Below are 72,089 nucleotides of genomic sequence, written 5' to 3' on the forward strand. Positions count from 1 at the left end.
CATTGATTTCTAAATCAATTTAAGACAACTAGTCTTACTTGTTGAAAGTAACAAAAGATATGAACTATTGTTAGAACGCCTAGACAATAGAGTTCAAAGCTAAAGAAAGATTTTATGACTTTATTATTTCACATGGATTTGAGTGAATATAGGTTTATTTACTCAAATGTCTTATAAGTTGAATCTGTTTGGCTAGTTCAAAGATTCAGAAGTATAAAATCCACTTGGCAAGAAATCTTAAAGATCTAGGTTAGATCATGTTGATGATTACTTGAGACCAAATATGATCATTAATGATTGTGTGTTGTAATTTCACAATCTAGCTCCATAAGATATGGCATATCTACATTGGAATGATCGAAGTCAATTAGTACTTGATTCGATCAATGATGAATCATAAAGACTTTTCCTATAATTTCCAAAACAAAATGCTCAACTACCACCAAACTAAACCAAATTCGTCAAAGCTATTGAAAAGTAATTTCAGAATAACTTTTCATAAAATATATCTAGAAAGTTGCAAAACTCAGTGGGAGCTTAGTGTTTGTCATTCGACAAACTAAGGCCCAAGCATAGATATATGTTTCATTGTGATTTATTCAAATGAGACACAAGGGTATTGTTTCTACCACGAATTTTTAAGAACATAATGTTTGTTTGCTCGAAATAATGTCCTTTTGGAGATTCGTTTCCAAAATGACAAGTGGGAGAAAATAGACCTCGAAAGTCTTCGAGGCGAACAACAAACATAAACGGACAATCCGGAGGCTTTTCGAAGTTCTTTAGAAAATCCAAACACTTATTCTTTAAGGACTTTAGAAGTGGCTTTTAAAGAATAGACATCTCTTAGAAGACTTTACAAGTGCTTCAAGGAGAACAGAATATTCAAAGGACTTTTAAGTGGCTATTGATATTCTATTGTTTGATGTTCTATACCCAAGTAGGCATAGAGTTCGGTCACGGAAGCTATGCGATTCTTCTATTAGATAGCGAAGAAACCTACAACCTGCAGTCAAACTATTATCATGTAGATTAATAAGTTTGTGACCTGTAAGAAAGCTATGACGAAACCCAGATTCCCTAAAATGGTTAGAGGCCATATATAGACTCAAATGTTTTAAATGGCTAGAGGCCATAAAACATACTCAATGTTTTGATGACAAAATTAAAATTTTGTTGATTTGCAAGAATAGTTTCACACCTATTGGTTGCAAGTTTGTTTTAAGGATAAAAACCATCAAACATGAAATTGTATTCACACACAAAGCTAGATTAGTTGCTAAAGGTTACAAGCAAATTCACGATGTGGATTGTGTTGAAACCTCATGCAAAATCGTAATGCTTAAGTCTATAATTCAAGCAATGATTGCATATTGGTACATATGGCAATTGGATGACAAAACATCTTCCTCAGTCAAATGTTGGAAGAAACTATGTACATGGTATGTCATAGGATTTGTGGATCCAAATAAATGCTTGAAAAGAAAAGCTAGTTTATAAAATCTAAGTACAGATTTAAGCAAGCAATTGGGAATTAGAACTATATTTTAGTGAAGCTAATAAGTATTTTAGTTTCATAAAATGTACATGATTCTTATAGATATATAAGAAGTTTAGTGGGAGTACATAAAACTTAATTGGTCCTATGTGTATCACACACATATCTCTCTATTGTGAAATAACATTCAAATGCTAATGACTTAGATTTGAAATTATTCATCAATGATGGACCAAGGCGAAACTTAGTACATACTGGGTATTAAGATCTATTTACAAAGATCTTATATTAATGTTTTAGATTAAGTAATGGCATTTACTAAATCAAACATGAAAGACTCCATTGGAGATATTCGACCCATGTGAATAAATCTAAGTAAAGAATGTTTGAACTATGTATAAGCATTTACTAAGTTAAACATCAAAGGATCTAAGTAAGATTCTTAACCTATATTATATGTCAAAGAATTTAGCTGGATTTAGTATCTCCTGAAACTAGATGAGCTAAACTTACATGAATAGAATTCAATTGGGAATTATTCTGCAAAAGAATTTATCATGTATGATATAATATGAGGATCGCCAAAAACGTATCGTATGACTTTAGGCATGACGAACATATACCAATCTCTATTGATCTAAGTGAAGATCAACTAGATTGAGATCAAGAATACTTATGGTACTTGAAAAGGTACATAGGAATAGTTCTTGATTCAAGGAAATAAATATATGCTAAATATTGATGCTACACGCATAAACACTGGCAAAGGATCAAGCAAGACCCTTTGGAGTTAACCATTGATAAGGACGAGCTATAAAACATCGTGTTTTGAAATGGCAACATGGATTGGAGACCATGAGTTGTTGCGTGGGATATTAAAATATTAATTTCTATGTTCTAAGATACAGCTGGAAAGTATTCCACATATCTTTGAACTGTTTGGATAAGTAATTCCAAACAAAGCATCACTAGCAACCTATAAAGTTGAAGTAAAAGTACTTATTGCCTAAGAAGCAATAAAACAAGGTTGTTTATGTTAAAGAGTTCTTCATTGAACTTGGGTAGATCACATGTCTGTTGACTTAATAGTTCTTCGTTGTAAAATGCGTAGAACCACTATTGTAGCAAGAAAGACTAGATCACAAAATAAACATACTCAAAAGATCTTATCATCTATCTCGAAGAACATTCAATGAAAAGGATATTAAGATTGGCAAAGCATGATAACTAAACCTATGCAACAAGTGAGAAACAACACTCACATTGTGGCACTGGAAATCAAGCATAGCTTTGAATTCCATGAACTGTTTTAAAGATGGGTTTGAGGCCCATGGTTATAAAACAATGGGGTTGAACATTTATCATATATGAAATGTATTTTTCATATTCCATTTAATCTTGATTTAGTATTAAATGATGAGTCCCTTCAATTTGACAATATATTCAAGATAGACTGTCAGGACCAGTCCTGTGACTAAGAAATGTCTATCAAGTGAAGTTGAATGTCAAAGGTTGAAAATGGTCCCTGGTCGGAGTTTTCTATAAAATTGGACGCATAGAAAACGTTAGACGACTAGAATGCAAGATGACTAGTAGTTCTGTTTCTTGAACTATGTGGACATGGAAATGTCATAATCATTTGCATAGATACTTACTTTGGGAAGACTAGTATCGGACAGACCTATGAAACTTTACTGTAAGAGATGAAAATCTGTCATAAGTAAATTTCATTAAAATTATTAGACACTAAATCCTCAATACCTGAGTGATTTGAGATTACTTGTTTGAGAACTGGTTGCTTTGACGTTGACCAACCGTCGCACCGTAAAAGGAGGCTATAAAGGCAACGCTCAGGTAATCACCTATCAAACAAAGTCTAATCTCAAGATCGCAAGATTGGGATTGTCCTCCCATAAATCGGGATGAGATGCTTAAAAGTTGTACAAGGCCACTCGGAGAGCTAGAAACTGTGAAATGCATGGCCGTGCTCGGATGAATCATAGGCCATGATTATCTGTTAATTTGATCAGTTGAACTCTGAAACCGAGAAACACCTCTGGACATAATAAGGATGACAACTCTTACCTTATGTTCAAGAGCAAGCATCGAGCGACAAAGGAATTAGGAAATGCACACTTGTCCCTAAGGACAAGTGGGAGACTGAAGGAAATAATGCCCTTGGTCCAAGTATGCATTCTATGTTAAGTCTAATAAATGCGGTTCAGTATTAATTAACAAGTTAATAATTCAGTGAGATCAAGTGAGCTGAATGCCTAGCTAAAGGCCGCTTCAGTTCAAGTGGAATTAATGATATTAATCCACAGCTTACTCTTGACTGAACCCGTAGGGTCACACAAATAGTACGTAAACGGATCAAGTATTTAATGGCATTAAATACTCTATCTATGGATATTCGGAATCGATGGATCTTGGTTTCAGTGGGAGCTGAGATCGTCACAAGCAAGAAATGAATACTCCGGAAACGATGATATTGCCGGAAACGGAAATATGGATCGTATCGGAAATATAAATATTATCCAAGTCGTAGATGTTGCCGGAAACGGAAACATGGTACGTATCGGAAAATATTATCGGAAACGGAAATATTGCCAGAATCGGAAATATTGCCGGAAACGGAAATATTGTCAGAATCGGAAATATTATCGGAATCGGAAAATAATTCCGGAAACGGAAACATTAAATATTTGTTCGAAACGGAAATTAATTCCGGAATCGGAAATATTAAATATTGTTCGTATCGGAAATGAATTCCGGAATCAGGAATTTAATCGGAAGCGTATCGTACGAATCAGCATCGGACGAGGCCCGCTAGACGAAGGCCCAGCACGAAGCCAGGCCATCGCCCAGCGAGCAGCACGCACCAACGCACGCCTCGACCAGGCCCAGCGCAAGGCCAAGCCCAGCCAAGGGCGCGCGCGCGCGAGAGCACAGCAGCGTGGGCCGAGCGCTGTGCGCCTGTCGTGGGCCGCAAGGCTTGCGTGGGTGCACGGCTCGTGCAACGCTTGTGCGGGAATCCTAATTCTATTAGAGTTCGTGCAAAGATTAAATCCTAATCCTAATAGATTGATTTTGTTATTTAGAGTCCTAATAAGATTCTAACTAGCAAATCCACATCCTAGTAGGATTACAATTCCTTTTCCATACCCCTATAAATAGGTGCCTAGGGTCACAATTTATGGGTACGATTGAAGTATTCAAAGGGTAAGTTTTTGAAATAAAAATCAGCCATACACTTGCAAACACTAGCCGAAATTCCTAAGCACCTTAAGGGCGATTCTAGTTGGTCAAACTTGAGGCGGATCCGGACGTACTGTGGACTATCTACGGAGGGACGACATTTGGAGTCCTAAAGACTTTTTCTTGTTCGGTTCGGGCGCAGCTAGGGAAGGCACGCTACGACATGTATGCATCTATTCTATGCTAAATGATTATGTGTAAATAATATGCTTTCCTGGCTTTATGGTTTTTCCGCATGATTTATGAATTGTCATATGTATCATAACCTAACAGATCTATCCATGATAATCTCCTTTTGGTCCAAGAAATTTTAAATGTTTTCAAAAAATCTAAGTCTAAGACAGGATGGTGCGCTCTTAAGTTAGACATGGAAAAGGCTTATGACAGAATTGAATGGGATTTCCTTTGGGCCACGCTATCTAAAATGGGTTTTCCTGAAAAATGGATCAATTGGGTTAAAGCATGTGTAACTACTGTCTCTTACTCTATCAAAGTTAACCATGCGACAACAGAAATTTTTACCCCATCCAGGGGTTTAAGACAAGGTGACCCTCTATCCCCATACCTCTTTATTATATGCATGAAAGTATTTATCATTATGCTAAGAAAGGTTAGTGCTAAACCCAACATGGGTTTGGGTTTTAAGATAGCCCCCCAAACTACAAGAATTCCCTGCCTTATGTTTGCGGATGACAGTCTGCTCCTTTGTAAAGCCACCAACTCTGCATGTCAAAACCTACTAAAAGTAATATCGGACTTCTGCTTCCTCTCAGGACAACTTGTGAATTTTCATAAATCCGCTATAAATTTTTCTAAGAATATCACTCACAATAAGAGAAACTCTTTAGCTAGTATTTTTAATATGACTAAATCAGCTGCGTTAGGGAGATACTTAGGTGCTCATTTCTCAAGTTTCACACCTACTAAAGCAGATTTTATGCGTACAATGCAAAAGAATGAAAATCGTATCAACTCTTGGCAAGCCAACTTCCTCTCTAAAGCAGGAAGAACGACACTTATTCAGAGAAATCTGGAGGCTCTCCCTTCTTATATCTGCTCGTCCTTTATTTTACCTCGGAAAACTTGCCTTCAATTGGATGGCATTCACCGGCAATTCTTCTGGAATCAATTCCAGCTAGGTAAAGCCCTTCCCCTTATCGCTTGGAAGAAAGTCTGTCAACCTAAGGATCAAGGTGGCTTAGGACTGAGAAGAAGCTACCCTTTGAATAGAGCCTTTATTGCGAAATTAGGCTGGAAAATCCTTACAGATGATAATAATCTCTGGGCTAGAATAATGAGGAAAAAGTATCTCCATAATAACAACACCTTTTTTGCGAGTAAAAAGAAATCTAGAGATTCTCTTGTGTTGAGTCAAATTCTGAGTCAAAGAGAAATTCTTCGTAAAGGCATTAGATGAAAACTAGGAAATGGAAAATCTATTAGCTTTTGGCAAGATAACTAGATTGGTCAATATGCTTTAAAAGATTCTCTAGGTGTTGATCTAAATATAAGTAATCAGGACACTACAGTAGCTCAGTTCATTGATGAAAGGAAAAATTGGAATCTAGAGAAACTATCTGTTGTACTTCCAAGCATACTGGTTCAAAAAATAAAAGGGATTCCCATTCCCCTCACTGATTTACCGGATAGCCCAATTTGGGGGTGTACAAACTCAGGGGAATTCTCCGTGAAATCGGCTACATGGTTAGCTCATGATCTTCCCCTATCTGGCAAAAAATGGAAATTTAAATGGATCTGGAAGCTTAATATAGCCCCAAAGCTTAAAGTTTTTTTATGGCAGGTATGTCACCAAAGAATCCCACTAAAGGAAGTTCTTTTCAAAAGGAAAATTATGCCTTCTAGCTGCTGCGCAAGATGTAACCTGTCCAGTGAGACCATAAACCACATGTTCCTCACTTGTGAGCACTCTAGAAACGTTTGGTCACATAGATTAACCAAAAATTGGTTAAATTGTACTTTTCCTATGAATGACTTTTTCAATACTATGGAATACATTAGCCGACACCAGACTGTGCTTCATAAATTCATTTATTTATGTTGGACAATATGGAAAGAACGAAATGCTCTGGTTTTTCCAACACTAATGTCTCAACTTGTCGCTGCTATTTTAAAGCTTCCAATGCATACAAAGAATGGGAGCTCAGGCTTCTAATAGATTCTCATCAACTTAAAGGTACCCCCTTCACTACCTCATCTCTCTCAGCCAGTCAGCCAACCACCTCCCCGCCCATCTTGGTCAGGTGGTTTCCGCCCCCTAGGGGCGCCTTCTAACTCAATTTTGATGGATCGTGCAAGTCTTCTTCAGCAGCAGCAGCAGGCATCATCATCAAGGATAGTAATGGTAACACTATCGCAGCTAAATCCTTCAATTTAGGTAAAACGCAAGTGTTTATGGCAGAAGCGATGGCTCTTCACAAGGGAATCCAAGAAGCTATCCGGCTTGGAATTCAAAATATTCATATCAAAGGCGATAACCTGCTTGTCATTAACTCTCTTAAAGGAATTTGGAAAGTTCCATGGAAGTTGCAAAACATTATCCAGGATAGCAAGACTCTCCTTCAGCAATTTTGTAATGTTCATACTCAGCATGTGTTTAGAGAGGCAAACAAAGCTGCGGATTGGATTGCTAATGTAGGTCACCTCATTGTTGAGCCCATGTGTATTACCCCTAATTCCAACCCGAGTTTAGAAGATATTGTAAACAGTGATTACTTAGGATTTACCCTCGTGTAGAGGGGCTCCTAAGTTCTTTTTCCTTACCTTTATAAAAAAAATATTTAATATCGGTTTACATTTTAGTATTGGAAGGACAAAAACAAGGTTGTCGTGACTTGTGACATTAAATTCTAAAGAGTTACAAGAATAGATTCTACATATAATGTATCAGCGTGTAATTTATATACTTTGATTATGTATGTTGGAAATAATACATTGAACTCAATGGAGAAGAGCATAATAATTGATCTCAAAAGTTGTGACATGGTTTACAACTGCTCCTTAAAGCGTATTTTGCTATTATCGGTATGAGGTTTACAGGATGATTGCTAACCAAAGGTAACACTTACAACTACCTTTCAATTTTACACCAAAAATTACTTCAAAAACTTCTCAGATCTCCATGAATACTGAGGGAGAAAACTTAGCTTGTATTTGGGGTTTATAGGTTGATCTATGTTTTTGGCTTAGCATAAATAAAATTATATTTGTAAGGAAGTTGGTATAAACAGCAACTCATATCAACACTCCAAAACCAAAATCTACGCCAAACGCCAAAATGAGCCTGCATCATTTTCATATTAAAGAGATGCGTATAACGTATCCCATTACAAACACCAACAATTAGAGGTGTCAAATCGGGTCATCGGTTCGGTTTCGGTTCGGGTTGAAACCAATTCATTTTGCTATCGGTTCGGTTCGGATCGGGTTGAAAAATTAACGGTTCGGTTCGGGTTCGGGGTTATGTGGTACGGGTTCATATTTGGTTGGGTTCATAACGGGTCGGGTTCGTATCGGGTCGGGTTCATATCGGGTTGGTTCATATTTGGTCGGGTCATAAACGGGTTAAGTCGCGTTCATATCGGTTCAGGTTCATATCGGGTCGGGTTCATAACGGGTCGGGTTCATATCGGGTCGGGTTCACATCAGGTCGGGTCGGTTTGTAGTCGGATCGGGTCAATTCGGTTCGGTTTGTTAACGGGTTTAGCCGGATTGTAATCGGGTCGGGTTCATGTTTAGTCAGATCAATTCGGATATAAATTACAAACAATGTCGAGTTATTACTAAAATCACAATTTTCAATACGTTTATACTAATATATCTACATTATTAAAGCAAAGTGACAGGTAAAAGAGGCCATATAATTTGATTACGTGATTTATAACTAATGTTATTTTGTTTTTTGACGATCAACTAATGTAGTAATGTTCACTATCCAATTAATTTCTTAAACTTAATTACGAAAAGTCAGTCAATGTCTTTTATTATGTCATGTAATATTTACCAATCAAATGATTCAAATGGAATCAAAATCATCTATGCCCTCCCCTACCATGCCAGAGTATTACGAAGCATGTATTGATGAACTAAATACTAATAACGTAGTAATTAATAATCGATAATGATGAATTAATACGTAATGAATTTGTAAAGTTTGTAAATACAAGTTTGTCATATATTCATATTGGTTTAAACAACAAAGAGACTAACACGTTCATTAACGAAACGAGACAAACAAGTTCAATTGTTAATGAATTAAGTCGATTCAATTAAAATAACATAGTTTTTCGATTAGTTCTTAGGTTACAAGCTTATAAGCTTATAAGGTATTGAATTAGATTAATTTAGTTTAATGATCGATTAGACGATTAGTCAGTTGAATACGAGTCAATAAAAGAGTGCACATTCAATTCTACAAGACTATAACTATACAGTAATATAGCTATATTGGAAATGCATCTAATAAAGAACAATATGTTAAATGATAACATGTTTAGTTACTTAGTCGGTTGATAAACAACTGTTCGAATACTCGGTTGAACCCAACGCACATTGAATTATATCTTTGGTTATAAAGGTTTAATATGTACAAATATTTACGAATTATATCATTTGATATCTTAGCATTTCGGCTCTGTTTGGTTTGACGGAAAACTTTTGAAGTAGAAACTTATTTTTGAGGCGGGTTATGAACGGTTTGAATTAAACGGGGTGTAAACGGGTTACGGGTTGTAAACGGTTCGGGTTGTAAACGATTCGGGTTGTAAACGGTGCGGGTTGAAACGGTTCGGGTTGTAAACGGCTCGGGTTGAAACAGTTCGGGTTGTGAACGGGTTTTCCCCGGATTGAAACGGTTCGGGTTGAAATAAATCGGGTCATTAACGGTTTTCGGGTCATTCGGTTCGGGTAGAAACGGTTTCGGGTTGACGGATGGCGGTTTGTTATCGGGTATCGGGTATCGGGTCTTAATCGGTTTAATATTTTTGAGACGGTTCGAGTTCGGGTTGAATGTTATCGGTTCGGTTAGTTTTCGGGTTCCAACTAACGGGTTATTAATGATTCAGATTCTTAACGAATCGGATTAACCCAGCGAGTTCAACGATCTGGGTTAAGATTTGACAGCCCTACCAACGATGTATGAACTAGATTAATAGGATAGAAACATGGACGGATTTAAGAATGACATGAATAAACTAGATTAATTGGTTCAAATGTTGTACCATGGCCACATCGAATGGAGGAAGCCAAGATGATGATCTTGTGATTGATCCTGAACTAGGGCCGGGATAAAACACTTATTCATATGTGATTGATGGAAGAAACGTACATATACGAGGTATATACTTCATCTTTTCTCTTTTAGTTACTTCTATAACGTTTTTATTTTAGAACTTTTCATTTTAGTTGTAACTTATTTATTTGTTAGGACAAATTGTTTTTTATCACCTATAAAAATCAAAAATTTATTTTTTACCACCTTAAAAATTTAAACTTATATTTTACCACCTAAAAAATAATTAAAACTTGTTTTTTACCACCTAAAAAACGAAAAAATAGATGAAACATTTATGTATGGTTACCTAATTCAATTTTCCTCCAATTTTATACATTCCTTGTGTGATTTTATTTAACTCTTTCACCCTTCGCTCTTTACTTCCATTAAATTTTGTCAATTTTGTAAATTAATGGTGGTGAAAAATTATGTAAATTAATGGAAAATAAGGAAGCGGGGGAAGAAAATAGAGTTAAATACATGAAATCGTGGAAGAATAGAACATATTAGAAGTATTACCGTTATTGTGACCCCCTACATAATATTTTCATCTATTTTTCCATTTTTCAGGTGGTAAAAAATAATTTTTAAATTGTTTTTAGGTGGTAAAATACAAGTTTTAGTTTTATAGGTGATAAAAAATAATTTTCCGATTTTTTTAGATGGTAAAAAACAATTTATCCTATTTATTTTTAACAATTTTATTCACTTAGCTTTACTAAATTAACCTTATTCATATTTTATTATGACATTTTTTTTTTTTTGTAAGGTTATTATGACAAACTTAACACGTTGAATTCAAAGCAATGACTGTGACTAATTGATGGAAATAATAATTGGATGTACTTTTTATTTGGTATTAAATATCAATAGGCAATAATTAAGTTCTGTTTTGTTTTTAAATTAAATATCCAAACTCTAGAAATTTCGTACTTTTGTTGTTGTAGTGGCAATTATGAATAATAGTCTCGGATAATACCTCCTACACCTCGTGTGGGGTTTGATACAAGTAGCTAAAGTAGCTGGTGGTTGTTAGACTAAGTTTTATGGAAAAATCTTTGCGCATTATATGCTCTGATAATACCACTTTAATAATCCCGTTATGTACTTAATGGAATACCAGTCAAAACAAATCTGGAAAGACGTGGAATAAATTTGGATACAAATGTGATTTTTGCGAGGAATTTTGCGAAGACGCACAACATATTTTCCGCCTTTGCAAATTGGCTCAAAATGTGTGGAAGAGTAGTATGTTAGGCATACTCTCAAACATTAATGAGAGTCTATCTATGCAAGATTGGATTCTCAATTATATCCAGCTTTTTATAAGCTTGGATGGGAAGTTCAGTGACAGGGTTGTCACCTTTATTGCAACGTTATGGGCCATATGGATAACAAGGAACGAAAGGGTTTTCCGTTCAAATGCTGGAGACATTACTGTGTTTCAGATTCAGTTTAAGCTTGCCTTAGAACAACACAATGTGTTTAGGGGAAAAGATGATGGTAAATTGGGTTTTCTATATCCTCCAGAGCATAAGCAAGATTATCCACCAGGATTTTACTTTGCAAATATAGGTATGGAAATTACTTTACCAACGTCAACAACAGTTATTCTTATAGATGGAGCATGGAATAAAGATACGTTCAGAGCAGGAATGGGTTGGGTTCTTAAGCAACGACAATCTGACGAAATGGAAGTCCTTGGGGGTTGCGATTATGGTTTAGGTAATTCAGCACTACATGTTGAAGCTATGGCTTGTCTACGAGCATTACAATGGGCAATGGAGTTATCCTTTAATGACATTGTAGTTTATACTGATTCAACTAATTTGGTTTCTTACTTGCGGAAACAAGTTAAACCAAATATTCAGCTTCTGTGGACAATTGACACCATTTTTGAAGTCGGTAAGAGGTTTAAAAAGTGTATTATTTACAAGATACATCGAGACCAGATTCATTCAGCACATGTTCTGGCCAAGAGGGCATCTACGGATGGAATGCAATTTTCTTCAGGAGTGGGTAATAAGGCGGCTGGTTAATTAGTGTTTAATTTTAATATTCTCCTTGTATCATTATCCAATGTCAAAAAAATAAAAAATAAAAATCCCGTTATGTTTATCTTATTTTTAATTATTTTGCGAAAAATTATTTTAGATAAATTTAAATAAGTTCATATAAAAATATCCAATTACTAGTTAATAAAAAATATCCAATTACTATTACAACTAAATTTTTTCCAAGGCTCTTGTATGACCCGATGTGCAATAAACTTCTTGTAAATGGGTAAATATTAGGGTAACTTTTAACATGTACTCCCTCCATTCCTTTTTGTTGTTCCCATTTCCTTTTCTGGCATTTCTTTTTGTTGTTCCCCTACTGAATCTTTACTATTTTTGGCCATAGTTTTTTTACCAATTTACCCTAAGATTCCCCACTATTTACCAAAAAACCCTAAGATTCTACCCTTTTTCCAACCTAAATTTCACCACTTTCATTATTTTATTCATCCTTTATTCCCACTTTCACCCATCCCTATCTCCTTCTCTCTCTTCTTTTTCAACCGGTCTCCCACTTTTTCTCTCTCTCCTCCTTCCTCTCTCTGTTTCTTTCTCTGTTTCTCTTGAGGAGAACATCCTTCTTCATTTTCTATCTTCCTCCTCTCTCTTTTCTCTCTCTCCTCCTTCTTATCTCACTGTTCTCTCTCTAAATCTCTCAAGAACACTTTTCTCGCTCTATCTCTCTTGCCACCACCACACCTCCGGTCCTCCGCCACCGCCACCACCCTCCGGAATACGTATTATGGCTTTAGATGTTGACATTCGACCATGAAAACTCTAGATCTAGAGTTTTCATGGTCGAATTTGACCTCGAAATCCTCAAAATCGTGATATTGAGATTAATCGGGTATGAATTTATTTTTGTGTTCATGTTTCAAATTTTTTGGGTTGAATTTTTGGTTAATTTTGGTGTATTTTTAGTCGAGTTTTGGTCGAGTTTTTCGGATAGATTTATGTCGAATTTTTTGGTTAATTTTGGTCGAATTTTAGTCGAGTTTTGGTCGAATTTTGGTCGAGTTTTGGTCGAATTTTAGTCGAGTTTTGGTCGAATTTTGGGTTGAATTTTGTTGAAATTTTAGGTTGATTTTGGACGAATTTTTTAGTTTAATTTTCTCGATTTTGGGTTAATTTTGGTTTGATTTTCTCGATTTTCTGGGTTTAATTTTGGGTTCATTTTCTCGAATGTTTGGGTTTAATTTTGGATTTTTGGGTTGAATTTTCTCGAATTTCTGGGTTCATTTGGACGGATCTTGCTTAAGAAATGAAGATCTAGTTGTTTTTCCGTATGAAGTTGCTTAAGAAATGAAGATCTAGTTGTTTTACATGAATTGAGGCGCACTATTTCTTGATTTTTTGTTCGAATTGTTGTTGTTATTTGGGTTTAATTCACCCATATTGTTGATTTTAAATCGGAGTTATTTGGGTTGAATTTTTGTTTGTTGATTTCGAAGATAGGTGATTTTTACCTATCCGTATTGATCCTACGGATCTTAAGATTTTTTTAATCGAAATCGAATTTGTCTTAGGCTGGGTTCTTAAGATCCGAAGATAGGTGATTTTTAATCTGGATGTAAAGTTTTAGAGGGAAATCTGGGAAAAGTTTTAATCGAAATCTGGGTGATTTTTTTGTTGTTGTTGAGTTCAAATCTGTTTGCTTTTTGATTTTTTAATTTCTCCCGTTTATGTTATTTATTTAATATTTTCTCTCTCCTTACTTTATTTTAAATATATAATCTCTTACACCCAATCATTATTCTTACACCCAATCATTACTCATATCCCAATACAACCCAAGATTCCAATTTTCTTAAAAAACACCCAACATTCTTTATGGGTACAACAAAAAGGAATGGAGGGAGTACTACGTATTAAGACAACATTAACATGTTTTTGTTTTGTTTTGTTTTTTACATAAGGAAGTTATTTTTAAGGGTAATTTTTGAAGGGTAAACAATATTTTTAGTAGAGTGATTTATAGAGGGTAGTTTCTTTATAAGGAGAACAACACCGGTCAAATAAATATATAAAAGAAAAAAGAAAAGGTAAGCGACTCTTATTTTTATTAGGGTGACTTTTGATTATTTTCGGGATAATTTTACACCAATCATATAATATTTATTGTACGCCTTTCATATTTAAGTACTAGTTTTGAAGCCCGTGCGATGCATGGGTTTGTTTTATTTTTTCTTTTTAGTAAAGGTTTTGTATTTATGTTATGAGGTTGCGTTACGGTGAATGGATGGTGTCGTTTTGTGGTTTTTTCTTAAGACAATTAATAACTATTAACAACTACAGAGTAATAATTAAGTTAATCGGTTTTTTCATGAAATGCCCCCCAGTTTTCACGAAATTCACCAAATACCCCTCGACGTTTCAAAATTCACCAAATACCCCTAACATTCAATGTAATTCACCAAATACCATAAATGACGTCATCATCCCCTAATTAACCCAATTAGCCTCTAATTAACCCATACTATTTTGTTTTTCTTTCCTCCATTCTTTTCTGTCTCCCCCTTCCTTGTTCCATTTCTGTTCCTTTCTCTTTCCTTCACCGCCACCACCGCCATCGGCCATGGCCCTGCCAGACCAACATCGTCGCCGACACCACTCTGCCTTCCCGCCGCCGACCTGTCTTCCTACCTAATATCTTTCCTTCCCTTCCCTTGATTTCTCTCTCCTCTCCACAAACAAAACCAATTAAAACTTCAGATTTTTCCTTTTTTTTCTTTTACGCACCACTGTGATTTCTTCGGCCGAAACTACCACGACTCCTCTACAACTCCGCCCTGCTTCCCCTCCGTTAATTCCTTCCTCTGGTTCCTCCACATTTTTATTTGGTTTAGTTGAAATTCATGGTTTTTTGTTTTTTTAATGAACAAGCTATCTTGGATGTTAATGGCAGCCGTTGTGAGGTGTTTTCCGACGACTTTTCAGCTACTAAATCCGACCCGTTAGTGTAGGATGGTATAGGTTGAATTTAGGATTGGTTAATTAAAGATACCCCTTTGTTTATGGACTTCTTCCACGCTGACTGTGGAGATCGTCCAAATCGGAGATAGAAATTACTCCGTAGCAGGTTATTAACTTATTTAAATTGTTATAAGAGCAACCAAATTTGTGAAGCGTAGCTTCCTTCTAACATGAATTCATGATTTGTCAACTGAAATTTTGGAGGAATTTACACTTTTATTGCTTTTTTTACTTTGAGATTAGATGCATCGCAAGAAATTGGCTGATGTTTCCTATTGAAGGAGCTATAGCCTGGTAAAATTGAAGAGCAGTACAGCTATGGCGGCGGCGAGTTGAAGAAATTGGGCAAAGTTTCTAGGGTTTTGGTATTTTCTTTGGGACAAATTATTGTTGGACAGTGTTGGAGGTAGAAGAAGGGTGGCTTCCATGGCATCCATGAAAGAAAGTGAAGAAGGAAGGGGGAGAGAGAAAAGGAAAATAAAAAAAAAAGAGTTAAATAGGGGATTAGTGGGTTAATTAGAGGTTAATTGGGTTAATTAGGGGCTGATGACGTTATTTATGGTATTTGGTGAATTATATCGAAGGTTAGGGGTATTTGGTGAATTTTGAAACGTCGAGGGGTATTTGGTGAATTTCGTGAAAACTCAGGGGCATTTCATGAAAAAACCGTAAGTTAATTTGTATAGTTTTGAAGCCCGTGCGATGCACGGCCGGGTTTGTTTTATTTTTTCTTTTTAGTAAAGGTTTTGTATTTATGTTATGAGGCTGCGTTACGGTGAATGGATGGTGTCATTATGTGATTTTTTCTTAAGACAATTAATAACTTTTAACAACTACAGAGTAATAATTAAGTTAATTTGTATAGTTTTGAAGCCCGTGCGATGCACGGGTTTGTTTTATTTTTTCTTTTTAGTAAAGGTTTTGTATTTATGTTATGAGGTTGCGTTACGGTAAATGGATGGTGTAGTTTTGTGGTTTTTTCTTAAGACAATTAATAACTATTAACAACTATAGAGTAATAATTAAGTTAATTTGTAAATATTGCATTAGAGTTCGTGCAAATAGTAACTCTAAAGATCTTCTTGAAACGGAGGTAGTATATAAATATAGCAGTTGATATATATGAGTTTTATTTTAACTTAATAATTTAATAGAATCCGTGAATCGCACGGGGCTAAAAATAGACAACATTTACATATATAAGGCTAACTTTTGAGCGTTTTGGGTTAACTTGTACTCTGGTATATAATATTTATTATACACCACTTGTAAATACTTTTATACGAACGAAGTACTTCGTATTACTGTCTCCGCATTCAAAAGGTACAGATTGACCAGCATGTAATTTTAAGAGGGTGAGTTGAATTTATTAAAATCAGATAAAAGTGACGTGTTGAGTTATTATATATTGTAAGAAAAATGTAAAATTACTCTCTAATTTAATTAGTGAGAATCTATTAAGTTAAAATGAATTGGTTCTAAAAAACTTGTCTTATTCTGACATTAACTTTTTATTTTTCTTGCCATTTCGATTTTTATGTTGTAATTTGAGATTTGGAATTTGTACTTAGGTTTGATTATTAATTAGTAAGTGATAATCTTAAAAAATAGGACAGACAGAGAAGAGAGAGAAATTGAGACTAATCGAAATCTGATAGTTGGAATGTTGGAAATGAAAAGCTGACATTTTTTTTCTTCATTGAAATCTCCTACTTTTTTTTTTCCTGTGTTTATTTTGGGGTTGATCTTCTGATCAATTTCTCAAAATCGATCAAGATTACCATATTGGAACTGAGTTTGATGAAGGAGTAGTGGGGCTTTGAGAATTTTCGGTTTTTGATTTGACCGAGGAGAGAGAATGGAGGAGATTAGAAGGAGATAGAAAGCGATGAACGGTGGCGACGGAGGTGGCGGAGGTGGCGATGGTGATGTTTCCGGCGTTGGACCACCGCCATCTCCGTTGGGCTAGAAATTCTCTCATGTCTTCGGTGAAAGAGCAGCCGGTGAGGAAGTTCAGGAAGGTGAGATGCGATTCTTGAATTTTGAAAATGATAAAGGTCACAACATGCGACCTTTAAGACGTGTCATAATAATGACATGACATGTTTACGTGTCATGATTTAAATTAGAAACTGAAATAATTAACTTATATATAACATATTATATATGTACAAAAAAAGGTGGGAAAATCTTAACATTCTAATTTGTTTCCTTTTTTATATCGACTACTTTATTTACATATTTTCATAGTAAAAATATTGCATTGGTAGTAAAAATATCCGGATGACGCGTAGCCTACGTGGCGCCTATATGTACCAATTAAACTGCGACACATAAGATTGCGACAACTAAATGTTGTCGCAACTTGCGACCTTTATCTTCACCCCTTGAATTTTGTTATTGTTTGTAAAAGTTTAATTTAATTACAGGATTTGGGTTTGAGATTTTTCGTTTTATCCGATTTGATGTTTGGTTATTTCTTATTGGGCTTAGTTTATCTGTTGCAAATATTGTTTTAAAAATGTTGATTTTACAGATTTTTGTTGAGTAGCTTTTTGGGGTCAATCTTGATTATGCTTTTTACTGTAGCTGACCCTTCTTTGTGAGGGTTCAGGGACTCGCAACTCATCATCCTCAAAGATCGGCACTATTAAGGTTTGATTCCTTTCCTGTTTCATGCAATTGACAGTCTTGTTGCTTTTCTGTTTTATGTCTTGATTGATTCTGTTGTACTCAGTATTAGGATATGGTTGAATGTAACATGGTTACTCTGTGAATATAGGATAAACATAGTAACATGGGAGGAAATATATGTTTAGCTCAGCGCCTCAGCTTAGTTAGTGAGCTAGAAACGTTTTGAACGGCCTGCTAATTGAGTAATTTAGTAGAGAAAGTAATGTGAGGTATGTTACGAATTTTCTGTACTAATCTATTAAAAAGACTATATGAGTTATATAAACAATTTTTCATCAACAAAAGTATGCGATTATTACTAAAAAAATGTAAACTTATAACAGAAAATTGTAGTTTTTTCCTTTTACAGGCTAGGCAAGTTTGAAAAAACTTCCTTGTAGACGAGGTTCTTTGTGTGTTTTTTGTATTTCTGGTACGAATCATTGATAAAGAACTTTAGGCCCTCCGGAGAAGTTGTTCTTGATGCTGCCACATAGAGTTGTCCATGGTAGAAAACAGGCTTCGGTAAGTATACTCCCACAAATGAGAGTGATTGTCCTTGGCTTTTGTTTATTGTCATTGCATAGCAAGGCTTCAAAGCGTATTGCCTTCTTTTTAAGATGAAGGGTAGTTTGCTGTCCTTTGATGTCATGACAATTCTGGGTATTAGGACTTTGTTTCCCTGTTTGGAACCCGTTATGATCCTTCCTTCTATTACAAACTTTCCGATGTGGGTTATCATAAGCCGAGTCCCATTGCACAGGCCTTGTGGGGGGTTGATATTTCTAAGAAGCATGACCGACATTCCTTCTTTCAGCTTTAGCTCATGGTGGGGTAAACCTGGTAACTTTAGGCTGTTCAAATATTCTGTTGGGTATGCATTGAACTGTGTGTCACATTCGGCTGAAGATAAGCATATTTCATCGCGGCTTTTGTAGGTCCTTTCTTCTATGGGTAAGAGACCCATTATGTATTCGTTTATGGTGTCCGTGGTTTCATTTAAGGGTGTGAGTATAGCCCTTTCCCTTAAATAGTTGTTGTCACTTTTCCTCAGTTGAAAATCTGGGTAAATTGTCTCCACGATCCCGTCAATTTCCGATATTTCCACTTCTGCTATATATTCACTTGGTATTTCAATCCATGTTCCTTCAGCTTCGTGGTCCTCAGATTGTGCTTCAAGCCTCCCGTCACCCATAGCTAAAATCCATTCATTGAACCTCTTGTTTTTATGGTGGTTCTCTGCGTTTGTGTTCCCTTCTCGTACCCTCATGCTTTGTTTGAGAATGAAAACATTGCATTCATTCCAAATGTAGGATCTGTTGATCGATGCTTGAACAATATCCTGTCTTCCTCCTTTTGGGATGATGGGTAATACCTGCCTAAAGTCTCCTCCAAGTAATACTACCTTCCCACCAAACAACTTAGATGCTGATTCACAGTTCTTATCTCCCATAATATCCCTTAGAGTGCGATCAATTGCTTCAAATGCAAACCTGTGGTCCATAGGGGCTTCGTCCCATATAATCAGCGATGTATGTCAGATGAGTTCAGCTAGTTGTGATTTGCGGCTGATGTTACACGTGGAATTCTCTAGGAGGTCAATCGGTATCTCAAATCTGCTATGTGTTGTTCTTCCTCCGGGCAGCAGTAGGGCAGCAATACCTAAGAAGATACAGTAAAATTAATATATCCTATCATGTGATACAATCATTTATGCTTTTTGTCAAATATTGGTAGGCAATGTAATTAGATAATAACATAACTCTAAGATAGATAGATGGCTGACTTGATGATGCAACATTTAGAACTATTTTGCGATCATCACGTTGCTTAGCGGTGATGGTGCAGTACATGAATGTTTTTCCTGTCCCTCCATGGCCGTACACGAAAAATGTCTCCCTCGTTTCTTTTTCGACATCTTGCACCACTCTGTTGTAAACATCTAACTTCTATTTGTTTAGCCTTTTTATTCTATCGGACCAATCTGCTTGTAGTTGTCTGGTGTCGTAGAGTCTTTCTTAAGCTTGTTTTCTATGCAATCTACTTCCGTGAGATCAGGTTGTGGCATATCTTTGAAATCAGACAACGATTTTCCGAATTTCACCAGGATTCTATCGATTTCAATGAGGGTGTATGTCCTGATCTGATCTTCCGAGAGTATAAGATCTGGATGTTTAAATAACCTCCTTTTCTTCTGCTGTATGTCATCTGAAAGATCCTTGAAGCTGATCTCCCATAAGTTTTGCATGTCAGTTACTTCGCAGAATAACAGTAGGGTTACAAAGAGTTCTCTAAGCTGTGATGGCATTGCCCATTGGTTTGCATCTTTTATAGCATCGTGCCACTCTTTGTCATTGTTAAGTAGGCCCAACACATAGCACGCTTCCTTGCACGTAGGATGCACATGACCATCCACTTTTCTAATATCTTGGAAGGATCCACTGCCCCTGACAATGTTGAGCATAAGGCGTAGGTAGTACCTTTCTCCTGCTGAAGGGTGCACGTATGCGATTCTGCCGATGCTTTTTCCGAGTTGTCTCTTCTCCCATGTCTTTGTCCTTTTTTATTTCCAAATTCGTCGACCTGATTAGTTGTTGTCCAAACATATTCTGTCGGAAATTCTGTATATGTCAGTGACCTTGCATGTTCGTCTACAACATTTATTTTCATCCATTCAGTGAGCATCGTGGCATTGATATCTTCTCTGTTTATGATAAAGTTCAAATTGTTATTATCTCTTATCACAACTGCTTGTTCTCCTTCTAAGTGAACCGGCAGACGTATGACCGCCGGACTTCTTTCCTGGATTTCAAACTCGAAAATTATCCATGCGGCCTCGCACGCTGAGATGTACCTACAGTCGAGGTAAGATTTGACCTCATCCATTTAGTCATAAGTGGTAATCATGGTGGTCCTATCAGGTCCCTTACAGATATATTTAAATAGGTATTTGATTGCACGTGCAGTGTTACACCATTCCACATTAATATGAGCGTCAAACATTATTAGTAGGCCTGGATTGTAGGGAACAACTGATCTATTGTCCATGATATGGTCTCCTTTTTTAATGAACCTGGTAGTTGGTAAAAATCATGATCACATAATTAGCTAATGTGAAAGGTAGGAATTATTGAATTGCTAATACATTGAGCAAAGTGTGAACACTCTTCTAAAATACTCCCTCCGTCTCTTTTTGTTTTTTACGTTTTCCTTTTTGGGTATTTCAAAATGTTATTTACATTTCTTTTTATATTATCACATAAATAACTTAGTATTCTATCAAAATTTGATCCAATTATTATTTTAACCAATCAAATTCATTGGGTCATTTAATCACTCACACTTTTCCATTGGTACATTAAAATTTTCTCATTTCCCAATATCAGAATTTTGATAAAAGTGAAAACATTATACATAAACGTAATTTATCTCGTTTAAATAAAAAAATTGAGGGATTTCAATGCAAATTAATTATTCGTTAAAACGCGTGAAAAATGCCAAACTTAAAAAACAAAAAGAGACGGAGGGAGTGTCTAACAGTAGTAAGTGTACTCTATACTATGTACTGCGTAGTAAAATTGGACTATTATTTATTGAAAATAAAATGTAATGTGGTAATGTACAAATCATTTATACTTAAGAATCTGTTACATGTTTTATTTTTATGATTTAAGTATGTAGCAATGTATATATCATTTATTATACTAAATAGATATATTGTATGTAAATATATATACCTGCCATCCTCCCTTCTTCTGTATACAGGGTGACCATTGCTATCGATAGTAGTCTCTGAATTGAATTGTTTGGGGTAGTTTTTGCTGCATTTTTTATCCACCATGCAGGGGCAGTTCGGATTAGCATTACCACAGGGGCCATGAACCATGTAACGTGAAACATCAGCGTATAATTCGGGGTTTGTTTCTTTGTCAGGGATCTCTGCTAGAATGATACTGTCTATAAATTGCGGACTGAGCTCTACTCCTTCTTCACTTAACCATAGAAGTATATGAGCATGAGGTAAACCTCTCTTTTGGAACTCCACAATGCAAACATCTGCATTATAGATTATTTAAGGTTAATATAAATAAATAGTTTCCAATAAACAACTGAAACGCAAGTTTTTAATAATTTGTTAAGATATATATCAATGAGTTAGTTTTACTTTTACCTGCCACGTCAATACCGAAGTAATGGTCTTTTTTAAGACATCTCATGAGCTGTTATTGTTAGGTTATGATACATATGACAATTCATAAATCATGCGGAAAAACCATAAAGCCAGGAAAGCATATTATTTTCACATAATCATTTAGCATAGAATAGATGCATACATGTTGTAGCGTGCCTTCCCTAGCTGCGCCCGAACCGAACAAGAACAAGTCTTTAGGACTCCAAATGTCGTCCCTCCGTAGATAGTCCACAGTACGTCCGGATCCGCCTCAAGTTAGACCAACTAGAATCGCCCTTAAGGTTACTAGGAATTTCGGCTATGTGTTTGCAAGTGTATGGCTGAGTTTTCTTTCAAAAACTTACCCTTTGAATACTTCAATCGTACCTGCAAATAATGACCCTAGGCCCTTATTTATAGAGGTATGAAAAAGGAACTGGAATCCTATTAGGATACTAATTAGTTAAACTAGAATCCTAGTAGGACTCTAACTAATTAATTTTATCCTTTTAGGATTAGGAATTTAATCATCAAACAAATCCTATACAATTTAGGTTTCGTATGTGAACACAAACTCTACACGAGCATGACCCACGAGCGTGCAGGCCATGCCCGCGCACAGCCCACACGGCCGCTGGGCCCACGCGAGCCGCAAGCCCACGCGAGCAGCAGCACAGCTCGCAGCCTATTGCTGCGCGCGCTGCCATGGCCTGCTGGGCCTGGCCTTGCGCTGGGCCTGGCGTGGCCTTGGCTGTTCGTGTGGCGCGCTTGGCTTGCTGGGCGATGACCTGGCTTCGTGCTGGGCCCTCGTCCGGCAGGCCTCGTCCGATGCTTATTCGTACGATACGCTTCCGATTAAATTCCCGGTTCCGGCATTCATTTCCGATACGAACAATATTTAATATTTCCGATTCCGGAATTAATTTCCGTTTCGAACAAATATTTATTATTTCCGTTTCCGGAATTATTTTCCGATTCCGATAATATTTCCGATTCTGACAATATTTCCGTTTCCGGCAATATTTCCGATTCCGGCAATATTTCCATTTCCCATAATATTTTCCGATACGTACCATGTTTCCATTTCCGGCAACATCTACGACTTGGATAATATTTATATTTCCGATACGATCCATATTTCCGTTTCCGGCAATATCATCATTTCCGGAGTATTCATTTCTTGCTTGTGACGATCTCAGCTCCCACTGAAACCAAGATCCGTCGATTCCGAATATCCATAGATAGAGTATTTAATGCCATTAAACACTTGATTCGTTTACGTACTTTTTGTGTGACCCTACGGGTTCAGTCAAGAGTAAGTTGTGGATTAATATCATTAATTCCACTTGAACTGAAGCGGCCTCTAGCTAGGCATTCAGCTCACTTGATCTCACTGAATTATTAACTTGTTAATTAATACTGAACCGCACTTATTAGACTTAACATAGAATGCATACTTGGACCAAGGGCATTATTTCCTTCAGTCTCCCACTTGTCCTTAGGGACAAGTGTGCATTTCCTAATTCATTTGTCGCTCGATGCTTGCTCTTGAACATAAAGTAAGAGTTGTCATCCTTATTATGTGCAGAGGTGTTTCTCGGTTTCAGAGTTCAACTGATCAAATAAACAGATAATCATAACCTATGATTCATCCGAGCACGGCCATGCATTTCACAGTTTCTAGCTCTCCGAGTGGCCTTGTACAACTTTTAAGCATCTCATCCCGATTTATGGGAGGACAATCCCAATCTTGCGATCTTGAGATTAGACTTCGTTTGATAGGTGATTACCTGAGCGTTGCCTTTATAGCCTCCTTTTACGGTGCGACGATTGGTCAACGTCAAAGTAACCAGTTCTCAAACAAGTAATCTCAAATCACTCAGGTATTGAGGATTTAGTGTCTAATAATTTTAATGAAATTTACTTATGACAGATTTTCATCGCTTACAGTAAAGTTTCATAGGTCTGTCCGATACTAGTCTTCCCAAAGTAAGTATCTATGCAAATGATTATGACATTGCCATGTCCACATAGTTCAAGAAACAGAACTACTAGTCATCTTGCATTCTAGTCGTCTAACGTTTTCTATGCGTCCAATTTTATAGAAAACTCCGACTAGGGACCATTTTCAACTTTTGACATTCAAGTTCACTTGATAGACATTTCTTAGTCACAGGACTGGTCCTGACAGTCTATCTTGAATATATCGTCAAATTGAAGGGACTCATCATTTAATACTAAGCCAAGATTAAATGGAATATGAAAATACATTTCATATATGATAAATGTTCAACCCTAATGTTCTACAGCCATGGGCCTCGAACCCATCCTTAAAACAGTTCATGGAATTCAAAGCTATGCTTGATTTCCAGTGCCACAATGTGAGTGTTGTTTCTCACTTGTTGCATAGGTTTAGTTATCATGCTTTGCCAATCTTAATATCTTTTCATCGAATGTTCTTCGAGATATGATGATAAGATCTTTTTGAGTGTGTTTATTTTGTGATCTATTCCTTCTAGCTACAAGAGTAGTTCTACGCATTTTGCAATGAAGAACCATCAAGTCAGAAGACATATGATCTACCCAAGTTTAGTGAAGAACTCTTTAACATAAACAAACAACCCTGTTTTATTGCTTCTTAGGCAATAAGTACTTTTACTTTCAACTGTTTAGGTTGCTTGATTTATAGACTTGAGCATTATGATTATGCATGAGGTTTCAACACAATCCATGCCATGAATTTGCTTGTAACCTTTAGCAACTAATCTAGCTTTGTGTGTGAACACAATTCCATGTTTGATGGTTTTTAACCTTAAAACAAATTTGCAACCAATAGGTGTGAAACTATTCTTGCAAATCAACAAAATTTCAATTTTGTCATCAAAACATTGAGTATGTTTTATGGCCTCTAACCATTTAAAACATTTGAGTCTATATATGGCCTCTAACCATTTTAGGGAATTTGGGTTTCGTCATAGCTTTCTTACAGGTTATAAACTCATTAATCTACATGATAATAGTTTGACTGCAAGTTGTAGGTTTCTTCACTATCTAATAGAAGAATCTCATGGTTTCATTGGTCTGATCTCTATGTTTCTTCACTATCTAATAGAAGAATCTCATAGTTTCAGTGACTTGAACTCCATGCCTACTTGGGTATAGAACATCAAACAATAGAATATCAACAGACACTTGAAAGTCCTTTGAATATTCTGTTCTCCTTGAAGCACTTGTAAAGTCTTCTAAGAGATGTCTATTCTTTAAAGCCACTTCTAAAGTCCTTAAAGAATACATGTTCGGATTTTCTAAAGAACTTCGAAAAGCCTCCGGAATGTCCGTTTATGTTTGTTGTTCGCCTCGAAGACTTTCGAGGTCTATTTTCTCCCACTTGTTATTTTGGAAACGAATCTCCAAAAGGACATTATTTCGAGCAAACAAACATTATGTTCTTAAAAATTCGTGGTAGAAACAATACCCTTGTGTCTCATTTGAATAAATCACAATGAAACATATATTTATACTTGGGCCTTAGTTTGTTGAATAACAAACACTGAGCTCCCACTGAGTTTAGGAACTCTTTAGATATATTATGAAAAGATATTCTGAAATTACTTTTCAATGGCTTTGACGAAATTGGTTTAGTTTGGTGGTAGTTGAGCATTTTGTTTAGAAATTATAGGAAAAATCTTTATGAATCATCATTGATCGAATTAAGTACCAATTGACTTCGATCATTCCAACGTAGATATGCCATATCTTATGGAGCTAGATCGTAAAATTACAACACACAATCATTGATGATCATTCTTGACTTAAGCAATCCTCAACATGATCTAACCTAGATCTTTATGATTTCTTGCCAAGTGGGATTTATACTTCTGAATCTTTGAACTAGCCAAACAGATTCAAACTTATATCACATTGAGTAAATAAACCTATATTCACTCAAATCTGTGTGAAATAATAAAGTCATAAAACCGTCTTTTAGCTTTTGAACTCTATTGTCTAGATGTTCTAACAATAGTTCATATCTTTTGTTACTTTCAACAAGTAAGACTAGCTTGTCTTGAATGATCTAGAAATCAATCAACTTTCAAAAGTCCATAAAATAGAGCTTTTGAATGTTAACTTGTTGATATGGTCTAAGCAACAATGCCAAAGATTAGTGGAATTCAAATCAAGGGGTTGATTTGAACCTAGTAAAGTTTTTATTTAAAGAGTTGTTTGTTTTAATCAAGCATACTGACTCAACCTGTAAATGACCATTTCATTCAAATAAACAGACAAACATTGTTTTTGTTTTTGTTGAATATGAGTCTTTCTGTGTTTGAAGCAGAAATATAGGTATGCTGATTATGGAACAAAATAGCCATTAAGTTCCAGCCTTTGAAAGGACTTAAAACAAACTAGATGACCCTACAATTAATGTAGCATTGCTATGCTTCTTTTCCCACTTGTAGGCCATTAGTGTAGCCTAGCTTCCATTGTTTGAGTTATTACCGAAGTAAGAACCTCAAGCGGTATATAATACCAAGGAAGTTTGATTGCCAGGTCACTTCTCTTTAAACATTAACTTTTAGGTAGAAACGGAATTGTAAGTTCCTCTCACTTGTTCCTTGTTTTCCTATTTCTTGTACCCTTTCTTATAGCCTTAAGAATTGAATTTTTTAGTGTTGACTTTTATACTTTGTTTAGACATGTCCAATGTCACTACAAGAAAGTTATTACCATTTTAATTTATGTTGAATATTCTGTTTTCAACTAGATGATCTTACCAGGAGCTTCTAAAGTTCTCTAAGCATCGATCTATTCGAATGTCTAGGGACTAGACTCATTCGAGAATTAAATGGACAAAGATATTAGATTGTTAACCATTGGTAAAGCTGAGCGTTTAAACTCAATGCTTTATGATCTCAAAACTACATTGTATTTTGAATTCACAAGCACCGATTGGTTTGCCATTCGATTTTGATACTCGAAAACAACCATAAAAGTCGCTAAAAGAAACGTACATTTAAATTGCTCATTTTCTCTCATTTCCGTGAATCGTTCTTGGATTCATTACCAATCGAGGAAATTTACTGTTACCTTTCTAAAAGGATTTACTGCAGTGCAAGATATTTAATTATAAACAATAATTAAAACATACATTGAAGCATGCAAAGTATAAACATTTGTCATGATTAATAACTTGAAAATTAAAGCAATCATGCAATTTAAACAAGTTATTAGCATTTTATTCGATTTTATTGTTCCGGCAGGTGTGAATAAAATGATTCCAAGATCCTAAAATCATTGAAGAACTAAGCAAGGTTTGTCGACTTAATCCTAGAACATCTTAGGTAAGCAAAAGCCTTTTGCCAATAGTCTAGAAACTATTCTTGGTTGATAGGTACGTCTAAGAACTTATTAGGTAAACCTATCGATTTTGCCACGACATAAAAGGACTCCTTACTTATATCGTTGAGTTTCACCAAAACTAACATGTACTTACAATTATTTGTGTACCTTGACCCTTTAGGACCAATAAGTAACACCTCGCTGAGCGAAAACTATTACTAGATTGATGTAAAGGATATCCAAGCAAGTGTATATTTTGGCATGGCACCTTTTAACTCAATTTTTAAGTTTGGAACTTAAGGCTCTTACTATGTTGGTTAGATTTTAAGTGAACTAAAATCCTTAATCATGCAACATAATCAAGCTTTGATCTCATGCGTTTTAAGACATATTTAAAAGCAATAAATAACTTAAAACATGCATAAGATAAATGTGATCTAGTATGACCCGACTTCATCTTGAAGCTTTAACTTCAAAGTCCGTCTTGAAAATCTCCGTGGGAGGCACCATTTTCTTCAAATAGAATAAGCTATAATTAAAACTAATTACAACTATTTGATGGTACGCAGACCATATTTGAATTGAAAAACAACTTTGGTACTTTAGACCAATTACATTCAAATCAATGGTACGCAGACCATATTTTCTATCCTATTTGAGCCATACTAGTCACTTCATAACCTGCAAAACAGTACGTATACAATATATACCATTCACCCATTCATTATCATGAATGGCCCACATAGCTGGTTAGTAAAAAGCATTATGCATCACATAAACATTTGCAGCAATTAATCAAGGGCACCAATAATCTACAAATTATTCAGTCCTTATTAATTCTAATCAAGTTGTTTTAACCTTAAGGATTTGTAGACCTAATCAAGAGAATATGACTAAAAGGGCTCCCACTTAAACCAATAAATTCATATGCTTTACTAATTTTAAACATAAAAATGTATTTCTAGTCTAACCGGAAACATACAAATTTAATTAAAATTTAAAGCTCATATAAATTTATAATTGAATCCATAATTTTAATTTAATTTCAGTCGTATTTAAATTAATTCATGATTTTAATTTTAGTAAAATAATTAGAATAAATAAAATTTATTATAATTACAATATTCAAAATTAAAATCCAAGAAAATAATTTAAATTATTAATTTTAAAATTTCAAAACGATCTAATCGCAACGCAAACACCCCACGCAACGCACGCCCATGGGCCACACGCACACAGCCATCGCTGGCCATGTGCGCGCAGCCCATGCGCTGCGTCACATCGCTGCTGCTCCCCATCGCAAGGCGCGCGCCAGCGCTCGTCGCAACAAGCATGCTGCTGACCATCGCTGGGCGTAGCGCTCGTCGCACGTCGCAACAAGCACACTGCATGCCATCGCTGGGCGCAGCGCTCGTCGCACGTCGCACCAAGCACGCTGCACGCCATCGCTGGGCGCAGCGCTCGTCGCACGCACACTTGCGCTCGTTGCGCGCGTGGCTCCGCATGCTTGCGCGAGGCAGTGCGCGCTGTGGCGCAGCACGCTTGCTGCCCACACGCGACTGCTCGTGCCTTGCTCTCGCCCTTGCCCATGCGCCCATTGCACACAGCCCACGACACAAGGCAGGGCTGCTGCCTTGTGCTCGTGCACCATGCCCTTGCTCGCTGCATTCGTACCGCATGGGCGACGAGCTCCCTTGCTCGTCGTCGCATGCCCGCACTATACAACACCCCTTAAGGGTAACACGTAGCGTCCATTGCTTTGTGCGTGCAAGTTATATGAGCGAATCGCATAAAAATTAAAAAATTTATTTTCAAAATTAATGACAAATTAATAAATCATATTAATTTCATAATTTTAGGGCGAAAAATCGAAAATTTATTAATTTATTGATTTCCGATTAACATGGATTCAAGTCTAGGTCATAAAAATTTAAAATTTAACATAAATTTACAATTTTTTATGGTGGTTTTTAATCATAGGTATCTAATTAAATTATAACTAATTATGAATATCAAATTAATTCTAAATTATGAATATCAAATTAATTTAACATCTTAAATTTACGAAATTTTGCATTCGAAAAACTAAAACCTCCGAAAAGTCATAGTTAGGCTTCGAATTTGAGAATTCAGGGTTCGGCCGAAAAATATTAATTTTGTCAAAATTTTAGAATGCCTTTTACATGCGGAATTGACACAAAAATCACTCGATTTGGATGAGTAACGAAGAAACTGCCGAAAAACTGCGTACGTATAATTAAATAAACAAAATTTGCAATTAATTAACAATTACGAAAATTAATCACCCCTTTCAATTCTTGCAAACTGCGTACGCATATTATTTTCACATAATCATTTAGCATAGAATAGATGCATACATGTTGTAGCGTGCCTTCCCTAGCTGCGCCCGAACCGAACAAGAACAAGTCTTTAGGACTCCAAATGTCGTCCCTCCGTAGATAGTCCACAGTACGTCCGGATCCGCCTCAAGTTAGACCAACTAGAATCGCCCTTAAGGTTACTAGGAATTTCGGCTATGTGTTTGCAAGTGTATGGCTGAGTTTTCTTTCAAAAACTTACCCTTTGAATACTTCAATCGTACCTGCAAATAATGACCCTAGGCCCTTATTTATAGAGGTATGAAAAAGGAACTGGAATCCTATTAGGATACTAATTAGTTAAACTAGAATCCTAGTAGGACTCTAACTAATTAATTTTATCCTTTTAGGATTAGGAATTTAATCATCAAACAAATCCTATACAATTTAGGTTTCGTATGTGAACACAAACTCTACACGAGCATGACCCACGAGCGTGCAGGCCATGCCCGCGCACAGCCCACACGGCCGCTGGGCCCACGCGAGCCGCAAGCCCACGCGAGCAGCAGCACAGCTCGCAGCCTATTGCTGCGCGCGCTGCCATGGCCTGCTGGGCCTGGCCTTGCGCTGGGCCTGGCGTGGCCTTGGCTGTTCGTGTGGCGCGCTTGGCTTGCTGGGCGATGACCTGGCTTCGTGCTGGGCCCTCGTCCGGCAGGCCTCGTCCGATGCTTATTCGTACGATACGCTTCCGATTAAATTCCCGGTTCCGGCATTCATTTCCGATACGAACAATATTTAATATTTCCGATTCCGGAATTAATTTCCGTTTCGAACAAATATTTATTATTTCCGTTTCCGGAATTATTTTCCGATTCCGATAATATTTCCGATTCTGACAATATTTCCGTTTCCGGCAATATTTCCGATTCCGGCAATATTTCCATTTCCCATAATATTTTCCGATACGTACCATGTTTCCATTTCCGGCAACATCTACGACTTGGATAATATTTATATTTCCGATACGATCCATATTTCCGTTTCCGGCAATATCATCATTTCCGGAGTATTCATTTCTTGCTTGTGACGATCTCAGCTCCCACTGAAACCAAGATCCGTCGATTCCGAATATCCATAGATAGAGTATTTAATGCCATTAAACACTTGATTCGTTTACGTACTTTTTGTGTGACCCTACGGGTTCAGTCAAGAGTAAGTTGTGGATTAATATCATTAATTCCACTTGAACTGAAGCGGCCTCTAGCTAGGCATTCAGCTCACTTGATCTCACTGAATTATTAACTTGTTAATTAATACTGAACCGCACTTATTAGACTTAACATAGAATGCATACTTGGACCAAGGGCATTTTTCCTTCAGTTATAGCTTCAGTTTGAATACCCTTGCCATGATATCTGGCCGATCTTCAGGCTTTTGATCTTCAATTTCACTTAACATTGACTGAACCTCAGGCCACTTTGGATTTGCAGTGAATGTTATGAATAGATGTGGGCTCCCATACCATCTACAAATTGCCATGGCGTCTTGGTAGTTTTGGTACATGTACCTTGGTCCTCCTGTGAATGTTTCTGGTAAGACAATTCTTTTTCCAACTGCTGCCCCTGTTGTGTCTCCTTGTACCATTGCATCTCGTAGGTTGTTGTAAAGGTCGCACCTAAGTTGTTGTTGATGGTTTCAAATAAATGACAACCTTTCTTCTTCAATTGCGCAATAGCAGTCAACTATAAATTGCTGGAGTAGTCGAGCTGCCCGTAGGAGAGTCTGTCCTTCTGTTTTTCTGGTTTGCAACCTGTATGCCTAATATTCTCTCATTGTCACACATTCCCTTTTCCTATTTCCGGTCCTTTATTGTTGACATATGGTATTCCAAGATGGTAGCTATCCTCACCATATGGGAACAACATAGGGTACTGTAGAACCATGAAGCTTGGGTGTAATTCACTGATTCTTTTTAATCCTTCTGATTTGTGCTCAATAATTATATCCCTTCCATAAGTGTTGTGGCCAATATCTCCTACTATAAGAGCGGTTATCTCAGATGATGTGGGGATGTTGTATGCCTTGTTTTTATTGTCCCTTGTACCAAGTAGCCTGATTGACCATTTTGCTTTTGCATTTTGATTTATTCTCTGTTATGCTGTTCTGAAGGTTTGTACCAGGGGGTTCACTTTGTCAAGCATGGTCTTCAATTTGGAGAGTAACTCAGAATTTAATTCCGAGCTTTTGTCATGCTTGCAGACAGCTTCTGTTCTATTGCTTATCTCTGATGCAGTGTCATATATATATAGTTGTGCAAATGCTGGCCTTTTTTCGTCAACTGGGAGAAGAGACCCTATGAGATGATGATTTTGCCCACTAACTCTGTAAACATATGGCCCAGAATTTGTGTTTACTGAAGCATCAATTTTGGCGCCCATTGAAGTAAGTGCAAAACATGAGTTGTACATACGGATTAGCTGTCTAAAGTTTGCAGCACTTCTGTCTCCCATGTCTCCCGATTAATTCAACAATTTTGCTAATAACTCTGGCGGTTCTTTGAATTTTGGCAGTTTTACTTTACCGTGTTGACAGCACATGTTGAAAACGGTCCTGTTTTTCGTGCTCTTTTCCTTGATTCTCTCTTCCCACCACATTATTGCACTACAGTATGGACATTCCTCTTCAGGTGGGCCTAAACTCAAATATCCTTGATTATGTGTTTTTTCTGCACAATAATTCAATTCATGCATATAAAAGGTAAGTGTTTTGAAAATAGTGATTTAGCATACTTTTAATGGATTTTTCATGAAATACCCCCGAATTATGGCGTAATTCACCAAATGCCCCTCGACTTTCAGAAATTCACCAAATGCCCCTCACAAATGACTTAATACCCAAAATACCCTTACTAATGACGCGCCGTTAGTCCTCCGTTAGCCTAATTTTTAAATTCACCAAATACCCCTATTTTATTACTTATTTCATATAATACCCCTATTCTGAAACTTAATTCACCAAATACACATAACTTAAAATTACCCATTTTGATGCTCAGCGGCTAGTTTTATGTTTGAAAATTAGCCGTTGCTTATTGTTTGCTTATAAAAACCCCTTTTCTGACTATTTATTGTAGTTTTTCTATTGTTTTGTTAATTTCATATCATTTTTGTCATGAGTTTTCTTTCAAAATCATCATCCACACCCATGAATCCACATATGTAAGAGTCCCAAACAATTTCTAATATTATGGGAGGAAATTTCCATCCGAGGCTCCGATACAACACTCAGTAAGTTTCAATTATGATCCAATAAGTTCAGGCCTCATCCAGTAAAGACAATGCACTTTAGCTGAGCAAAAGGCCAAAAAACCCCATTTTCAAAGGGATCTTATGTAAGTGAAGCTGAAGTAATTCAATCTAAAGCTAACACATTAATTTTCTTATTGTCCGAATGGTAAAGAAACTAAGAAATCAAGTTCAATAACACATACATTTTTATCACAACCTCGATTTCAACTTGGATTCATGATGTGAAAATCTTGAGTTTGGAGGCAAATCTTTGTGCCAAGATTCATGTTTTTTCACTGGTTCATGAGCTTTGGAACATACCTTAGTTTCATTTTTTTTCTTGTTCCCTCAAATCCAAAAATAGACATTTGTCCATAAATCTGACCATGTCAATAGGACCTAGCTCAAAAGAAAAGTGGGAAAACCTTTATGCCTCGACTGTAAGGTTGAGAGAAAGTTAGGAGATTGAAGAAAGATGTTTAGAGGCAGTAGAGACAGGAGACAAAAGGGAGTTAACGTTAAATATGTGGCATGGAAGCAATAGAAGCCAAGGTAGTTGGAACATATGCGTTAGAATAAAATTAATAAGAGCTTTATTTTTAATCTGTTTGCATATGTTAAAGATATTTCCCATATTGAAAAAGGAATACCTTCCGATTGCGTGGTAAATATAATTAATTGGTCACATAAAGAATAAGGTACAAAAGAAGTAGCTATTTTCTTGAAGAGTTGCGACGTTTTGAGGTGTTTTTAGGAGTGTTTTCTGTTTTAGTGTTGTACCGGAGCTTCAGATTGAGTGTTGTATCAGATATTCGGATGTCAAAGTTTCTCCCATGATAACAAAATTTATTTGGGACTCTTACATATGTGGACTCATTGGGTGTGGATGATAATTTTGAAAGAAAACTCATGACAAAAATGATATGAAATTAACAAAATAATAGGAAAACTACAATAAACAGTCAGAAAAAGAGTATTTATAAGCAAACAATAAGCAACGGCTAATTTTCAAACACAAAAACTAGCCGTTGAGCATCAAAATGAGTAATTTTAAGTTATTGGTATTTGGTGAATTAAGTTTCTGAATAAGGGTATTTGGTGAAATAAGTATTAAAATAGGGGTATTTGGTGAATTTGAAAATTAGGTTAACGGAGGACTAACGGCGCATCATTAGTAAGGGTATTTTGGGTATTAAGTCATTTGTGAGGGGCATTTGGTGAATTACTGAAAGTCGAGGGGCATTTGGTGAATTACGCCAAAATTCGGGGGTATTTCATGAAAAATCCGTACTTTTAAAGGTTGTGACTTGGTAATGGGCTTTGATTCTTGTTGTTTTAGTTAATCCAAATTGTAGAAATTTTAATGATTTTTAATTTTATCAACTAAATGAATCAATTATGGATTATTAGATGTGAGATTGCTCAAATCATGTTTTGGGATGTGGGTTTCATTAATGACTACAGTAAGCATAGAAAGAGATGTTAAGTCTTATAATACCTTGTACTGGTTGTAATTGTCTTTGTTGTCTTTTTTCATTAAGTATCATCCGTCTTCTTTTCCTTCTTTCTCTCTGCAAGTCTGCGTTAGTGGGTTCTTGATTCACTGCGTAACAAAGATCAGGTATTCAGTCAAACAGTTAAGGTTTACAATACCTTGCATTGCTTCTAATTGGGGGGGAGGGGGATAATCAGCTGTGGAAGGGTCCTTTGGAGAATATTGAATCTCTATGTTCATGCTTCATGTTATTTGTTGTTCCGGCTGGTGATCAGCTTGAGATATGAGCGGAACGAACAGGTTGGCGTTAACAGATGACAGTGCAAAATAGCCTTAACAAGGTTCGTTCTGATTAGTTCTTTCGTAGGCTTTTAAAAGAGGGAAGGAAGGTGGATTTGATATTGGTCTATGTGACACATCTGGACGTAAGCATTCTGCATATCTGCAAACTTCTTCTGTACATTTTTTTATAATGGTTTTATTATAGGCTTTTTTTTATGGCCTTAGGTCTTCATACTAATTACAGTCTCATGCAGGAATTGATAGGTTGTAAAAAGATGTGGGTAAAGTAGTTTCTGGTGCTCCTAATGTAAGAAGCTTCTGAACTTTCCATATCAATAGAGTTACTATTAAATTGAATTTGTATCACGGTAAGTGCCTAATGCAATAATATGGAATGTGTTGCTACCTTCCATTGCTTCTAATTGCATTTGTATTTCCTCATCGTGTCGTCTTCTTTTCCTTCTTTCTCTCTGCAATTCTGTGTTATTGGGTTCTTGATTAACCGCGTAACAAAGATCAGTTATTCAGTAAAAAATATTAAAGAAAAATAAAGAGTGTTTAAGGTTTACAATACCTTGCATTGCTTCTAATTGCCTTTGTTGTATTTCCTCATCGAGTATCATCCTTGGTTAACTGCGTAACAAGGATCAGTTATTCAGTCAAAAATATTAATGAAAAATAAAGAGCGTTTAAGGTTTACAATACCTTGCATTGCTTGTAATTGCCTCTGTAGTCTTTCCTCATCAAGTATCATTCGTCTTCTTTTCCTTCTTTCTCTCTGCAATTCTGTGTTATTGGGTTCTTGATTAACTGCGTAACAAGGATCAGTTATTTAGTCAAAAAGATTAATGAAAAATAAAGAGCGTTTAAGGTTTACGATACCTTGCATTGCTTGTAATTGCCTCTGTTGTCTTTCCTCATCGAGTATCACCCGTCTTCTTTTCCTTATTTCTCTCTGCAGTTCTTGATCCATTGTCGCACAAAAGCTTTTGAAATTGAGAGATACAATTACTGTAATTACACTGACAGAATATATGTATTCTGTTTTGGGCTTCTATAATTCAAGGAAGACTTTAAAATTATAATTCAAGTAGGATTCTTATTCCTAAATTATATAGGATTTTAATTTCTAAATTATAATTCAAGTAGGACTTTAATTCCTAAATAATAAAATCAGTTTTGTAGTTTACCTTTTGGATAATACTGTATTATTTGGATGTGTATGTTTATAGGAATCGGATTAACATCTCTTATGCTTATATATAAGTGCACGTACTACATTTAAATATATGTTCCAATTTCAACGTACGCATACATTTTAATATAAAAATTGTTCTAGAACAACTAAACAGCCTCGATCAAGCGCTCAGGCCAATAATAAATACTTGCTGACAAAGGAACCCAATCCGAGACTTTTCAAATGATAGGTACCTACAAAGTTAATCAATATTACACTATTAGGATCAATAAAGAAAAAAAATTAAAGAAAAAATAGTTAACAAAAAAACATTTACAATATGTATCAATGTCATTTTAGCCTAAATATAACCTATAACGACCCAATGAGCCTTAAATGTGCATATATATATTGGAATGAGTTTTAGAAAGTTAAAACTATGCATATTAAACATGTACTAAGTATAAAAAGAGTCCTTATGTTCTTTAGTTCAAAGTTGGGAGCGAAAATGCTTCATTTTAGCCTTAATATGACCTATAACGACCCAATGATCCTTAAATGTGAATAAGTAGATTGGAATGAGTTTTAGAAAGTTAAAACTACGCATATTAATCATGTAAAAGATTTAAAATGAGTCCTTAGGTTATTTAGTTCAAAGTTGGGAGCGAAAATGTCATTTTAGCCTAAATATGGCCTATAACAACCCAATAAGCCTTAAATGTGCATAAATAGATTGGAATGACTCTTGGAAACTTAAAACAAAGCATATTAATCATGTAATAAATTTGAAATGAGTCCTTAGGTTTTTTAGTTCAAAGTTAGGAACGAAAATGTCATTTTATCTTAAATATGACCTATAACTACCAAATGAGCCTTAAATGTGCATAAATAGATCGGAATGAGTCTTAGAAAGTTAAAACTATGCATATTAATCATATAAAAGATTTAAAATGAGTCATTAGGTTCTTTAGTCCAAAGTTAGGAGCGAAAATGTCATTTTAGCCTAAATATGGCCTATAACGACCTAATGAGCCTTAACTGTGCATAAATAGATTAGAATGAGTCGTAGAAAGTTAAAACTATACATATTAAACATATAATAAGTATAAAACGAGTCCTTAGGTTCTTTAGTTCAAAGTTGGAAACGAAAATGTCATTTTAGCCTAAATTTGACCTATAACGACCCAATGAGCCTTAAATGTGCATTCATAGATTGGAATGAGTCTTGGAAACTTAAAACTAAGCATATTAATCATGTAAAAGGTTTAAAATGAGTCCCTAGGTTCTTTAGTTCAAAGTTGGGAACGAAAATGTCATTTTAGCCTAAATATGACCTGTAACGATCCAATGAGCCTTAAATGTGCGTAAATAGATTGAAATTAGTATTGGAAACTTAAAACTAAGCGCATTAATCATGTAATAAGTTTGAAATGAGTCATTAGGCTCTTTAGTTCAAAGTTGGCAACGAATATGTCATTTTAGCCTACATATGGCCTATAAACGACCCAATGAGTCTTAAATGTGCATGAATAGATTGGAATTAGTCTTAGAAAGTTAAAACTATGCATATTAAACATGTAATAAGTATAAAATGAGTCCTTAGGTTCTTAAGTTCAATGTTGGGAGCACAAATATCATTTTAGCTTAAATATAACCTATAACGACCGAATGAGCCTTAAATGTGCATAAATAGATTGGAATGAGTCTTAGAAAGTCAAAACTATGCAACTAGCAAACGGTTACAGAAGCCATCCTACCCAATAAGTCCACTGTAAGTAAAGAAGAGTTTATTGTCACCTAAATTCTGCTCGGACCTAATTTCCATGTTAATTTGACATTTTCTGGTTATTTTTACTCAGAAATCAGGCACATCAGTTTCACAAACGCTAATTTAGGTTACAAAATAAAAAAGCACAGAAATGAATAAAGAATATACAGCATGAGATACTCAAACCCATGGGAAAAAATACAGGCTTTGCTGCTGGAAAGTTCATTTTTATAGTTTATTAAATATTTCAGATAATAAGGCATGTTACAAGTAATCCAGGGAACTACAAGAAATAAGAGACGTGCTTAATGTTGAATGAAAGCTTGCCTCTTTTTTACTCTGCAGAAGGTGCCTCTTTTTTACTCTGCATGCTTGTCTGGCAAGGGTTGAATGCGTGTCCGTCCATTCTAGGATGCATCCATTGTATGCCTGAAGCTGCAAGTTACCAATTTCATTCCTAATATTAGAAACCAACACAAGAAACGTTACAGCAACTTCCCAAGAAGTTAAAGAAAGTAGAAAATTATTAAAATGAAGATGTACCATTTACAGGCAAAGACTCCTTCTTTTTCTTTTTCTTCTCTAAAGACACAAAAGAAGAAACTGATTATGATAGAGGAACACCTAGCAAACAGATATAAATATGTGCAACAAGTGCAACATTAAAAGTATAAAAAATTCCACGAGTCTACTGAATAAAGCTGAGAATACTTTTCCAGATCAACTGAACATTAAATCTCCATTATACAAAATTTAAAAATCATTATCAGCCATCCATCCCGGTATTTACCTGTTTCATTAGCAGCCAACTCAGGTCTAATATTTAGAGACTGATGGACATGCTCACAAGTATTCAATGTTCCTGTGAGGAGGAAAACCTGTCAGACAGCAGCCCAAATTGTTGGCTATCCTAGTTGCATCTCATTATGGAAAATGCAAGTAAGATTAGTAGCCAGCTTAGCTGCCACAACTTTGAGATTGGGACCTTGCGCCTGCTCACTCTACCATAAACAACATTGAAGTTCAGGTGTTGCTGCAGATCAATCCAGATCAACATTGAAGTCAAGGTGTTGCTGCAGATCAATCCAGAGCAAAATATATCTCCCTATGAGCAAGGATGGTATACTGTATTTGGGAGAATAAAGCGTTTTCTAGTGCAACTTTTCATGCGCCAGTTATCAAACAAAAGGCCGTGTGATGCTACCTGATAAATCAATTGACAAATTTAATCTCATGGTTCAAACATCAAGATTAAAAAATATATAAAAAGCTTGAAGAAAAAAAGACATCAGTATAACACTGCAACAACTATCAAATATTATATGTAAGCAAGCCATAGAAACATTTGATTTAGGTACCATCTGATTTAGGTATGTTGGATTCTCTACAAATCATGTGGCTACTGTGTTACTGATTCAGGTACATTGGTGATGCTGCTGCACTTTTTTTTATATCAGCCTGCACTTGTTTTTATATCAGCCTGCTAAAGTACTTATGATGAAGGCAGCATTGGTTAATGTTTTCCATTCCCAAGTGATAAAGTATTTTTGCTACAACTCAAAAGCTATCAGTCCACAGTCCTAGGGAAACAAATATATTGTACACTAGCTTAAACTGTACGCATACAATCTCTTTGAATTCGATTATATAAGAGGTGAACTCTACATGTATACATTTCGCTCGAAGGCCATCCATCCATCAAAGTTCTGCTAGTTTAGAAATACCATTTGAACCCTTTAATTGGTCTAAGAGTGAATAAATTCCTACCTATTCTACCATATTTCCAATATATGTTCATACTCAGAGGACAAATTTCTAGCTAATACACAACGGGAATGCACCAATACTCATACAGAATAGAACAAAAAAGTAACCAACCAAATATGAAAGCTGTTTAGTCTATATTTATAAACTTTTGATTACTGCAAACAATGTCAACTTAGGACAAGTTGACCAAGAAGACTGCTACCTAGCTCAGAAATCTGAGCACGAGTCCCGGCTTGGCTTCAAACTGCAAACAATGATTTTCCATGAATAATAAATATAAATATATTGTACCAGAGTAGTCGCAACTGTTCAAAATTAGTTGTAGTCCTCTGTTGATCGGTACGCATTATACCTCCCAAGCACTTCCATCTTACCGATCAAATCATCTATTCCTGCATTTACAAAAAAAACACAATAACCGGTGAACCACTTCCACAAGTATTTAAACAGTTAGTAATAGCTGTACTAGCTAATAAAGAGAAATTTCTTATGATACAAGAATAGATGAGAATCATGAGATAACAGTTCAAGATATGATCACATCCTAACGATAAGATGGTTTGTTCTATATAGAAAATAATACTTTGGACTAAATTTAGTCATTCCCCAGTAAAACTTTTCATTAATCCAGCAAGAGTTAGCATAAATTCAATAATAACATATGGAGAGTTATCTTTTATGCATAATATGAATTAAACCAGACTTACCCCCCTCCATTAATGGTTTCCCACCGTTGACATGTATTAGAAAGTCATAATTGAGAAAAATATCCTCTGAAGAGGTGGACTATTCATCACGGTTCCTTAAGAAAAAATTCGTACCTAGTCATAGAATCCAGGTTAAGGCAAATTGGAGTAGGACATATATCATTTTTGGTGCTAAATAACTGAACAGCAATACCATTGACTGAGAGGTTATAATAATAATACCACACACGAACCAATGGCCTTCGTGTCAGCACAGGAAGTCAGGGTTTTTCTGTCGTAGGAACCTCTATCGCCACCTTCTTTAGCAGCGAGTGCTTCCTCAGAATCTGGCATGGGTATCAAAGACTTTCAACATTCTGTTGATCCTGTGCTTCCTTCTTCTTGCCTTTCTAAAGAGCATAAAGTAAATGTATTAAACATTGTAAGTAAAGATCATATACACCAAAGAAAAAAAAATTCTTTTTATAAAAAAAGGCATTCTAAATTTTCAAGGAATTAATTGAGGATTAATACTGAAGGGTGTAGGCAATTTGACCTTCCATTTTCAAACACGCAAATAGAATACCATCACCAGTTAGAAACACACAAAACACGCAGACCGTAGACGGCACTATCTTACACAGATTAGACTGAAACAAATAGCCTGATTAAATCAATAATCAGGCACTAAAAGCAATTGTGTACTTTCTCCAGCTTATTGACTCACAAAACATATCTTGTTTAGTGAAAATCCGCTTAAATAATTACTTTTTCCATTCCAAAGCTACTTCCACAATCATGTTGCGCCAAAAATAGTCCCCATTTTCAACCAAACTTAACTATTTCTTCCTTATGCAATATCTAAAGATTCATACAAACTGATTCTCAACATTTTAATTGTAGTGTGAACAATGTCAAACAGATGGGATTTGCAACATCTGCTACAGACAAACATGAAACAATTACAATGATACATCGAATCAGCAGATTAAACCAAAATACCAGCAGATCCCAGAGAAACTATTTATTATTGTTGGGTAACCAATTCAGATCCCAGAGACAAAATTCAACAAAAGCAAATCAAACTAAGAAAAATCCCAGAAACATATGCAAAAAAAGGGGGGATATTCCCGAGAACCCAATAAAAACGGGAAAATTCTAGCATTTTGAATATAATTTCCCTCAAATAATGAACAATTTCAGTCAAAGATTCAATCTCTCCTGATAATCCAAAATCAAGATGAACCGAAAACCCAACATTATCAGAAATGTTAAAAAAGAAACTGTTTTTTTAATACTTTTTATGTTTTTTTTTTGAGTAAAGCAATCTGAAACTGGAGAGATTCAGAAGCCCATATAGTGTAAAAAGTAAAACTTGCAGTAAGCAAGCACAAACCTTTGCTCAGACACATACTCCATTTTAACCTTCTGTCCTCTTTGATCCACCAGCTCTAGGTTGTAGTCCTAAATTGGAAGTGATCCATTATCACGTCTCATCTCTTCACGAGCATACCTACAACCAACTTTGTAATTTCAAGACAGAAACTTTGAGGCATTAGGTCAATAGAAATTCAGCCAGCAATCAACACATACCAAATTATGTTAAACAAGTAATAACCATCCTCATTCTCCTTTACCTCGAGCAAATTATGTCACATTTAAACCGACTATAGTAAACAAACTTTAGAAAAGCTTGACAAAGTACAAAATTTGAAATCCAAACACTAGAACAAAGTACTTGAACTAAGCAAATACTTTAAACAAACGATAGGACTCCAATTTCATAACAAGCCAACATTACAGTTGTGTTCATTTCAATTGAAACAGATACAAGGAAAAAGCATCCAACTGAAAATCCAATTTAGATCTTCAATGACCTAGTTATTATTCACAAAGAATCGAGTTTTCTGAGTTTTGCAATTAGAGAGTTTTCTTTTTATTCACAAAGAATCGAACAACTCTAACTGCAATAATCAAGTGCGTGGAAACAATTCTAACTGCAATAATCAACTACATATCTAAAAGAATTGAACAAACCCTAATTCGTAAAAAGAAAATCAAGAGGGGACAGGGAAGATAATTACTTGCAGCGGCGAGGAGATTGACAGAGAACCACCGGTTGAGCAACCTTCTTTCTTGAAACCACCGGCCGAGCAAGCTAACTTCTTCCTTGGAACCACCGGCCGAGCAAGTTAACGGTGGAGAGGAGGCGAGAAAAGAGACCAGAACCACCAGCGACTGGCGAGGAGGCCAGAACTACCACGAGGAACCAAAACCACCGATTGACGAAGCAGGGAAAGCTTTTTTGTCTCAGCAGGGAAAGGTTTTTTTTTGGAGGGGACGACGCAGCTGGGAAAGCTAAGGGAAGAAGGAGTTGAGCGAAGAACTGAAGTTTTGATTCTCGATTAATTTGTTTGTGAATTTGTTACTCAACCAATATTGCAGCGAACAAAATTTCTCCTGGGCTATTGCAGGGGGCTTCTGACTGTTCGCTGCGACAAAAATGGGTTATTGTAGGGGCTTTTACAATGTACGCTGCAAAAAACTCTTTTCAGGGGGAAATTAGTTTGTACGCTGCAAGAACCCTTTAAATTGTTTGACCCGCGTTGACCTACTGGTTGTTGAAGCTTATTAATACATGTACGCTGCAACAAGGGGCTGTGACAGGGGTTTTTTCTACTAGTAATGAATTTCAAGAATGAACCACCTTAGAATTCTGAGGTTGATGTTAATGGCCTGCACACCCTGGTTAGCATTTGGCAGGCTTGAGCTCAAGCTAGGGTGCTTGAAGTTTGCGGAGACATGACTCCAGATCCTATCACGATTACAGGAAAAGGAATGTAATACGAAGTGTTGCTTTCATCCATTACTGACTACCACTAAGAATTTATGGCTCTCTCTACAATATCACAGGAGAATATCCGACACGGAAAGCATTGCAAGATGCTAACCTTCAGGAAACTCATATTCGAACAGGAATTGACATCCAGATCCAGGTATCACTCTTGTATCAGAATCCAAACTATAAGTTTAAGACGTTTTGAACCCAAACTGAACTTCCCAGGAATGCAAAATCTATGTCCGCTTACACCAGAATATCAGCAGAGCCCTGTATTTCTACAGGGAGTTCAGCTCCTTCTAACACAGGGCATGAGTTATATTCTTTGTGTACTTCAATAACACAATTACCCTCTTTTTAATATAGAACACAAATTACCCCCACTGTCCACAAAGATCGAGGTAGGATAAACCCGATAAAGCCATATAGGGGACCAGACTTAGTCTTACTCGTGCAACTACAAAGATATTGTACCCATTAGATACTTTATCTACTAATACTTCAGAATAAATAAGAGATGAAGACAGTTTAATGAGTTATTTGATAAGTGCATCTGCATTTTTTTACACGGCTGTCAGCCAATTTCTTACTTTATTAGAACAGGATGTCTATGTTTCAGCAAAACAATCACCACGACAGTGAAAGAAATAATAAAAAATGCGACATACGGAAGAAAGTTTCTTATTCTACCATATATGTTTCTCTTCTTAAATTCCGTACAGTCTTAATATTATTAAGATTGCTCAAAATACAGAGCAAAAACATCCTTGTCTACGGGAGTGAACTGTAAGTCTGTAAGTGAGTACATAAATAATATGATGATTTGTTATCAGTAGGGCTGAAATAACATTGTTGTTTTCGTTATTAACCATGCCGGAGTTTAGAATGAACTTTTCTATCAAATAGGGAGTATATGGCTTGAGGTTCCCGAAGTTCATGGTTATAGTGTCAATGGAGAAGGATAAAAAAGTTGGTGACTTAGTACTTTATGTTTCTCTTTTACTAACTTCTTGCTGTGATTGTGGAATTCTTCTAGGGTGAGGAGATTCTTGAAGGGTTTCTGCAGCATGGCAGATTTACTGACGCAAATTCTGGATAAATATTGATATTCATCCTAAAAGGAATAACTTTATTGAATTTGTATGAATAAAATTACCAAAATATTGGGAAAAGTACGAAGTAAAAAAAAAACTAAAGTAGTACGAACTACATAGTAATATTGGACTAATAGTTATTTTAAAAATATCTAAAAGATGAATCATAATCTTCAAGCCAGAATATCTTTGACCATAAAGCTTTTGTGTTTTGTTTTGATAGAATCCTTGACCGCAAAGTTAAACCTGCATAATATAGTAAATTGTTTTAAATTTTAAAGGTGAAATAATAAAAAGGGATTATAGTACACTAATATAAATCAATATACCTTTGACTTTTTTGATGTTTGATTGATAGAATCGTCATCATCCGAGTCAACATTATCATGAAGACGTTTTCCAATTTCTGTAGGTATGACTTCCTTGTCTTTTGGTGTATCTTCCTTGTCCTTTACATCAAGTAAATTCAAGTTTTATTTACAATTTCTAATAAAAATTTAAAACTTCACAAATTTGAACATTTAGTTAATAACTCAATGATAATTGTGTCGATAATTTTCATAACTGTGAAACTTTGTCGCGCTGTTTTACGGTTAAAAGCAGTGATTTTAACTTTAAAAACGAATTCTCTCCCTATGATATTTTCAATCAGTTTTGGTATTTCTGTATCATCCTCATTGTCGCTATCGTCATATTTTTCATTAGCCTGCAAAGATTAGTTGAAGATTAGTTGATAATAAGGGTAAAATTTTAAAACAATGTTTTAAAACAAAATTTTATCTAATTAAGAATAGGAGAATAACCTTTTGATAGATATGAGCCTCAAAAAGAGCACTTGCGTCTTGTCCAATTAAATTCTTAGCTACTTCATCAAATAAAACAAATATTGTTGATCCAGTGTGATCATCAACTCCAAGTTCTATACGGTACCTGATATTTTTTGGGTTTTTTAAACAAAATTTATTGAATAAAAATTAACAGTTAAATAAAAAAAAAAAGATAAAAAATGTATAGAGTATAGAATATAAACCTTGGTATTGGCCTTTCAATAGATTTCTCGCAAGTGATGCAATAAAAGTCTTTTAATCTTGGAGTGACGCGTTTTTTACAACCCGGGCATGAGATATAATACCAGCTATTTTCACCCATGATTTTAGTAACTTTAGTCTTACAGTAGAAGATTAAATCCTATAAATATTCACAAATAATAAAGTTAAGTTAGATCGGGTTTAACATAAAAACATGGTTAATGTATAAAATATTAAGTACCTTTTCAACAGTTTTCTGGATATGATCGATGAGAGTAGAGATATCAATTGTTTTAGGGATAATTTCTTCTGGTGTCACACCAGTACGTTGTACTTCAAGTTGTCCAATAGTTGTAGTTTCTAACTTTTCACTATAGCAACAATAATATAATAATATAAGAAAACATATTATTAAGATATAAACATATTATTGCGAGTGAATATATATATATATATATATATATATATATATATATATATATATATATATATATATATATATATATATATATATATATATATATATTCTATGTACATGAAGAACTTATGTGATTTTCATATCTATTTTGTTATTAGATTATACGATTCCTTTCTAATATTCTACTAATCAGCATCTCTAATGTCGGTTTTTTGATTTATTTGATGGTTTTGATTTGTGCTGCATAATCGTGCGTGATTATGTTTAATTAATGCTTAAATTTTCTAATTTTAGCTTATTAATTGGTGGTATTAATATTTAATTAATGCTTAAAGATTCTAATTTTAGCTTATTTTGTGTATTGTTTTTAATGTAAGTGAATGGGTCCAATCTATGACTATCATCCAATGTTTTGAATATGAGACTTTAAAAACAACGCCTATGCATGCATGTGGAGAAATTGCATTCAAGTACTGAAATTATAACTTTACTGCAATTTAGTGTTAGTTTTTCAATGACTAACTTTTAACGAATACAGTCAAAAAGTTTCATAGCAACTATATCCAAACCATCAATATAAACCGAATAAATACGTTTAATTTCGAAATTCATTAGCTTATTAAGTGTATCATATATATATGAACTATACCTCCATATGTCTTTCAATTTACGAACCTCCGGAACATAAAGATTTATATATATCTTGGTTGATGGTGAAGTGGTTAGATTAATTTTACCTGTATAAAATAAAATAAAAAATATATATAGTTCGTAAAATAATTTTTAAGAAATAATGTGTGATACCAATACTTACCTAAAAATTCTTTTACCATGATAGACGTAACAACTACAACAAAAGGCTTAGTAGAATCACCAAATTGGGTTTTTTGTTGGGAATATTCAGCAAAACAGTTGCTCCAAATTTTTAATTGGGCTCGTTGTCCCCTGCAATAATGTAGATAAGAAAACTAAATAAATAATAACATCATAACTAATATATTTAATTAACTCTACAGAAGAAGAAAAAAATATGTACCATTGGTCTTCTATTTCGATAGAATCTCCAACTTCAATCACAACCATACCAACGACATCTAAAAAGAGAAAAAAAAAACAAAGGAAAAAAAAGACAAAGTATTTAGCAAAATTGTTTCACAATAACTCAAATAAACTTTAGTACGGAATAAATAACAAAATCATACATACCAGGAAGTGAGTAGTTTTTAACAAAAACTTATTCAAGTGTTGTAACTGTACACAATCAAATCGATGCATTGGGATCTTATCTATATTCCCAACGGCCCTAACAACGGTATTTTGAAAAAACTGTATCATTATCTTATTGTCGCCAACAATACGATATTGTTCCTTATTAGGTTGGACCGAAAAATATCTGATTGTATAGATTTTTCCCTCAGTTAATTTTGGACGAAAGTGCTGGACAAAATTTGATTTAATTGAGGCATGCACATAATCACCCTGCAGTTAAATGATAACATTATAAGTTAATTTAGGACGTTTATTTTAAAATCATAAAGTAAATATTAGAAGAATTATATACCTCTTCTTCGATGAGCACCATGTCCAAACTAATTAAACTATTTTGTTTGCGGAAATTCACCACATCAATCAAGCGCGAAACACGAACTTTTATTTTCCAGTCTTTCCTGCTCGAATTGAAATCATGGATCAAATAAGTAGCGGCCATTGATAACCAAACTTAAAAGTGAAAGATGTGATGGTGTATGAGTTATGAATTGAACAATACGACCAATTTATAGGATTTCATCAATTATAAATTTGAATATGATTAGAACTTCCAATTTATATCTTAAAGAATTGTAGTGTATTAGTGTTAGTAGGTAACTTGGATTCGTGATTTAATTAGAATTCTCGATCATAAGTTTGGTACCCGAATTGATACATAGAGCCGTAAGAATTAATGAAGAAACAGGGGCTTCCAATCTCGAGATTAACCTATCATCTACAGGATAGTTTTTTTTTTCATTGGTAAATATCATCTAGGATAGTACTCCGTATTATGATAATAATGATATACATGTAGCAAATATGCCTCCTTTATATATGTACTAGATTAGGTCCCGTGCACGTACGGTTATTTGAAAATTATTAATTGACCATCTTTTTTAACTGAAATATTTATCCCTTAAATCTATTGCGTAATTAATAAATCTCGAACATACTCATTTTATCATGTAATATACAATTTTCGCTCTATTACGTACTATATATTTTATATGTTTAATATGATGATTTGACCAAATTAAATATTTGATATGCTTAATATGAACAAATTATTGAGTAAGAATGTTTTTTATTATTGATATGAGTATATGACTAAATATTACCAAAATTGTCTAATAATGTCATACTTAATAATCCTATAATTTTTTCTGTTTATAAACATTTATACAAAAGGAGAGAAAATAAATATAGAATAAAGTAAATATTTGTTTAGGAAAGGGTTTTTGGAGGGAAAAAATCGCACCAGGAATTGACATGTGTCATTCCTAGTGTCTCTTTTAGTATATAGTAATAGATATTAGATTTGCGCTTTTTTAAAAAAGAAAACCTATAATAAGTAGATTTTAGTTCAAATAAATACATATATGTTTAGATAATTTCAAAAAGTGAAAATCGGTTAATATAACAACGCAAATTTTTGGTTGTACCCCCATCCAAAACAATGTCGTTTTGTGTTGTTTAAGATGAACATTAATATACTCGTATGGAAATGAACATTTACTATTTTAGAAATGAACATTTATTTATTTATTTGGCAATGAACATTTACTATTGCGGAAATGAACATTTATTTATTTATTTGGAAATGAATATTTACTATTTTGAAAATGAACATTTATCTACTCATTCGAAGATAAACGTTTATCTAATTATTTGGAATCCTCATTTATTCAACCAATTTAGAAATGAACATTTATCTATTGATTATGAAATGAGTATATACTAATTTTAAAATGAACATAGTTACGTTATTTTATTACTATGTTATTACATTGAGCATATATTTACATATATTGTGCAATTAAAACATTCCAAATAACATATTTTACCAAAAAAATTGAACATTTTAGGCGTTGCCTACGTAAAATTGTATTTGAATTACAAGATATTGGTACAAATTATCCTCTTATTTTTCTATATCTTCGATCTTGAATCTTGATTTTGATGTAGTCTCGAGTTCTAATACTTTTGAATGTGTGTCGAAAGTATGATTTGAACACATATTTGGCTTTTCGGATTCAATTTCTTCATTGTTGTAGCCTGAAAATGAAAATAGTAAGTAATTTGATATGATGATAGAAACTAACTTAAAAATTAATATTTACTAAATTGAAAATGGTGATCATGCAAAATGTTTAAATGATAATATACAAGAGTAATTTATGTAAATCACTATGACACTAAAAAAATATTTGCAAGACAAATGACAATATTATACACAATAGAAATGAACATTTCATTCTCAATAAATGAATTTTATTAAGTTCCAGAACCTAATCAACAAACATAAATTTAATCTTCATACTGAATAGAATATCGATGACGATTTACCCACCTTTAATCATTTGCATGGAAACCATACATTATAAGTTTCACCTTCTCTGCAAAATGAATTGCAACTAATTAAACAAGAAAAATAAACAACATACTTCTAATATGCTTAAGAAAAATCAAGAACAACGTGCTTAGAAGGGGGGGGGGGGGGGGGGTTTGTACTACAACTTGAATTGCATGCATGAAAATAAGCAATCGAAATGTTGAATTAAAACACCCTATAATCTCCTACCGTTTCAAAACAGATCAGTCAAAAAGTCTATTAGTGGGAGTTTAAATTTTGAAAATGCTACAGGAGAAGGGGAGAAGATTTGGAGATTGAACTAAATTGACATTGAAAATAATTAAGGTTGGAGAGTTAATGGGAAGGTGAAGAATGTGGAAGATGAAGTCGGGGACGGATATTTAGGCATATTCAAGCTGAGTATTGATCCTTATTTTTTGTATTCCCTCCGTTCAATTTTTTTAGTCATGTTTCTATTTTGAGCGTCCCAAAATTATATTCATGTTTCTATTTTTGGCCATTAAGTTTTACACTTTTCCATGTACTCTATTAATTAAAAATGCATTGAAAACCCAACAAAACTCCCTATGTACTATATTCCCTTTTCCATGTATTATATTCCACTTTCTTATAAGAATTATCAATGTATTATATTCCAATTTCTCGTGTTTTTAGTCAAGCAAAACTATAAATATGGGGCGAAAGAAGTACAATTCTAGTAAATTAAAGAGACGGTGATTACTAGTATACTACGTGATAACTAACGGCAATAAAGTGGAATAATGAATGACCATAACATTTTTATAACAAAAAGGAAAAAGAAAGATAAATAAGGTTGTGACACGTGTTCTCAAAACGGTGTTGCTTACGTGTCATTGAAATGATAACGGTTGTGTTTTTTAAATACTAGGTATTGATGGGATAGAGTATTGTTCGGGCCACCATAGGACGCACATTCAAAAGCCACGAAATTATCAAAATACCCAAGACGATAAAAAAACCAAAATACCCTCGATATCAATCACGAGACTGGCCTTCTCCAAAATCTCGGTGTACAAACATTGGCCTATATAAATGCCCAGCAGGAATTTACACCCCTACAAATGCATTTAATTACCCATTTATGCCATTTTTCGACTTCTCTATAAAAAGTGATTCCTCAAATCACTATGGAGATATTCAATTCTTCCTACATAGACACACACACACTCTCTGTCTCTCTGATCTCTCTGTCTCTCTCTCTCCTCTCTCTTTAGCTTGCAACACGCAACTTGCTTGATCGTCGGAGAGAGTTTTATCGGGAACACCCCACAAGGTTAGGGGTGTGCAAAAACTGGTATACACCGGAAAAATAGACCGGACCAGGCCGACTTTGGACCGGACTAGACAAGAGGCTATCGGTCCGGTATCCGGGTTGAGAAATATTATTTTCCGGTCTTCGGTCCGATCCATTCCGAAACCCCTTAAAATCAGGTTTTGAACTTGGATCGATTTTTTTCTTAAAAAATACTTCCTCAGATTTTAATACTCGCAACGTTTGTGATTTCTACACTATTCACATATTATACTTTGACAATTGTTGGTGATTTATACGTAAGATAAAACATAGTCATGTGGGATCTTCTTAGATTCGTCTTAATGTGTATTTTCAAAATATTAATTAACTTTTTATAATTTTTGCTTAAGGAGAATTAAAGATATTAGTGATCAAAGTTGTGCATTGACATGCGTGAAAGTGAAAAACGTTGCTAGTAAAAATAAACGGAGGAAGCATAATATAAACTATTTAAAAAGATAATTTCCTCCTTTAATGTGTCGGAAATGTTATTATATTATGAGATATTTTATTTTATCCTCAAACGAAGGCATTAAACAATTAGTTTTCCATTTATACTTGTTTATTTTTTTTACTGTATTTTATAGCATAAATAGATAAATAGAGATAGACGTACAACTAGTCCATACCGGGCTGATCCGGGTTTTGACTTATTTTTTCAGTCCGGTCTTCGGGTCTAGAATTATCCAAAAATGGGTCTTTGATCCGGTATGGGGTTGGACCAATGGATACCCTTACTCAAGGAGCTCACTTTGTTGATTTTGTAAGTCACGAGTCGTCCAAGGATATATAGGATGTCGGTCTCTCACTCAGACGAGCTCCCACTCATTTTATACTTGGAATTTCTACAAAAAAACAAGTATGTTTTCTATGAGAACGTCATGCGTATAAAGAACACTTTTGTCATCATTAAGAATATTCGGTCGAACTTTCTTTTTGTTCGGCTGAACCTGCTGCCAGCGTTGAGCCGTTTTTTCGGGACTATTTAAAGCATTTTAGGAACTTTTAGAATACCTAGTTTTTTACAAAAGTAGTCTGGATTTTTATTTTAGAGAGAGAAAGGAGGAGATATTCATTCATTGCTCATTGTATTGCTTGGGATTCTCCCTAATCTTGGATTTGAAGCTTCATTGTAAAAATTCTCAACTCTTATTTCCATTTAGGGAAATTTGTAATTATTAATCCAACCTTTTCCCGGTTTTCTTTAATTAAGCCTACCTATGCGATATTTCTAAATAATCCAATCTTTATGACCTAACTACTATTATTAAGCCTGGATGACCGGTTACCTGCTACAAAGTCAACGTTAAAACGTTGACAAACAAAAGTTGGTTTCCCTCCTAAAATATTGGACACGTCATCATCACTTGCCACCTAAACAAGGATTTCATTGTTTTTTTTCAAAAAACCCTTAACCCTTCTCTTCTCTATACCGTGTTTTAATTCCTCTCTCCTCCATTACTACTGCTTCAACCATAATTGTACTGGTTCATGACATCATCAGCGATTTTCTTGTGGAAATAGATGACTTCATCCACACGCATTCAAATTTCGTCTCCAGAATCGTACAATTGAAGGTGAACTTACAAACCCTAGCGTTTTTGTTCCTTTTTTGGTAAAATTTGAATTTTGGACTTCCTGATGGTCAGTTCGTAAAAACCCTAGTTGTTGCAATAATATAGTTTTTTTTTATCTTGTGGGATGTTGGTTATTGTGGTCTTGTTGAAAATTTAGAAAAAAAAACCTTGAATTTGAAGAAGATCCAGATCCAACAGGCTATTGCTTTACCCCAGCCATAACAATTGCTGATTATTTTTGATGAACTTCGAATGGAGAGGTATGAGGGATCAACAATGGTGGAGAAGAGAAATAATGGAGAGGAGTGCAGAGATGAAGCAGAAAATGGCAGAGGAGAGAGGAACGAAAATTAAAACAGCAAATAAAGAAAAGAAGGGGAAAAAAATTATAGCTGTAATATATGCCACGTAAGGGTGAATACCGCCTACAGCAGGTTAGTAACTTGTTAGGCTTAATAATAGTAGTTGGGTCATAAAGGTCGGATTATTTAGAAATATCGCATAGGTAGGCTTAATTAAAGAAAACCGGACAAAGGTTGGAATAATAATTACAAATTTTCCTTCCATTTATTGTCATTAATTTATGATTTTTCTGTTAGGTTATGATACATATGACAATTCATAAATCATGCGGAAAAACCATTTAGCCAGGAATACATATTATTTACACATAATCATATAGCATAGTTTAGATGCATACTCTTTGTTGCGTGCCTTCCCTAGCTGCGCCCGAACCGAACAAGAACAAGTCTTTAGGACTCCAAGTGTCGTCCCTCCGTAGATAATCCACAGCACGTCCGGATCCGCCTTAAGATTGACCAACTAGAATCGCCCTTAAGGTACTAAAGATTTTCGGCACTTATAGTCAAGAAATGTGTCTGAATTTTCTCTCAAAACTCACTTTGAATACTTGAATAATCTATGAAAATATGTGACCCTAGGCACCTATTTATAGAGTTATGGAAAGGGTTTTGGAATCCTATTAGGATACTAATTTATTTAATTATAACCCTACTAGGACTCTAATTAAATAATCATTATCTAATAGTTTTAGGATTTAATCATACTTCGAATCCCGATTGCTTCAGGATTCCCGCACAAGCATTGCACGAGCACCGTACACCCGCGCAAGCCTTGCGGCCCACGCTAGGCGCACAACGCTCGGCCCACTGCTGTGCTCCGCGCGCGCCCAAGGCCTTGGCTGGGCCTGGCCTTGCGCTGGGCCTGGTCGAGGTTTGGCGTGCGCTGGTGTGCGTTGGCTCGCTGGGCGACGGCCTGGCTTCGTGCTGGGCCTTCGTCTAGCGGGCCTCGTCTGATGCTAATTCGTACGATACGCTTCCGATTAAATTCCCGATTCCGGAATTCATTTCCGATACGAACAATATTTAATATTTCCGATTCCGGAATCAATTTCCGGTTTGAACAAATATTTAATATTTCCGTTTCCGGAATTATTTTCCGATTCCGATAATATTTCCGATTCTGACAATATTTCCGTTTCCGGCAATATTTCCGATTCTGGCAATATTTCCATTTCCGATACGTACCATGTTTCCGTTTCCGGCAACATCTACGACTTGGATAATATTTATATTTCCGATACGATCCATATTTCCGTTTCCGGCAATATCATCGTTTCCGGAGTATTCATTTCTTGCCTGTGACGATCTCAGCTCCCACTGAAACCAAGATCCGTCGATTCCGAATATCCATAGATGGAGTATTTAATGCCATTAAATACTTGATCCGTTTACGTACTATTTGTGTGACCCTACGGGTTCAGTCAAGAGTAAGCTGTTTAATATCATTAATTCCACTTGAACTGAAGCGGCCTCTAGCTAGGCATTCAGCTCACTTGATCTCACTGAATTATTAACTTGTTAATTAATACTGAACCGCATTTATTAGACTTAACATAGAATGCATACTTGGACCAAGGGCATTATTTCCTCCAGTCTCCCACTTGTCCTTAGGGACAAGTGTGCATTTCCTAATTCCTTTGTCGCTCGATGCTTGCTCTTGAACATAAGGTAAGAGTTGTCATCCTTATTATGTCCAGAGGTGTTTCTCGGTTTCAGAGTTCAACTGATCAAATAAACAGATAATCATAGCCTATGATTCATCCGAGCACGGCCATGCATTTCACAGTTTCTAGCTCTCCGAGTGGCCTTGTACAACTTTTAAGCATCTCATCCCGATTTATGGGAGGACAATCCCAATCTTGCGATCTTGAGATTAGACTTCGTTTGATAGGTGATTACCTGAGCGTTGCCTTTATAGCCTCCTTTTACGGTGCGACGGTTGGTCAACGTCAAAGGAACCAGTTCTCAAACAAGTAATCTCAAATCACTCAGGTATTGAGGATTTAGTGTCTAATAATTTTAATGAAATGTACTTATGACAGATTTTCATCTCTTACAGTAAAGTTTCATAGGTCTTGTCCGATACTAGTCTTCCCAAAGTAAGTATCTATGCAAATGATTATGACATTGCCATGTCCACATAGTTCAAGAAACAGAACTACTAGTCATCTTGCATTCTAATCGTCTAACGTTTTCTATGCGTTCAATTTTATAGAAAACTCCGACTAGGGACCATTTTTCAACCTTTGACATTCAAGTTCACTTGATAGACATTTCTTAGTCACAGGACTGGTCCTGACAGTCTATCTTGAATATATCGTCAAATTGAAGAGACTCATCATTTAATAAACCACAAATTAAATGGAAAAATGAATTCTTTTCATTTGTTGCGAATGATTAACCAATAATGTTTTACAAAGATTTAAACTCTAAAACTTTAAAACATTAAACAGGGACATCAAAGCCATTCTCCAATATGCTTGATTCCCATAGCTGCAGTGTGCGAGTTGTGCTTCGCCTGCGGCAGAGGTTTAGTTAATGGATCCACTAGTAGAAAAAACCCTTATTGCAGCGGGCTTTTAGACCCCTGTTGCAGCGTACATCGTATGCTGCAACTGGGGGGCCTGCAACAAGTCTGAACTTGTTGCAGCGTACAATGTTCGCTGCAAAAAGTGATTTGTTGCAGCGGGCTTTTAGATGTACGCTGCAACAAGTGCCAAAAAATTGGCAAAATTTTGGACTTGTTGCAGCGTACATATATATGTACGCTGCAAAAGACTCAACTTTTTGCAGCGTACATTTATTTGTACGCTGCAACAAGTCTGAATTACTCAATTTTTTGCAGCGTACATTTATTTGTACGCTGCAACAAGTCTGAATTTTTGCGAAATTTTTTTCCCTTGTTGCAGCGTACAACATATATGTACGCTGCAAAAAAGCACTTTTGGCGGGAAAATTCTAATTTTGTTTAGGGATACCTAGAGTGCCTTGCACCAAATATAGAAACCTGTCAAAACAATAATAGAATAACGCAACCTGTATAACAAATATAAAAACAACAACTGGAGTTTTGTATACTATATATCCCAAAACCAAAGTGCACATATTACATTTAAATATATGTTCCAATTTCAACATAAACATACATTTTAATATAAAATTTATTCTATAACAACTAAACCAACTCGATCAAGCGCGCTAAAGCCAATAATAAATACTTGTTGGTTAAAAACTTAGCCCATTGCTCACGAACCACATCAAATTCCTCGCATAAGGCGCAATCCTCGGAGTGTAGACCTTTACAAAAACAGAAATTTAAATTAAACATTAGATTGAATACAAATTAAATATCACATTTTAACATTCAAGAAACTAATGACTTCCAAACAAACTTAGGAATAAATTAATTAAAAAGTGTACTGCACTCATATTTCATTTACTTATCCCCAAGAAAATACCACAAGTAGGCATCGAAAAAAAAAATCAGAAATAAGTAGTGATAGAGTAAACCAGCTTTAGTAATTACTATTGATCTTTTTAATATTATTTAGTTCGTCTAAAAGACGCTACTGGTTGAAATTGATTAGGGTAAGGTGGATCTTTTACAAACCTTGCCCACATGACATAGATGAATACAAGATTGTAAGTCTTGTAAGCATGGTTCCTTTATTTAGGTTTCATCCTCATTCAACCAGTAAAGCTTCTTTTACCAAATAATGAAACAGCTCATATGAAAAAGTTCAAACTCCCGTACTAAAGTTTGTATAATAAACCAAAAATAACAACCTACCATCCATTGCTTGGCTTATCGACTCATAATCCATAAATGTTCGAGATGATCTGTTATGTGATGTCTGCATTAGGATAATTGTGTGCTTATTATCCTGTAAAATTGAAAAATGGCTCCAGTAAGCACCCCAAAGCATTAAGGATTGATAAGGCTCAAAGTAGGGACCAACTGAACAAGAGAGACAAATGAATACCAAATGCAGTCGAAGTAACGAACTGGTACTCCAAAGCAAAAACACACACAGATTTTCTAGTCATATTTACAGTTAAAAAAATCTTCACACAATAATTCATAATTCATTGCTGTTAACATAATTCATTGCTGCGAAAATCAGATAGCCCACAATACATCTTGCTTGTTGATAATTATTTCATTTATCATATGCTTGAATATAATTTTACTAATAAACAGAAAGAAAATTATCTTACACAGTTGTAGCTGCAACACAATATTTAACTTAAGATCAGCATGTGTTGTCCATTTTTCATACCTTTAAAAAAATGCATGATGATTTACTTCCATACTTTGGATCTTGAAACCAAAGATTTCATATCACAGACGATTACAAATCACTTGCAGGATATTCCTATATAAATGCTTCCAGTATGCTCAAACATTGACCTAGAGTGTCATCTAGGTTCATGACAATCATGTCTATGTGCTGAAGTACCAGAATTTGATCATGCACATTCAGTCACTGATTTCAAGATAATCCTACAACTAGGATACGCATTTTTAACTAAGAGAAACCTACAACAGAATATCAATTTCCTTACTCAAGTATGCACTTCAGTATAAAGAGGAGCAGAATATAAGATTGATTGGATAATGAATTACAATTTTAACTTTTCACAACCCATTGCCTGTCTTGACCATCATTTGCAAAAAACTTTAGGTCTAATTGTTCGACTTAGCTTCAGAAAATAAGTGTACAACCATTCGACTAATCCATTATAAAGTTGAGTATATTTCTGCAGTTCTGCCTTTCAGGACTCATGCACTAACCAATTTGGACAGGTGGTTCAATGACTCACAATTTCAACAGAACTACTAAAGCCATGAGAGTATATTTCTGGTAAGGGACCTAGTAACATAGTAAAACGCATAACCAAGATCATACTCTGTATAAACAAAATTTACTGACTCACTTTTCTTGGCGGTGGAAAAAGGCATAGGTGTATATCTAACATGGTAAGCAATTTCATTACTAAAGGGTCTTTTGCAATACAGTGGGATTCTAGAGATCAGCTTATGCTCAAATAAGTAAGTAGAGTACACATCAGTGGCAGGATCAAATAGCTGAACTAAACAGTAGTTCATAGAGTGCATCCCATATGAAGAGATCTAAAGTAGCATAGCACCATTTACAGAGTGTTTTTTCAAAAAAAAAATCACAGAAGTAAAGCCAGCCAATTATCCGTCATCTTAATTTCATTGAAATCAGACATTAGAATCAATCACTTACTCCACTAGTTATCAGCTCATTCAATGAAAGGAAAACTAAAAACTCCATTTAAACTCAAAGAACAAAACAAAAAAAACACTCCACTTAAACTCAATGCATTTGATTTGACAATAGCAAACCTGTCAATCTCGTAATGATCTAACATATGGAGAAGACTCATTGTGATTTGTGACCGTTTCCAACTCATTGAGTTTTAAACACTTACGAAAAAACTCGAGTAACATCAATTCTACAAAGCCTGTTCAATGTCTGCTATGGTGTGAATGAGTCTTCCATACCGTCTAATGATCCAAATAAGCTAGTTCTAATACTACATCCTTTATACCAAGGCTTCAACTAGAAAAACAGGACAAGAAGGCCGACCACAATTCCTTAAAGATTTTTGAAACAATCCTCAAAATTTATGAGAAAATCCAAACCCTTCACCAAGCAAAATAAAACCTCAATTGCAACAACTTCATATACTAGAATATCACCATATACGAGTACAAAATTTATGTCAATCCCCCTCCCCCCCTCCGACGGCCCACCTCCTAAATAAATAAATAAATCCAACTGAATTTTATGAATATACCGTACAACATATACAAGCACATCATTACACTACTTTGATTCTGATTACACTGGAATCCACCCAACCACAGAAGTACAAACAAGAACTGAACTTCAAGTCAAAACCCTAATTCCCAAATCAATTGCAAAAATTAACAAGTTCCAGAAATTTTTCATTATCACCTCATGATAAATGTATTTCCACTTCACAGACAACTCTAAACACCAAAAGAATCATCAAAAAAATTATCCCCAAACCTCAACTTCGTATTCATCTATCAAAATTCCAAGCAAACACAGAGTCTCGTTTTGTTGTCACAACTAAGCTCAAGTTCTTGCTAAAACCCTAGCTTTAGAATTCATAACAACAAAAATCAAATAAACAATAACGTTTTCTTGTTGTTGGTTCAAAAAATGAAAAAAATTGAGCTCAATTATCATTACAACAAAAACAAGCAGTGAAAGTTATGAAAATGGAGGTGAGGAGAGAGAAAGAGAAGAGCGAGTACCATACTGAAGGATAGGGGCGGCCAGAAGAAGTTGCAGAGGTTGAATAAGGAAAGGGTATCAGCAAAACGCGATTACAGAAAGAGAGAATCTCGCACTCCCAACAAGTGCCCACTGGCCACGGTCTACGGCGGGCGACGACTAGCAAAGGACCAAATCAAATCCCCAAATACTCCGTACTGAGGAAGTGTATTTCAAATCCCCAAATCCCCAAATTGAACCCTAATCTGAAAACGAAAATCAAAAACTAAAATTGAACCCTAATCTGAAAACGAAAATAAAAAACGAAAATAGAAATTGAACACACCATACCGAAACCACCGGAACCACGACGCCGAGCAACCACCGGAACCACGACGCGACGGGGAGATGCTGAACCACGGAACCAAGACAGCGACGCAGGGCTGAACCACGGAACCACGGAACCAAGACAGCGACGCAGGGCTGAACCACGACGCGACGGGGAGATGAGCAACCAACGGAACCAAGACAGCGACGCAGGGCTGAGCAACTCTTGGGTTCGACGGCGATGCAGGGCTGAGTTCGACGGCGACCTTGGATATTTGTTTAAGGGAAAAGGCTTGGAGCTATAGCAGAGAAGGAACAACGTACGTACGTTTCTCGTTTGAGCGCGGTTTGTACGTTGCAACTAGGAAAGTAAAAATTTTAATTTGAAACGCGGACTTGTTGCAGCGGGCATTAACATGTACGCTGCAATAACTTCGGGTTGTTGCTGCGGGCTTTTATTTTGTACGCTGCAACAAACGCATTTGTTGCGAACAACTAAAATGTACGCTGCGATAACCCTTTAAAGGGTTTGACCCGCGTTGACCGACTGGTTGTTGAAGCGTATTTATACTTGTACGCTGCAACAAGGGGGCTGCAACAGGGGTTTTTTCTACTAGTGATCTGATATGTTGTCATCAGTTCCAATCTTGTTTATCTCGACTTCTTTTCTTTCAACGAACTCTCGTAGAAGGTGAAATCTACAAAGTACATGCTTGACTCTCTGGTGGTGTCTAGGCTCCTTTGCCTGTGCAATAGCTCCGTTATTATCACAATACAGGGCTATTGGTCCTTTAATGGAGGGGACTACACCAAGTTCACCTATGAACTTCCTTAGTCATATAGCTTCCTTTGCTGCTTCATGTGCAGCAATGTACTCCGCTTCAGTTGTAGAATCCGCAATGGTGCTTTGCTTAGCACTTTTCCAGCTTACTGCACCCCCGTTGAGGCAGAAGACAAACCCAGACTGAGATCTGAAATCATCTTTGTCGGTTTGGAAACTTGCGTCCGTATAGCCTTTAACAATTAATTCATCATCTTCACCATAGACCAGGAAGTCATCTTTGTGCCTTTTCAGGTACTTCAGAATATTCTTGGCAACAGTCCAATGCGCCTCTCCTGGGTCTGACTGGTATCTGCTCGTAGCACTGAGTGCGTACGCAACATCCGGGCGTGTACATATCATAGCATACATTATTGAACCAATCAATGATGCATATGGAATCCCATTCATTCGTCTACGCTCATCAAGTGTTTTTGGGCACTGAGTCTTGCTTAGAGTTATTCCATGAGACATGGGTAGGTAGCCTCGCTTGGAGTCCGCCATCTTGAACCTATCAAGCACCTTATTGATATAAGTGCTTTGACTAAGTCCAATCATCCTTTTAGATCTATCTCTGTAAATCTTGATGCCCAATATGTACTGTGCTTCTCCTAGATCTTTCATCGAAAAAACATTTCCCAAGCCAAATCTTGACAGAGTTCAACATAGGAATGTCATTTCCGATAAGTAATATGTCGTCGACATATAATACTAGGAAAGCAATCTTGCTCCCACTGACCTTCTTGTATACACAAGATTCGTCTGCGTTCTTGATGAAACCAAAGTCACTGACTGCTTCATCAAAACGTATATTCCAGCTCCTGGATGCCTGCTTCAATCCGTAGATTGACTTCTTTAGCTTGCATACCTTTTTAGCATTCTTTGGATCCTCAAAACCTTCAGGCTGTGTCATAAACACAGTTTCTGTTAAAACGCCGTTTAAGAAAGCAGTTTTGACATCCATCTGCCATATTTCGTAATCGTAATATGCAGCGATTGCTAACATTATCCGAATAGACTTTAGCATTGCAACTGGTGAAAAGGTTTCATCGTAATCCACACCGTGGACTTGCCTGTAACCTTTTGCAACCAATCTAGCTTTGAAAACTTCAAGTTTCCCATCCTTGTCCTTTTTCAGTTTGAAAACCCATTTGCTTCCAATGGCTTGGTAGCCATCTGGCAAATCGACCAAATCCCATACTTGGTTTTCAGACATGGAGTCTAATTCAGATTGCATGGCTTCTTGCCATTGCTTGGAGCTAGGGCTCGTCATAGCTTGTTTGTAAGTCGCAGGTTCATCACTTTCAAGTAATAGAACGTCATAGCTCTCGTTCGTCAAAATACCTAAGTACCTTTCCGGTTGAGATCTATATCTTTGCGATCTACGCGGGGTAACATTTCTAGATTGACCATGATTCTCACCAGATTCTTCTAAAGATCTCTGAGTTTCATCCTGAATGTCATCTTGAGCATTCTCTAGAGTTTGTTGTTCGACTCGAATTTATTCGAGGTCTACTTTTCTCCCACTTGTCATTTTGGAAATGTGATCTTTCTCCAAAAAGACACCATCTCGAGCAACAAACACCTTGTTCTCAGATGTATTGTAGAAGTAATACCCCTTTGTTTCCTTTGGATAGCCCACAAGGATACATTTGTCAGATTTTGGATGAAGTTTGTCTGAAATTAATCGTTTGACGTATACTTCACATCCCCAAATCTTCAGAAAAGACACATTTGGAGGCTTTCCAAACCATAATTCATATGGAGTCTTTTCGACAGCTTTAGACGGAGCTCTATTTATAGTGAGTGCAGCTGTATTTAGTGCATGTCCCCAAAATTCTAATGGAAGTTTGGCCTGACCCATCATTGACCTGACCATGTCTAGCAAGGTTCTGTTCCTCCGTTCCGACACACCGTTCCATTGTGGTGTTCCAGGAGGAGTCAATTCTGATAGAATTCCACATTCTTTCAGATGGTCATCAAATTCATAGCTCAGATATTCACCGCCTCTATCAGATCGCAGTGCCTTAATCTTCTTGCCTAATTGATTCTCTACTTCACTCTGAAATTCCTTGAATTTGTCAAAGGATTCAGACTTATGCTTCATTAGGTAGACATAACCATATCTACTGAAGTCATCAGTGAAAGTGATAAAGTAGCTGAAACCACCTCTAGCATTTGTACTCATTGGTCCACATACATCTGTATGGATTAAACCCAGTAGTTCATTTGCTCTTTCTCCAACTTTAGAGAAAGGTTGCTTTGTCATTTTGCCAAGTAAACATGATTCGCATTTACCATAATCCTCTAAGTCAAATGGTTCTAGAATTCCTTCCTTTTGAAGTCTTTCTAAGCGTTTCAAGTTTATATGGCCTAATCGACAATGCCACAGATAGGTGAGATCTGAATCATCCTTTTTGGTATTTATGTTATATACTTGTTTGTCGTGATCTAATAAATAAAGTCCATTGACTAATCTAGCAGATCCATAAAACATCTCTTTAAAATAAAACGAACAACTATTGTCTTTTATTAAAAAGGAAAATCCCTTAGCATCTAAGCAAGAAACTGAAATGATGTTTTTAGTAAGACTTGGAACATGGAAACATTCTTCCAGTTCCAAAACTAGCCCGGAGGGCAACGACAAATAGTAAGTTCCTACAGCTAATGCAACAATCCGTGCTCCATTTCCCACTCGTAGGTCGACTTCACCCTTGCTTAACTTTCTACTTCTTCTTAGTCCCTGTGGATTGGAACATAAGTGTGAGCCTCAACCTGTATCTAATACCCAAGAAGTTGAATTAGCAAGTATACAGTCTATAACGAAGATACCTGAAGATGGAACGACTGTTCCGTTCTTCTGATCTTCCTTTAGCTTTGGACATTCTCTTTTGTAATGGCCTATTCCATCACAATAAAGACAGCTTGATGTGGACTTGTCCTGCTTTGATTTAGCATCGCCCTTGGACTTTCCACTTTTCTTGAACGGTCTCCTTGTAGCCTTGAGTAAATCTTTGGCTTCACAGTCCAGTATTATTTCAGCCTTTCTGACAAGGTGAACAAATTCTGCAACTGTTTCTTCTCTTGGTTCACTTAGGTATAGTTGCTTGAAGCGACCAAACCCACTGTGTAGTGAATTGAGCAAGATAGAGACTGCCATCCTTTCGCTTATTGGTGTTCCTAGTAGACTTAGGCGATCAAAGTATGAACGCATAAGATCCACATGGAACCTCAGTGGGACGCCTACCCTCTGTTTAGTGCGAAGGAGCTGAACATGTGTTTCTTGGACTTCCATCCTATAACACCTGTTGGGAGAACTAACCTTTAGACCAGACATTGATTCAATCAACTCATGGACGTTCAGGTCCCTGTCCTCCGTGCTTCCACGACAGATATCCCTCAGATTCTTGATGAGCGTAAAAGGTTCATAGGCTACAAACCTTCTAGCCCAATCATCAGGGATATTGTTCAGCATGAGACTCATAACCTTTTTGAGATCCGCATCCCAGGCGTAAAATCTCTCAGGGGTCATGTCTCTGGCATAGTAGCTTGGCATGGGATGTGACAGTACATACTCAAGTCCATTGAGTTTGACTATTTCAACTAGCTTAGCTTCCCATTCAAGAAAATTTGCCAGGTTCAGCTTGACCATAAGCTCAGAACCTATGATGATGTTTTGATTGTTGTTTGCCATATTTAAGACTACAATTGAAAAGAATAAACAAATAAATAACCATTCACATTTTCTCTTAATAAACTTAAATTCTAGCATACATGCATAATTCAATGTTCATTAAGCATTTTATTCAAGTTATGTGTTCCGGCATGTGTGAATAAAATGATTCCAAGATCCTAAAATCACTGAAGAACTAAGCACAGTTTGTCGACTTAATCCTAAAACATCTTAGGTAAGCAAAAGCCTTTTGCTAATAGTCTAGGAACTATTCTTGGTTGATAGGTACGTCTAAGAACTTATTAGGTAAACCTATCGATTTTGCCACGACATAAAATGACTCCTTACTTATATCATTGAGTTTCACCAAAACTAACATGTACTCACAATTATTTGTGTACCTTGCCCCTTTAGGACCAATAAGTAACACCTCGCTGAGCGAAAACTATTACTAGATTGATGTAAAGGATATCCAAGCAAGTGTATATTTTGGCATGGCACCTTTTAACTCAATTTTTTTTTTAAGTTTGGAACTTAAGGCTCTTACTATGTTGGTTAGATTTTAAGTGAACTAAAATCCTTAATCATGCAACATAATCAAGCTTTTGATCTCATGCATTTTAAGACATATTTAAAAGCAATAAATAACTTAAAACATGCATAAGATAAATGTGATCTAGTATGGCCCGACTTCATCTTGAAGCTTTAACTTCAAATTCCGTCTTGAAAATCTCCGTGGGAGGCACCATTTTCTTCAAATAGAATAAGCTATAATTAAAACTAATTACAACTATTTGATGGTACGCAGACCATATTTGAATTGAAAAACAACTTTGGTACTTTAGACCAATTACATTCAAATTAATGGTACGCAGACCATATTTTCTATCCTATTTGGGCCATACTAGTCACTTCATAACCTGCAAAACAGTACATATACAATATATACCATTCACTCATTCATTATCATGAATGGCCCACATAGCTGGTTAGTAAAACACATTATGCATCACGTAAACATTTGCAGCAATTAATCAAGGGCACCAATAATCTACAAATTATTCAGTCCTTATTAATTCTAATCAAGTTGTTTTAACCTTAAGGATTTGTAGACCTAATCAAGAGTTTATGACTAAAAAGGGCTCCCACTTAAACCAATAAATTCATATGCTTTACTAATTTTAAACATAAAAATGTATTTCTAGTCTAACCGGAAACATACAAATTTAATTAAAATTTAAAGCTCATATAAATTTATAATTGAATCCAAAAGTTTAATTTAATTTCAGTCGTATTTAAATTAATTCATGATTTTAATTTTAGTAAAATAATTAGAATAAATAAAATTTATTATAATTACAATATTCAAAATTAAAATCCAAGAAAATAATTTAAATTATCAATTTTAAAATTAATTAAAATTACGTAAACTGAAAATTTCAAATTAAAATTTCAAAACGATCTAATCGCAACGCAACAACCTCACGCATCGCACGCCCATGGGCCACACGCACACAGCCATCGCTGGCCATGTGCGCGCAGCCCATGCGCTGTGTCGCATTGCTGCTGCTCAACATCGCAAGGCATCACGCGAGCTGGTGCTCGCTGCGCGCGCCAGCGCTCGATGCACGCGAGCCATCGCTCGCTGCGCTCGCTCGCCAGCGCTCGATCCATCCGAGCCATCGCTCGCTGCGCGCGCTCGCCAGCGCTCGATCCATGCGAGCCATCGCTCGCTGCGCGCGCTCGCCAGCGCTCGATCAATGCGAGCCATCGCTCGCTGCGCGCGCTCGCATCGACGCTGGGCGTAGCACTCGTGGCACGCGAGCTTGCGCTCGCTTCGCGCGAGGCTCCGCACGCTTGCGCGAGGTAGTGCGCGCTGTGGCGCAGCTCGCTTGCTGCCCACACGCGACTGCTCGGCCTTGCTCTCGCCCTCGCCCATTCGCCCATTGCACACAGCCCACGACACAAGGCAGGGCTGCTGCCTTGTGCTCGTGCACCATGGCCTTGCTCATTGCTTTCGTACCGCATGGGCGACGAGCTCCCTTGCTCGTCGTCACATGCCCGCACTATACAACACCCCTTAAGGGTTACACGTAGCGTCCATTGCTTTGTGCGTGCAAGTTATATGAGCGAATCGCATAAAAATTTAAAATTTATATTCAAAATTAATGACAAATTAGTAAATAATATTAATTTCATAATTTTAGGGTGAAAAATCGAAAATTTATTATTCAATTGATTTTCGATTAACATGGATTCAAGTCTAGGTCATAAAAATTTAAAATTTAACATAAATTTACAATTTTTATGGTGGTTTTTAATCATAGGTATCTAATAATATTATAATTAATTATGAAAATAAAATTAATTCTAAATTATTCTAATTTTCAACAAATTAATCATAATTACAAATTAGATTGCATAATCAACAAGGCTAGGCATTCAAACTTGTTAAACATATACAGTAGGTCAATCAAAAATTCAAGATTTATCAACAAGAATCGCAAATATTTAATTTAACATCTTAAATTTACGAAATTTTGCATTCGAAAAACTAAAACCTCCGAAAAGTCATAGTTAGGCTTCGAATTTGAGAATTCTGGGTTCGGCCGAAAAATACTAATTTTGTCAAAATTTTAGAATGCCTTTTACATGCGGAATTGACACAAAAATTACTCGATTTGGATGAGTAACGAAGAAACTGCCGAAAAACTGCGTACGTATAATTAAATAAACGCAATTTGCAATTAATTAACAATTACGAAAATTAATCACCCCTTTTAATTCTTGCAAATTTGTAATATTTAACCATGTTCATGCAATTTAGATTATGAAAATAATAAGAGGCTCGTGATACCACTGTTAGGTTATGATACATATGACAACACATAAATCATGCGGAAAAATCCATAAAGCCAGGAAAACATATTATTTACACATAATCATTTAGCATAGTTTAGATGCATACTCTTTGTTGCGTGCCTTCCCTAGCTGCGCCCGAACCGAACAAGAACAAGTCTTTAGGACTCCAAGTGTCGTCCCTCCGTAGATAGTCCACAGCACGTCCGGATCCGCCTTAAGATTGACCAACTAGAATCGCCCTTAAGGTACTACTTATTTTCGGCTAAATGGGCAAGAGTTATGGTTGATTTTTCTGCTTAAAAATCCTAGCTTTGAATACTTGAAAACTTGTGTATAAATTTATGACCCTAGGCATATATTTATAGAACCTTGGAAAGGATTTCGAATCCTGTTAGAATACTAATTAATTAATTAGAATCCTATTAGAACTCTAAATAATTAATTTAATCTTTTAGGATTAGGATTTAATCTATGCACGAATCCCGATAGCTTTAGGATTCGTATAGCACGTACACACGCACCGCACGAGCATCGCACGCCCATGCGCAAGCCTTGCGGCCCACGCTGTGCGCACGGCGCACAGGCCCACTGCCCGCAGCCCATTTGTGCGCGCGCGCCAGCCTTGGCTGGGACTGGCCTTGCGCTGGGCCTGGTCGAGGCATTGGCGTGTTGTTGGATGCGTGTGGCTTGCTGGGCGATGGCTTGGCTTCGTGCTGGGCCCTCGTCCGGCAGGCCTCGTCCGATGCTTATTCGTACGATACGCTTCCGATTAAATTCCCGGTTCCGGAATTCATTTCCGATACGAACAATATTTAACATTTCCGATTCCGGAATCAATTTCCGTTTCGAACAAATATTTAATATTTCCGTTTCCGGAATTATTTTCCGATTCCGATAATATTTCCGATTCTGACAATATTTCCGTTTCCGGCAATATTTCCGATTCCGGCAATATTTCCATTTCCGATAATATTTTTCCGATACGTACCATGTTTCCGTTTCCAGCAACATCTACGACTTGGATAATATTTATATTTCCGATACGATCCATATTTCCGTTTCCGGCAATATCATCGTTTCCGGAGTATTCATTTCTTGCCTGTGACGATCTCAGCTCCCACTGAAACCAAGATCCGTCGATTCTGAATATCCATAGATGGAGTATTTAATGCCATTAAATACTTGATCCGTTTACGTACTATTTGTGTGACCCTACGGGTTCAGTCAAGAGCAAACTGTGGATTAATATCATTAATTCCACTTGAACTGAAGCGGCCTCTAGCTAGGCATTCAGCTCACTTGATCTCACTGAATTATTAACTTGTTAATTAATACTGGACCGCATTTATTAGACTTAACATAGAATGCATACTTGGACCAAGGGCATTATTTCCTTCACATGTTTCCTTCACTTATAAATAGCCGCTAAGAGCATGCTTGCAAGTGCTTTTTTTTATACATACGCAGTTGTAATTAGCATGTCAGACAAAAGGGAGGAAGAGTACACTCATTCCTTTGAACTGTCATCGGCATGACCAGCTTCCGTAGCTGCATTTTCAGCATCTAAAGGATCAGCATTGGTGTAATCTTCTGGGTCTGTATGGCCAGCATTCAAAGGAATAACATTCTGTGCGTTTGCATCTCCTTTATTGGCACCTCTGTCTTAGTAGCATTCTCTGCTCTAGTGCCATCAGCTGCGTGGACATGCTCCACGTTTTCTTCCTCAATTGCTACTTTCTTCAAGCACCATTTCAACACATTGCATGTGGGCAAAGATGTTGTCGGTCCGACTTGAATCAAGAAATTCTTATTGCAGAGTAAATTGCGTGCAACCCTGAAGGTCTCTAGATCATCCTGGAAGGAAGAAGGATGTGAGCCATTTTAGTGTGAAGAATACGTATAGAGGAACAGATAGAAGCATCATAACAGTAAAGCAATAAACATTAATGCGTTTTTCTTTTCGCATGCATAGCAAATAATAAATCGTTGACATCTGATTTATCATATATAACCTGCATAAACCAAAGAATCTTAATTAATCTGTTACGGATCAATATAAGTAAACATTGACTAAATGACTTGTTTCTGAAAGTTTTAAACTTGGCATGTACTGCTTTTGTGAGATGAAAAAAAACCTACTGATATAAGTTATAATCGATATCCATCATCCATTTAGTTGTCTAGTTTCAGTTCATTGGGATGTTGAGTTCTTGGAGCTATATCACTAGAGGACTGTACACTTAACATCCTATACAATATTAAGCTGAGACAAGTAGGGTGCTACAAATCAACTCATGGCATTTCTACTTCTGAATGTAGCAAGAATAAAAAGCAGAGAGACAAACTTGATCATTGCAAATAATATATTTTGACTGGATTAAAAGAGAAGAAGAAAAAACTTACGGTATACACTTAAATGTGTTGGGTTGTAGTATACATGTGAACGAACATGCATGCGTGGTGTATCATTTGCACTTTTATGTGTGAGATGGGTATGATCAGGTGCAATTATATGCGTGAGCTAGGCATGTTCAATGAAGAGGTAAATACACAAGCTTCATCAGTTATGGATAGGTTATCTTCATGTGTGGACCGAGCACAAGCAAATGATTTTTAAAGTGAAGTTGATAATAAATTGGAAACAGTTCATAATGGAAATACACTAGTAGAAATAACCCTTATTGCAGCGGGCTTTTAGACCCCTGTTGCAGCGTACATCGTATGCTGCAACTGGGGGGGCCTGCAACAAGTATGAACTTGTTGCAGCGTACAATGTTCGCTGCGAAAAGTACTTTTTTGCAGCGTACATATGCATGTACGCTGTAACAAGTGTCTAAAATTTGGCCAAAATCTTGACTTGTTATAGCGTACAAATTGGTGTACGCTGCAAAAGACCCAACCTGTTGCAGCGAACATCTATTTGTACGATGTAAGAGGTCTGGATTTTTGCCAACTTTTACACCCTTGTTGCAGCGTACATATATATGTAAGCTGTAACAAAGCACCTTTGGCGGGAAAATTTTAGTTTAATTTAGGGATACCTAGAGTGCCTTGCACCAAAGATAGAAACCTGTCACAACAATAATAGAATATCGCAACCTGTATAACAAATATAAAAAATAACTGGGGTTTTGTATATATCCCAAAACCAAAGTGCACGTACCATATACATTTAAATATATGTACGTTCCAATTTCAACGTACGCATACATTTTAACATAAAATATTGTTCTATAACATCTAAACCAACTCGATCAAGCGTCCTCAGGCCAATAATAAATACTTGCTGGTAAAACACTTAGCCCATTGCTCACAAACCACATCAATTTCCTCACTATCATAAGGCGCATTCCTCGGAGTATAGACCTTTACAAAAACAAAATTTTGATGGGAGCATTAGATTAAATGCAAATGAAATGTCACATTTTAACATTCAAGCAACTAATAACAATGTACTAATAGTCTAGAATACAAATCAATTAAGAGTAAGAAAAATTAATTAATTACCTCATCTAGCCGGCCTTCATAGTCATGGTGTAACGTGACTATCTCTAACATGAACTTCATAACGTAATAGCCACACTTAGTTCCGTTGATTTGTTGAGCACACTGATTAAGAAACATAATACTTTATCTTGCAAGTCCAATAGTTAATATAAACAAAACTAAAGCTAATTAAGAAACATGTTATACCTCTATATGAATGGGTTTACACGACCTAAAACTCGTTTTATTCGGACAATTCCCACCATTGCACTTGTACACTTGGTATGTCCTAGAAAATTAACGAAACACGGGTACTCATGGATATGATTTTGGCTTAGGTTTCTTAAAGACTAATGTAATTTGTAAGCAAAAGAACTTACAAACTCAAGATTCCCCATGCATAATCTGTTCGACGTGGATCTCTAGCAGAACCGAAAATATATACACAACCTCTACGTAGGTCCATCACGTATAAATTCCAATGATTTCTGCATAATTTACAAACGATATAGTAAAATACTAAATTTTGACAATAAAAATAATAATTATATATGAAACTTATATAAAACACTTACTCTTGATTACATGGGATTATAAACCAATTGGTTAGGTTAGGATTACCCATCTTCTCCTTTTCAATTTCAGCTTGGAAAACTTTTCTCAAATACATTGTTGGCACTTCAGGGTCGGCCTTGATTCTAGTGCTTGACATCATCTCGGGACAAATAAACCCAATCCGAGACTTTTCAAATGATTTGGTATGATCGAGCAATAAACACCTACAGAATAAACAAGATTACACTATTAGGATCGATAAAGAAAAAACTTCAAAGAAACAATAGTTAAAAACAATAAAATATTTAATTACAATATGTAGACTTGGGTCACTGAAATTTTTAAGCACGCCCCGCGAAGGAACTCTCCTATATCGGACGCAGTTATGTATGTTTCTTGATCCAAATCCGAGTGCCAAACTGAGGCCGCCAATGGGATGGTAGTATTATCATATATATCACTGGGCGCCGAAGCCATGATAAACTGCAGGTATTTGCATGACGGGCCAAGACCTTGAATTGCATCGTATGCAAGTCCTGCTTTCTTGCTTTTGGTGGTTGATTCTTGTGTTTTACGATCACAACTACCCACCACCTCTAAGTTGGACATAGGCTTAGAATTTGACTTCTTTGGATGCAAAATTTCCTATAAAAATAGTCAATTAGCATTTCTAATAATCATAAATATGTTGGAATGAGTCTTGGAAACTTGAAAATCTCATAAATATGACCTATAAGGATCCTATGAGCCAAAAATGTGCATACGTAGACTGGAAAGAGTTTTAGAAAGTTAAAACTATGCATATTAATCATGTAATCAAAATCAAATGATTCCTTAGGTTCTTTAGTTCAAAGTTGGGAGCGGAAATGTAATTTTAGCCTAAATATGACCTATAACGACCCAATGAGCCTTAAATATGCATAAATAGATTCGAATGAGTTTTAGAAGTTAAAACTATGCATATTAGTCATGTAATAAGAATCAAATGAGTCCTTAGGTTCTTTAGTTCAAAGTTAGGAGCAGAAAAGTCATTTTAGCCTAAATATGACCTATAACGATCCTATAAGCCTTAAATGTGCATAAATGGATTCGAATGAGTTTTAAAAAGTTAAAAATATGCATATTAGTCATGTAATAAAAATTAAATGAGTCCTTCGGTTCTTTAGTTCAAAGTTGGGAGCGAAAATATCATTTTAGCCTAAATATGACCTATAACGATCCTACGAGCCTTAAATGTATGTGCATACGTAGATTGTGATGAGTTTCAGAAAGTTAAAAATATGCATATTTATCATGTAATAAGTATTAAATGAGTCCTTAGGTTCTTTAGTTCAAAGTTGGGAGCGAAAATGTCATTTTAGCTCTAAATATGACCTATAACGACCCAATGAGCCTTAAATGTGCATAAATAGATTCGAATGAGTTTTGGAAAGTTAAAAATATGCATATTAGTCATGTGATAAGAATTAAATAAGTCCTTAGGTTCTTTAGTTCAGAGTTGGGTGCGAAAATGTCATTTTAGCACAAATATGACCTATAACGATCTATCCAATGATCCTTAAATGTGCATACGTAGATTGAGATGAGTTTTAGAAAGTTAATACTATGCAAATTAATCATGTGATAAGAATAAAATGATTCCTTAGGTTCTTTAGTTCAAAGTTGGGAGCGGAAATGTCATTTTAGCCTAAATATGACCTGTAACGATCCTATGAGCCTTAAATGTGCATACGTAGATTGGGATGAGTTTTAGAAAGTTAAAACTATGCATATTAATCATGTAATAAGCATAA

The 72,089-nt window shown here is 35.8% G+C and overlaps 1 protein-coding gene and 6 long non-coding RNA genes across 20 annotated transcripts; 1 reads left to right on the forward strand and 6 right to left on the reverse strand.

Moving 5' to 3' along the window:
- The first annotated feature begins 16,543 nt into the window (after positions 1–16,543).
- LOC110779991 (uncharacterized) lies at positions 16,544–31,955 on the forward strand. 3 transcript variants are annotated; one of them, XR_008930454.1, is made up of 5 exons: positions 16,544–17,097; positions 17,666–17,731; positions 17,859–20,614; positions 21,683–21,769; positions 31,838–31,955. It is a non-coding gene; the product is annotated as an uncharacterized lncRNA (long non-coding RNA). The 3 variants fall into 3 exon arrangements; XR_008930456.1 differs by having other exon boundaries at positions 16,547–17,097; positions 20,528–20,614; XR_008930455.1 differs by having other exon boundaries at positions 16,548–17,097; positions 20,517–20,614.
- Positions 21,320–23,971, reverse strand: LOC130470317 (uncharacterized). Its single transcript, XR_008930457.1, has 2 exons — positions 22,084–23,971; positions 21,320–21,805 (listed from the first exon to the last, which is right to left on the reverse strand). It is a non-coding gene; the product is annotated as an uncharacterized lncRNA (long non-coding RNA).
- On the reverse strand, positions 24,001–35,634 carry LOC110790782 (uncharacterized). Its single transcript, XR_008930453.1, has 6 exons — positions 35,525–35,634; positions 35,348–35,452; positions 35,217–35,275; positions 35,049–35,135; positions 34,364–34,468; positions 24,001–32,303 (listed from the first exon to the last, which is right to left on the reverse strand). It is a non-coding gene; the product is annotated as an uncharacterized lncRNA (long non-coding RNA).
- Positions 35,635–37,739: 2,105 nt separating this feature from the next.
- LOC110790792 (uncharacterized) lies at positions 37,740–42,497 on the reverse strand. Of its 12 annotated transcripts, none has more exons than XR_002533925.2 (8): positions 42,125–42,491; positions 41,437–41,563; positions 40,295–40,450; positions 40,062–40,175; positions 39,646–39,746; positions 38,378–38,791; positions 38,131–38,169; positions 37,740–38,022 (listed from the first exon to the last, which is right to left on the reverse strand). It is a non-coding gene; the product is annotated as an uncharacterized lncRNA (long non-coding RNA). The 12 variants fall into 12 exon arrangements; XR_008930447.1 differs by having other exon boundaries at positions 40,255–40,450; XR_002533921.2 differs by having other exon boundaries at positions 40,284–40,450; positions 42,125–42,490.
- Positions 42,498–44,213: 1,716 nt separating this feature from the next.
- On the reverse strand, positions 44,214–47,127 carry LOC130469675 (uncharacterized). The gene is made up of 11 exons (XM_056839091.1): positions 46,981–47,127; positions 46,622–46,898; positions 46,456–46,513; positions 46,234–46,364; positions 46,069–46,156; positions 45,243–45,372; positions 45,004–45,161; positions 44,777–44,903; positions 44,539–44,679; positions 44,303–44,422; positions 44,214–44,219 (listed from the first exon to the last, which is right to left on the reverse strand). Exons 1-11 carry the CDS (start codon positions 47,125–47,127, stop codon positions 44,214–44,216), a joined length of 1,383 nt encoding a protein of 460 aa, XP_056695069.1.
- Positions 47,128–48,493: 1,366 nt separating this feature from the next.
- On the reverse strand, positions 48,494–49,385 carry LOC130469446 (uncharacterized). Its single transcript, XR_008929984.1, has 3 exons — positions 49,252–49,385; positions 49,021–49,066; positions 48,494–48,725 (listed from the first exon to the last, which is right to left on the reverse strand). It is a non-coding gene; the product is annotated as an uncharacterized lncRNA (long non-coding RNA).
- Positions 49,386–56,131: 6,746 nt separating this feature from the next.
- Positions 56,132–58,755, reverse strand: LOC130468990 (uncharacterized). The gene is made up of 2 exons (XR_008929363.1): positions 58,615–58,755; positions 56,132–56,182 (listed from the first exon to the last, which is right to left on the reverse strand). It is a non-coding gene; the product is annotated as an uncharacterized lncRNA (long non-coding RNA).
- Positions 58,756–72,089: the final 13,334 nt, after the last annotated feature.

This window comes from Spinacia oleracea, chromosome 3, assembly GCF_020520425.1.
Source record: "Spinacia oleracea cultivar Varoflay chromosome 3, BTI_SOV_V1, whole genome shotgun sequence".
Classification (NCBI taxonomy): Eukaryota; Viridiplantae; Streptophyta; class Magnoliopsida; order Caryophyllales; family Amaranthaceae; genus Spinacia; species Spinacia oleracea.

Excerpts from the sequence above, each read along its gene's own strand:
- LOC130469675 (XM_056839091.1), bottom strand. The coding sequence starts at position 47,127 with ATGGCCGCTACTTATTTGATCCATGATTTCAATTCGAGCAGGAAAGAC. Across the intron at positions 46,157-46,233 it reads CATGGTAAAAGAATTTTTAG|GTAAAATTAATCTAACCACT; the intron begins GTAAGTATTGGT and ends TATTTTATACAG. Across the intron at positions 45,162-45,242 it reads TCCAGAAAACTGTTGAAAAG|GATTTAATCTTCTACTGTAA; the intron begins GTACTTAATATT and ends GAATATTTATAG.